At 33.7% G+C, this 72,089-nt stretch overlaps 5 protein-coding genes across 5 annotated transcripts; 2 read left to right on the plus strand and 3 right to left on the minus strand.

Annotated features, from left to right (window-relative positions):
* The first annotated feature begins 3,132 nt into the window (after positions 1-3,132).
* LOC139896559 (kinesin-like protein KIN-7F) lies at positions 3,133-8,341 on the plus strand. Its single transcript, XM_071879206.1, has 13 exons — positions 3,133-3,561; positions 3,860-3,949; positions 4,040-4,140; positions 4,238-4,351; positions 4,424-4,505; positions 4,584-4,651; positions 4,723-4,788; positions 4,871-4,995; positions 5,141-5,477; positions 5,595-5,699; positions 5,790-6,761; positions 6,844-7,145; positions 7,782-8,341. Exons 1-13 carry the CDS (start codon positions 3,342-3,344, stop codon positions 8,101-8,103), a joined length of 2,904 nt encoding a protein of 967 aa, XP_071735307.1. The 5' UTR covers positions 3,133-3,341; the 3' UTR covers positions 8,104-8,341.
* An 18,425-nt stretch (positions 8,342-26,766) lies between these two features.
* Positions 26,767-29,760, minus strand: LOC139896560 (peptidyl-prolyl cis-trans isomerase Pin1). Its single transcript, XM_071879207.1, has 3 exons — positions 29,324-29,760; positions 27,915-28,063; positions 26,767-26,949 (listed from the first exon to the last, which is right to left on the minus strand). Exons 1-2 carry the CDS (start codon positions 29,562-29,564, stop codon positions 27,939-27,941), a joined length of 366 nt encoding a protein of 121 aa, XP_071735308.1. The 5' UTR covers positions 29,565-29,760; the 3' UTR covers positions 26,767-26,949; positions 27,915-27,938.
* A 9,715-nt stretch (positions 29,761-39,475) lies between these two features.
* Positions 39,476-40,822, minus strand: LOC139900238 (F-box protein At5g07610-like). The gene has a single exon (XM_071883027.1). The coding sequence runs from the start codon at positions 40,820-40,822 to the stop codon at positions 39,476-39,478; it is 1,347 nt and encodes a 448-aa protein (XP_071739128.1).
* A 5,308-nt stretch (positions 40,823-46,130) lies between these two features.
* On the plus strand, positions 46,131-46,781 carry LOC139900239 (uncharacterized). Its single transcript, XM_071883029.1, has one exon. The coding sequence runs from the start codon at positions 46,131-46,133 to the stop codon at positions 46,779-46,781; it is 651 nt and encodes a 216-aa protein (XP_071739130.1).
* A 3,962-nt stretch (positions 46,782-50,743) lies between these two features.
* LOC139896561 (uncharacterized) lies at positions 50,744-52,342 on the minus strand. The gene is made up of 2 exons (XM_071879208.1): positions 51,835-52,342; positions 50,744-51,424 (listed from the first exon to the last, which is right to left on the minus strand). Exons 1-2 carry the CDS (start codon positions 51,855-51,857, stop codon positions 50,818-50,820), a joined length of 630 nt encoding a protein of 209 aa, XP_071735309.1. The 5' UTR covers positions 51,858-52,342; the 3' UTR covers positions 50,744-50,817.
* Between the last annotated feature and the right edge of the window lie 19,747 nt (positions 52,343-72,089).

The raw sequence follows: 72,089 nt of genomic DNA on the forward strand, positions 1-72,089 counted from the left end.
GTCGACATATTTTTAAAATATATATAATATATAATTTAAATTAATTAATTATATATTATATTTTATTCTCGTGCATAGTTGATTTGTAATTTTTGTTTCGATAAGTCGTACGTCATCACTCGACTTATGTCCCAGTTCCGGTTTTTCGAATGTCTCTTCGTACGCTGAGAAAACTTGTACATTACATTTTGGGACACGTACCTTAGTCAAAATATAGCCTTAAATTATCCCTAAATTATATCACTCAAAATATAACTTATACATTTGAGTGTTTTGGTTATTTACTTCTATAAATCATCGTCTCGCTATTTGTTAAAATACATTTTAAAATAGTGTCTACTCTAGCAAAGTTACTGTAGCAAAGTCATTTTTTACTGTAGCAATTCAATGTAGCAAATTCAATTTCACTGTAGCAAGTAGTGATTTTCGAAAACACTGTAGCATTTTGGGTACTGTAGCAATTTGAAAATACTGTAGCAAATTAGTGTTTTACTGGTTCATCTTAAACGCTTTAGTTAACTTATCTGAATATCAATCGAATCAATAAACGAATGTTACTATCGTTTACTAAATAACTTGAAATTATATATATATGTATATATCTTTTTAATATACATAAATCAGTTTTTAAATACACATTGGAAGTTATTTATAAATAAATATTTCAACTTATCATATATATTCAAATAGATATTTAAACCAATAAGTTTAATGTACGGTATCAAACAATTAATACATTGTTACCTTTTCAAGTTATAGTATATATGTATCTATTTACATATAATTGTTCGCGAATCGTCGAAAACAACCGAATGGTATTTAAATATATAAAAGTAGTTCAAAAATTTTGAGATTCAGTTTTACAGACTTTGCTTATCGTGTCGGAAATGTTAATCATACAAAGATTAAGTTTAAATTTGGTCAGAAATTTCCGGGTCATCACAGCGTTCGATTTCATTCGGGGGTCGTGTTACACTCATAAAGTCGGTATTATCGAGTCTTCCATTGTATTACTTTTCGTTATTCCTTGCCCCGCCTTGTGTGATTAATGAACTAGAGCGTGTGAGGAGAGAGTTCTTTTGGGGGGTCACCGGGATAGGGAAAAAAATATCTTGGATAAAGTGGGAGAAAGTTCTCCTACCTTATTCGGATGGGGGTTTAAACTTTGGATCTTTAAAATGCAAAAACTTGGCCCTTCTATGCAAGTGGTGGTGGCGATTTCATATCGAATCATCCTCGTTATGGGCTAAAATCATCACAAGCATATATGGGCCGACAGGTGGTTTCAGCGACAGCAGCCCATCATCGGGTCTTTCTAGTACTTGGACTAACATTTTAAATGCAGGAAAGTTAGCCAACAATCTTGGAGTCCCATTCTTGAATTCAGTTCAGCGCGTGATCGGAGACGGTACATCAACTTATTTTTGGAAGGATACGTGGTTAGGAGGCGAAAAGCTAGAACAGCAATTCAACAGGTTATTTCGATTGGAGACAAATAAAGACGCGAAGATTTCAGATCGTGTATCATGGATAAACGGACGATGCAATATAAACCGGGAATGGAGCAGAAACATTACGGGCCAAGCTAACGGTGATCTTCAAGTTCTAACAAACTTGCTTAATTCTTTTAGTGTTTCGGGCAGGGAAAATGATTCATGGAAATGGGGATTGGCCACGAATGGCAAGTTCACTACAAAAAAATTACAAAGGCTTTTAGAAGAAAAATTCCTTACGGAAGGTAGAGGTCAAAGAGAAACAATCCGGAATTATTTGGTCCCAAAAAAGGTCGAGATTTTCATTTGGAGGGTCCTTCATAAACGGATTCCGGTATTAATCGAGCTAGACAAACGAGGTGTTGATCTTCATTCGGTGCGATGCCCAATTTGCGATGACGACGTGGAGACAATTGAACACGCCTTGATTTTTTGCAAGTTAGCTTACGATATATGGTGTCGGGTGTATAAATGGTGGGGATTAGGTAACTATTCCAACCTCAGTTTAATTGAGTCCTTCTCCGGAAAAACAAGTATTCCAACGACCGAGTTAGGTTCATTGATATGGCAAGGGGTTGAATGGACGTGCGGATATTTATTATGGAGAAACCAGAACAACAAAGTTTTTAAAAATAAAAATTGGTGCGGTTCGACGGCTCTAATGAGATACAAATTATGAGTTTTGAATGGATATCTAGAAGGATTAAAGGTGTGCAACTCGATTGGCACACATGACTAATAAACCCGCACTCATACTTAACTGCTTGATTTTGTTACGCGAAGCTAACCATCATGCAACCTTCTGTCATTTTCAGTTAGTAGGATGCTAGCTGCTTGATGATATGAAGTTTATTTCGAGAATCTGTAAAAACTTTTTTATTTCGAGTGTACTTTTTCATTCTGACTCAGCTGATGTTGAGCTTTTATGTATTGTACTGGACATTGTATTCCTTCTTTTTTATCTTATAAAGTTCTGTTGCCTTTCAAAAAAAAAAAAAATTATCTATTGATGCTCCTATGATTTAACGATAACAAATAACGCGGGCAATTTCAGACCCTTAAACTAACACACCAACAAAATCCCTAAAAATAAATTTGATTCCCAGATTCATCATCATCATCTCTTCAGATTACTCTCTCTCTCACTATTCTCTCTCTCTCTCTCTCTCTCTCTCTCTCTCTCTCTCTATATATATATATATATATATATATATATATATATATATATATATATATATATATATACATTCATTCAAATCATCATCACATAAAGTACATTAACTTCTAGAGGTACGTACATTACTCGCACAACAACAATTAACCTAATCACATCCACATTATGTAATGAGGTAATTTCTCATAATTCGTATTTAATTTAAACCTAATTTGTCCATCAATTTTTAACTGACACATAATTTCATCAATGATTGTTGAAATAACATTCACAAAAGACAATGACAGTCTGTAAATTCAAAATAGGTAGCTGCGGGACCATATCTTTTATTATTCGCTTAAATACACCGTCCTCGTTGACGCTTTTTCGTCTAATTTCTTTATCATTATTTTATATAATATATCTATATATATGTATGTATATATTTATATAATAATTATAATGTTTAGGTTTATGACACAATATATGTTGCGTTGAATTGTAGCTAACTAAATTATGAATTTCACCTATTGTTTCAGATGATGATTGTTATTTGTTTGTAACTGCTTGCTGGCCCCTCTTTTATGTCATCTGGACCACTAGTACTCGATATTTTCAGCATATATATATTGTTTTTATTATTATTAGACTGTAAATTGTGATGTATAGGTTGTGAATTGTGGTTTGAGCTGAGAATGGGGGAAAATGGTGGTGGAGAGATGCGGTCAGGGGACAGTGGCGGTGGTCATGGAGAGAAGATATTTGTATCTGTGCGGTTACGGCCGTTGAATGGGCGAGAGATTGTTTCGAATGATGTGTCTGATTGGGAGTGTTTTGGTGATAATACAGTGATTTACAAAAATGGGAACCTTAGTGTGCCTGAGAGATCCATGTATCCATCTGCTTATACATTTGGTAATTTACTTTTTAAAATGTTGTTCTCATGATTTTTATAAATATTGGTGATAATTAGATTTTAATGTGATAGTCAGGGTATAGAGTATACGAATTGGAAGAATTCATAGCTGTTATCATTTTAAATTTCAAGCTAAATTGTAACAGATCTCAAATGTATATGCATTTCAGTATTCAGTACTCATCATGTGTTTCTTCATGTTTTATGTATTTGGCTGACATTTTTTTAATTTGAAGATTTTGTCAAGTGGTCATGGTATTTTATCTTCTTTCAATGATGGTGTTCAATTGGGTGCAGACAGGGTTTTCGGTTGTGATTGCTCCACAAGGCAGGTTTACCAGGATGGAGCTAAAGACGTCGTGCTATCGGTAGTCGGTGGTATCAATGGTGAGATCGACTTTTTTCTTTTCTATGTTTTATGTAAGTTTATTGCTTCAGGTTGTTAGTTGATTCGTTTTTAATTATGATTGTCGACAGCAAGTATATTTGCATATGGGCAAACGAGCAGTGGCAAGACATTCACAATGACTGGGATTACTGAGTATACGTTAGCAGACATATATGACTATGTACAAAAGGTAATCCTATAAATCTATAATCCCATTGTTTTCGCTTATACAAGGCAGTTTTTTTTCTGTTACATTCTTTCACTTATCATGACTCAAATGTATGTAGCACCCCGAGCGGGACTTTCATTTGAAATTTCAAGCCATGGAGATTTATAATGAATCTGTCAGAGATCTACTTACCACTGATGGATATCCACTAAGACTTTTAGACGATCCAGAGGTGATAAGCGTTTTAAATGTCATTTGATACATCATTTTTTTTTGTTTCTTTAATGTTGAATAATGTTAACAGAGAGGAACCATTGTCGAAAATCTCACCGAGGAAAGTGTTAGAGACTGGGATCATATGATGGAACTACTGTCCATTTGTGAAGGTGGGAACGTTTTCGAATATCTTTAGTACTAGAGTCTTAGGATTCAGTCAATTTCTAATTAAAAATGAATCATTGCAGCTCAGAGACAAAGTGGGGAGACATCACTTAATGAAACAAGCTCAAGATCACATCAAATCATCAGACTTGTAAGTGTAATGTTTTGCATAAGATCGTTGGTAAAAGGTGCTATGTCTCCTGATTAAATTATTGGATGCAGACAATTGAGAGTTCGCCCCACAATTATGTAGGCAGGGACAGCGCAAGTACACTTGTTTCTACTGTGGTATGCATGATATCAGTTTAGATCGTTGGCATATATTGAATTGGGTTACAATATTCATTTTCACTTTTGTTCTTTACTATAGAACTTTGTTGATCTTGCTGGAAGTGAGCGTGCATCCCAGTCATTGACAGCTGGTACGAGGTTAAAGGAAGGCTGCCATATAAACCGCAGTCTACTAACACTGGGAACTGTAATTCGAAAGCTAAGGTTAGTTGAATTTTCTTCTTTTTAGCTATAATTATGTCTAACCATCTGGTTTCTGATAGCCTGGTAGGAGTATCAAGTTTACATATTAGGTTAGATTTTATATGACATTCAAACGAACATATGTTTTTCTTGTGATTGGATACAGTAAGGGAAGAAGTGGACACATACCATTCAGAGACTCGAAGCTAACCCGTATACTGCAATCGTCGTTAGGAGGTAACTCTAGAACTGCTATCATCTGTACCATGAGTCCTGCACGGAGTCACGTTGAGCAATCGAGAAACACGCTTCTGTTTGCAAGCTGTGCAAAGGAAGTGAGTACTAATGCCCAGGTCAATGCGGTCATATCGGATAAAGCTTTGGTGAAACATTTGCAAAGAGAATTGGAAAGATTAGAAAACGAGTTGAAATCTCCAGGGTCTAATCGTGTACCTGAGGACACTACGGCTTTGCTACGCGAGAAAGACCGTCAACTTGAGATGGTAATCAATTTTTTTTTTAATAATTCCTAAATTGCTTATATATTGATATTGATTTGCGACAAGTTGTTACATGATAAAATCTTCTATGCCAATAACATCTGCTATTCAATTCTACAGATGCAGAAGCGAATAGAAGAATTAATCTCTGAAAGAGACGATGCTCGATCGCAAGTTCAGGATTTACTACGTGTGGTTGAAGATAATGAAAATACGTCAATACGGGTAAAGTCATGTATTCATGAGAGAATGATTCATTTGTTCGTGTGTTTTATGTCGTTTCTGATTCTTACTTTTTGTTTTTATATGTTGAAGTTAGGGCCAGACAATTACCCTCACCTGCAAGTTCAGATATCATCCGAAGCTGATAATTATATTCCAGAGACTTCAATCATGATAAATAATCGTCAATCATTCGATGGAAGCGTTAGAACTCTCGGTTCAAGTCTCTATTCTCCCAGGCGTAGCGAGAGTAGTTATGAAGAAAACTATATACGAGTTGCTGACTTAGAAGTCAACTCTGTTCCTGACAGTACTCCAATAAGGCCGATGATCAGAGTCGCACCATCGAGTGATACTGACTCGTGCCATGATTGGGATGATGTTGACGAGAAAAGTAACGGTGGTTCAAGCAATGACAGTACTCCAAATGGGTTATGCAAGGTGGTTCGCTGCATTGAATCAGATGAGTTGGTTCCAAAGGCATATATAGAATCATATAGTTCACTTCCTGATACAAAGATTAGGGTTTTTTCTCAAGCAGTGTTTCACGATGATCATATTGAAAATCGGGATACGGTAAGTTCTAAAATTGAATGTGTGTTACCTGAATCAAATGGGGATCGAGAAATAACACCATTGACTGAAGATAAAGAAGTGAAATCATCATTGAAGGTAGCTGAAACGGTGCAAGCACAGGAAGATAAACAATCAAACACCCCAACCGCAGATGACTATTTGTTAGAGTTTCGGCAACGTTTCAAATTGCCGAAAAGTAGAAGTTGTAACGAGGGCATGCATGCCACTTACTTTAACAAGCTAGAAAATAGCACTCCGCCAAATGGTTACGAACAATACTACACTGGAAGACCTCTAGGTCTCCCTACGACGAGTTGTACTTTCAACTATGGTGTAGAATTTGAAAAGGGTACCATTGATCAAAACGATATCGAAGCGGAAACGAAGACCTCCATTGAAGAGAAGGATTCGTCGGCAATAGATTCTGTCATTTCAAAACCTAAAGAACCTGCCAAGACCGAGGACGACAATCAAGACGAAGATACCCAAGTGAGTTTATGCAGCTTTTAATCATATTTTAATGTGGTTAGTGTCCAAGATTATTACTCGCTGACTGCTTTGTTACTTATAGATTTTGACCATAGAGAGGAAGAAAAGTGTGAAACATGTAGGTCTGGATCCAATTGACGATGGTTTCAGAGGTCCATCTTGGCCCTCGGAGTTCAAGAAGCTGCAGAAAGAAATTATCGAACTTTGGCATGAGTGCAATGCGTCCCTTGTGCACAGGACTTATTTCTTTTTGTTATTCAATGGAGACCCAACTGACTTCATCTACATGGAGGTTGAACGTAGACGGTTAGCCTTTGTTAAAGACATGTTTGCTCGGGTTAATGTGGCTGTAGATGATGGCCGCACTATCACACTTGCCTCCACGTAAGATCTCTCTACATATTTATTTATAATAACCAATTACGTAACAAGAAAAAAAACATTGAAAGCAAGGTTGAAAAAGACTCGAGACGGTTAGGACCTTGAAAGTTCAAGTCGGTCGAGACGAGGTTGAGACGGACGTTGACCACCGTTGACCTTTAAGTAAAAATATATCAAATATAAATATTTCAAACATAAATATTTTAAAAGTAAATGATTCACAAATAAGATTATGTGATGTTAATTTTAATAATATATATATAGGTTTTTTTATAATGTTTTCTATAATAATTATGGTGTATTTATTAATTTTTCTTCGAGGGATACTATGTTAGTCGTTTTTCCCAGCTAATTTTAAAATGGACTAGAGAGTTTTGTTTACACTAGATTAAGACCAGACAAAAAGTCAACTTTTGACTGGCGTTGACCTACTTTTCCCGACTTTGACCTGACTTTTAGTGTTGACCGACTAATTAGACATTTTTAGGGAAATGGGACGGGCTAGTCACCAGAGCGTCTCAACCTGCAACCGCCGTTTGCAACCACCATTTGCAACCATGAAAAATAGTCGGTGTTTAATGGTTCAAATAATGTATATAAAAAGATAACATTAGTCTGGTTTGGTGAATATGTTGACAGTCAAAGATCCCTACGTCGTGAAAGAGAGATGCTGACGAAGCAAATGCACAAGAAACTAATGGAACATGAGCGGGAGAGTCTGTTCCTAAGATGGGGGATCAAGTTGAACGCAAAATACAGAAGGGTTCAGTTAGCTAACAAGTTATGGAGTCAGACTGATGACATGGACCATGTGGCTGATAGTGCTGTTGTTGTAGCCAAGTTGGTTGGGCTAGTATCAGACCCTGGTCATGCCCCTAAAGAGATGTTTGGACTCAATTTCACTCCTCCAGCTTCCAGAAAAAGTTACAGTTTCAAGCGTAGCTTGATTCCTCTTTTGTAAGATCGGTTATTGGAGTAATAAGTCTTTTGAGTTTACGGTTAGTAAATCATCTTTTGGATCTATAAAATCTTAACTTGGATGTTTGACTTCTGATTATGGTAGGGTAACTGGTATGTAAATTTGATCAGCTATTAAAAGTTGTGATGTATAATAGTATCAACTGTATTGTGCATTGTTGGTTTCAAGATTTGAACTTCCTACACTTCTTGTTTGACTTTTTCACTGTTTTTGCCTCTTTGCCATTACTTTCTTGTTTGAACTATTCCAACATTTTAATTGAAATTGATATTGATATATTGGTATATATATATATATATATATATATATATATACACTAATAGTGAATGAATATAGTCGTTTATAGTGATTTAGCAGTCGTTTAGTGATTTAGCATTCGTAGTTTAACATAAAACGGTAACGTTTGGTTTTTGTTTTATTTTCTACATCATGTGGTCATCATGAGACATTCTTTTTTTCATTTTTAATTTTTCTGAATATAATCGTTTTAAAATTTTCTTACATTTTTTTCTTCAGCATGTGGTCATAACGAGACATTCTTTTTTCATTTTTAAATTTTTTTTTTTAATATAATCATTTTAAAGATTTCTTACATTTCATTTCATAAATTGTATCAATTTTCGATATTATTATTTTCAATATAAACCAACAAAAAATGTTTAATGTATATGGAGGAATCATGTATTGCCGCAAACGATTTCCCGAAAGAATACGCGAATTACCATATTATCTAATAGACAAAAGTTATGAATAGTAACTAGGGGCATTTTCGTTCTTACACCGTTTTTTTTTTTTAACTAAATTTCATTACACCAACAAAGCCCCCCCTCATTTTTTTCACAAATTCAAATCGACCCCCAAACAGAGGTGTAAAGTATCAAATAACCATTTTCATAAAAAATCTTAAATAAACTCCACCCAAATATTCAACGGGTCATATCTTCTCGCTCGCAACAAGTTAAATTTTTCCGACACCATCGTTAAACTCGAAATAATTTTAGGAACACAATGTCAGTAACTATACGCAAAACGGACGCTTTTTAAAAAACGCTAAATATTTAGGGTACTTTTCATACAAGTTGATTTTGCGTTAAATTTTTAAAAGTCGACAATTTCATAGCGAAACACGGAGATGCACATATATTGTTAACTTAAAATAACATTTAAATCTTTCACGAGTTATACCTTTTAGTTCAACTCGAGTTGCGCTTCAACGACATCATCGTTAGTCACGAAATAATTTTACAAACTAAACGCAATAAAATATATTGAAAACCGAACCCCCGGCGCGAAACGAGGGTTCGAAAACTAGTTATTATTATTATTATTATTATTATTATTATTATTATTATTATTATTATTATTATTATACATACTAAAGGGGGTGGGTTTGGGTGTCGTCCCCCATTCCCATGTCGTTTCACTCTCTCCTTTCACACTTGCAATTTTTATTATTCTCTCGTCAACTACAACCAACATACAAAAACTGCACAAAACTTCAGGAGGCTAAAACGTGAATTCCCTAACTTAAAATACAAACTCCACCCGAACACTTCGACAACTCGTTTCTTCCTGCTCGCAGCAAGTTAAATTTCACCAACCACACCGTTAAACTCAAAATATTTTTATGAACAAAACGAAACTAACTGCATTCAAAACGGACACTTTTTAAAAAACGCTAAACACAACGACAGCCCGTATCTTCCTGCTCGCCGCGAATTAAATTTTTCCGACAGCACCGTCAGAGTCGAAATAATTTTATGAACAAAACGAAACTAACTACATTCGAAACGGACACTTTTTAAAAAATGCTAAACACAACGATAGCCCGTATCATCCTGCTCGCCACGAGTTAAATTTTTTCGACAGCACCGTTAGACTCGAAATAATTTTATGAACAAAAAGAAACTAACTTACGTTCGAAACGGACACTTTTTCATAGACGCTAAAGATAACGACGTCTACAACCGCGCTTAACACATGAGCCGTTTTCCCTTCTGTAAATACATAAAGCTACGTTAAATATGAATACGCATGCCGAAAGCCCCTGCCGCATCGCGCGGGCCGGATCCGGACTAGTTTCTACTATTGAAATGATGCTTAAGTTATTTAGCGAAATCATTTTTTGATAAACGCGGGGGGCATTTTCCCTACTTGTTAATGTACAAATAAAGAAACCCACATACGTAATGCTTATATATAGTCGACTGCTTTCATTGGCCTTGTTATAATCTACAATATTTAACACATTGATTGCTTTTCTTTTTGTCATTACATTCTTGTATATAAACGGCGATACACAAACAACTATTGGAAAGAAGGTTAGAAAAGGAGTTTTCAATGAAGCATCGATGTACATATTACATACCCAGGTTTATATGGAAGACATTTGTGGCTGTATCAACGGCCGCATTGGCTGCCATGTTCATCATGCATGGATTGCTTCATGATCATCATAATTTCGTCAATCTGTTTTTAGTTGTCTTCTTCATTATCGCGCTCGTACTCATTTCTATTTGCACTGCGGTTTCAGCAGCTAAAGATTTTCTTGAACTTAAAAATTCCATTTTTAAGAAATCATCACCAACTTCAGTGGCTGAACATGAAGAAAAACTAGAGAAGCAAGTCACATCCTCTGACCAAGTTTGAGAACCTTTTTATATCTTTGATTTTTTTTTCATTGGGGTCAACGGTCAATGTACGAATGCAATTGTGATTAATGCTATACCGTATTAGATAGAATCTTTAATCGTCAATTTTTTTTATTATATGTATATGTAATATGTATATGTATGTACTATGTACTATAAGATTTAAAACCCGTATTTACAGATGGGCCTTCTTTTAAACATGTGTGACACATATTTGACATAAGACGATTATTAGACCATTATAATGGTTAGCAGTGTCATTTGACTTTTTGCACTTTTTGGATGAGTATGACGTGTTTTTTTGTTGAGTGGAGTATTGATGGTGTTTCTTTTTGGTGTTAGTTAGGAGTATTGTGATGATGTGTTAAAATATAATTGAGTTAAATATTAAAAGGGGTAAAAATAATATTTTTAAAATAATAATAAAAAAAGGGGTTACTTTTGATGTTGTAAAGAAACACTACCCTCAAAAACGCCATAAGTGACACACCAATACGGAGGAGGTTGGAGTATCTTTTGATCCACGTATTTACGAATGGTCTTAATGTTGTGTCGGATGGGTGTTTTTTTACATCGTCATGCCACTTCAAAACCCACTAATGCAGCGCAATGCAAACAAAAAATGTTGGCGTGAATGATGGTGTCACGGGAAGAAATAAGCGCTCAAAGAAAATATTAACCAATCACATTTAGCTATTATAATAATAATAATAATAATAATAATAATAATAATAATAATTATAAAATAAAATAATAAAATATATCTTCAATCACACTAAATTTGGACTTACTCTTCATTACACTTTAACATCCCATCAACACTTCAAATTCATCACTCCAACACAATTTTTACATCAACATCATACACAATAACTTGAACATTTTTAGTAATTAAAGACATAACTTGATGTTATATATAGCAAATTTTCAACAATAAGCATTTTGTATAATAGCATCTGATCTAATAATCTAATAATACATAACATAAGCAAATGAATAGTTTGAAGAAATCATAAACTGTTGAAATAAAAGATTAAGTTGAAATAGAGAATATATATATCATTTTCATCGTGATTATCCTTCGTATTCTTGAAATACAGCTTATACCGTTGATGGGAAAATCATTTTATAGCTTTTTAATTGTAGCTTATAATTTAATATGTGTGCATAAGCATAAACATTTGTTAATAAAAGAATTAATTTATTGAATGGCAAAATTTTTATCATGAAGTTAAGAAGATCTTAATTTTTAAAAAAACGAAAAACCTACCGCACAATCAATTGGGATCTTCGTATGGCGAGCTAAACTTAGAAGGTTACCAGTGAGAGTGGAATTAGCTAATCGGGGTATAGACCTCCATACGGTTCGTTGCCCCATATGTGACGAAGACATGGAATCGACTGATCATGCCTTGGTTTTATGCAAACATGCGTTTGATGTATGGGAAAGAGTGTATTGATGGTGGGGATTCGGGAATTTTGGCTCTTCAAGCATAATCAAATTATTCAATGGTGAAGTCTGTAATGGTCAAGATAGGAGTGAAAACTTAATCTGGCAGGCCGTCGAATGGGTTTGTGGGTATTTGTTATGGAAGAACCGAAACCAATAAATCTTCCAAAATACATACCGCTCGGGTTCTACTCTTCTAAATGATATTCAAGTAAAAAGCTTCGAGTGGATTTCAAAGAGATCAAAAAATTAAAGAAGACGACGGTTGATTGGCACCAATGATTGATAAACCTTTCCTTCTTTGTGTATGATAATCATAGTCGAACAGGGGTTGGTTGATGCTGATATTTGTTTCGCATAGCACTATCTGCCTCATAACAGATGTACAGATATAATTTTGATATAGTCTTTACCTTCTGATGTATACATATGTGTCATAATTTAGGTCTTGAGGTTAAGCATGGATAACATGCTCTGTTGTATCATCGTATCATTGTTTCCTTGTTAATAAAATTTCTAGCTTTACAAAAAAAAAAATTATTAATATTAATATTAATATTAATATTAACATAATATAACTAACTATAAAGGAATAGAGTTGAAAAAGGGGAATCGATCTAAATAGTGTTAGATCTCCTTTATGTGATGACAACCTTGACACAATGGATCATGCCGTGATTTTTTGTTCGTATGCGCATGATATTTGGACTCGGGTTTTTAATTGGAGGGGGCTGGGTGCTTTTTCGAATCTTAGTTTCAACGAGATTCTTAGAGGCAATTCCGGTTCTTTGATGTCTACATTCGGGAAGAATATTTGGCAAGCTATTGAATGGATAAGTGTATACTACATTAATTTGGAAGAATCGTAACAACAAAGTTTTTCGTGAAAATTCGTGGAGTGCTTCGGTTACTCTCAATGAAATCCAATTCAAATCTTTCGAATGGATCTCACTTAGATCAAGAGGAAAAAAATTAGAATGGCTTACTTAGTTGAGTAGCCCGCATTCTTATCTCTCGTGTTAGCTTAGAAATGTATTGGTTGCTCACTTTGCAACTTATAATTGTGAGGTAATGATAAATCCACATGTGTTTTTGATACATCCACTTTTTTAATACACTAGATATTTATACTGTACAACTATTACTGCATAATTATGAGTGGATCTATCAAATAATCAAGTGGATATATCACCTCCCATATTCGTGTTGCAATTTTGGACATTGTATACTTGTTATTGTGATTAATAAAATTACCTTGCTTTAAAAAAAATTAAAAAAATACAAAGATAATCTAACTAATAAAAAGGAAAAAACATTTCAAAAGCAAAAGAAAAAGTGGATAATATTATAATTCAGTAGGCTTATAACTACCTTTAGTGGCCTAGTTCTTGACTGTAGACTAATAAGTATATAGAGAGAATATATTTAGTGTGTGTTTTATAAACTCATAACACACATATTTATACTCAAAAAATCTACTATACAATATCTATAACAATAATAAAATTACATCCAATTTAACTTTTATAACACTCCCCCTTGGATGACAATTTTATTAGAGAATAACTAGTACTGCCTCGTTAAAAACCTTGCTAAAGAAAACCCATTGGGATAAAACTTTAGCTAAGGGAAAAAGAGTGCAGCACAGAGTTGACTTCCCCTCAAGTAGGCAACGCCTGAATTGTTACATCATTTGAACATGCCTCATGCCAATATTATGAATGTGTGTTCTGAAAATAGCAGTTGGAAGTGCTTTGGTGAAAAGGTCAGCAGAGTTTTTGCTGGACTGAACATATCTCATTTCAATCTGGTTGTCCTTAATGAGATTTTGAGTGTATGAGAAGAATCTAGGAGGTATGTGTTTTGTTCGGTCACTTTTGATATACCCTTCTTTCATCTGTGTTATGCAAGCTACATTATCTTCATAGATAGTTGTTGGACTTTTATCGCGTTCTAGTCTACAAGAATCAGTAATGAGTTGTGTCATTGATCTCAACCAAAAACATTCCCGAGTAGCTTCATGTAATGCAATCACTTCGGCATGATTTGATGATGTTGCAACAAGTGTTTGTTTTTGAAAACGCCATGATATTGCGGTACCTCCATTTAGGAATACATATCCATTTTGAGATTTAGCTTTATGTTGATCAGATAAATAACCTGCATCTGCATAACCAACCAAAACTTGTTTCGATTCGTTAGAATAAAATAATCCTAAATCAGTAGTTCCTCGAAGGTATCGAAATATGTGTTTGATCCCATTCCAGTGTCTTTTGGTAGAAGCTGAGCTGAACCTTGCCAACAAATTAACTGCAAAAGAAATGTCAGGTCTTGTACAATTTGTAAGATAAATAAGAGCTCCAATTGCACTAAGATATGGTACTTCTGGTCCTAGGATATCTTCATGATCTTCACAGGGACGAAATGGATCAGTGTCAACATTAAGTGATCTAACAACCATAGGAGTACTTAATGGTTTTGCCTTGTCCATATTAAAATGTTTTAAAATCTTTTCAGTATATGTTGTTTGATGTACAAGTAAACCATTAGGCATATGTTCAATTTGTAAACCAAGGCAATACTTGGTTTTTCCGAGATCTTTCATTTCAAATTCTCTTCTTTAGAAGTTGAATGGCTTCATGGATCTCTTTATTTGTACCTATGATATTAAAATCATCAACAAAAACAGCTATGATCACATAGCCGGATGTTGTTTTCTTAATGAAAACACATGGGCAAATAAGATTATTGGTATACCTTTTGCTTATCAAGTAATCACTTAATCGTTTATACCACATGCGACCAGATTGTTTCAACCCATATAAAGACCTTTGTAACTTAATTGAGTACATATCTTTGGGTTTTGCATTGGTTGCTTCTGATACCTTAAATCCTTCAGGTATCTTCATATATATATATATATATATATATATATATATATATATATATATATATATATATATATATATATATATATATATATATATATATATCACTATCAAGTGATCCATATAGATAAGCAGTCATAACATCCATGAGATGCATTTCTAAATTTTTTAGAAACTGCCAGGCTGATTAAGTATCTAAAAGTAATTGCATTCATAACAGGAGAATAAGTTTCCTCATAATCAATTCCTGGTCTTTGAGAAAAACCTTGAGCTACAAGTCTAGCTTTATACCTTGTAACTTCATTTTTCTCATTTCTCTTTCGCACAAAAACCCATCTATATCCCACAGGTTTCACATCTTTAGGTGTGAGAATGATACATTCGAAAACTTTTTTTTATTGAGCGATTCAAATTCAGCTCGTGTTGCTCCTTTCCAATGATTCCAATCATGTCTATTTTGACATTCCATGACAGATTTTGGTTCTGAATCATCATCATTATTCATGATGTCATATGCAACATTATATGAAAATATCTCATCAAGATTTTTCATTTCATTTCGGTTCCATAATATTTTTGAATGTGCATAATTGATTGAAAATTTCGTATTGACATTATCAATCTCCTCTGCAGAAGGATTATTGAATTGTGGTTCTTCTTGAACACTTTCTTTTACCTCATTATCAGCTGATTTTCTTTTTCGAGAATTTTTATCTTTTGAACCAATTGGTCTCCCACGTTTCTGGCGTGGCAAAGACTCAAAAGTGACATTATTGCCAGCTTTTGAAATTTCAATTCGAGCTAAAGCATTTGCTGCTGGTATATATGATTTAGTAACTCTTTTTTTTATCTGTAAATGCATCAGGCAATTTATCCGCAAGTTCTTGCATATGCATTATATTTTTTTTTAAACTTTGGTCTCGCATTCTTTTGTACGAGGATCAAGATACATTAATTGAGGTTCACACCATGAAACATCATTTTCTTTATTTTTATTTCTCCCCCTAATCTAGGGAACATTATCTCATTAAAGTGACAATCAGTAAAACGTGCCGTAAAAATATCACCCGTCATGGGTTCAATATATCTTATGATTGAAGATGTTTCATATCCAACATATATTCCCATCCTTCTTTGAGGACCCATTTTAGTGCGTTGTGGTGGTGCGATAGGAACATAAACCGCACAACTAAATGTTCTAAGATGGAAAATATTTGGCTCTCGACCAAAATTAAGTGGGTAATGGAGAATATTTATGACTTGCACTTGGTTTAATGCGAATTAATATCGCATCATGTAAATTTACATGTCCCCATATAAATATTGAGAGTTTTGTACTCATTACCAATTGTCTAGTTATTAGCTGCAAGCGTTTATCTATTGATTCAGCTAAACTAATTTTGTGTATGCACATGAGCAACTGGATGTTCAACAACAATCCCTGTAGACATATAATAATCATTAAATGCTTGAGATGTTAACTCACCAGCATTATCAAGTTTCATCCTTTTAATGGTGTAATCAGAATAATGTGTTCTCAATTTAATAATTTGTGCAAGAAACTTTGCAAATGCCATATTATGGCTTGATAACACACAAACATGAGACCATCCACTAGATGCGTCTATTAGAACTATTAAATATCAAAATGGTCCACATGATGGATGAATTAGTCCATATATATAACCTTGAATTCTTTCAAGAAACATTGGTGATTCTTTCTCAATATTCTTTTCATTAATCACCATATGTGTTTTTCATTAATCACCATATGTGCTTTTCATTAATCACCGTATGTGCTTTTTCATTAATCCTTTTCATCATATATCCTTTTCACCATATGCGTTTTTAATCATATGCGCTGTGTTTTCATCATATGCACTTTTCGGTGCTACATAGATATCTCTCATTTTCGGTTATCATTGACTGATAATCATATCCATTATGATATATATCAGAGAAACTTAACAAATTTCTCTTTGATTTGGGAGAAAACAAGGCATTGTTTATTAAAAAATTCGTACCATTTGATAATATGAATTTTTGCCTTTTTCGTTCCTTATATCAAGTTTGTAAGACCTGATATAGTATTTATAATTCTTTCATTTAATTTAAATCAATGAAATATTTCTTAGATTTGATCATATTGTGTATGTTACCACTATCTGCAATACATAAGTCTTTACCATTTAATTAATGTTGTATTTCAGCAGGATTCATACTAAAACTTCAAATAAGATAAGCAAATAATGAGTTATATTTCAGCAAGATAATCAAATTATATTACATGCAAACAAGTTACAATCTGAAGTACATAAAAGATAACACTTAATAAACATATGCGTTATGGTCTAAAACTATTAATTTATGAGTGATACATAACAAGCTAGGCATCTTAGAAAATTCAAACCATTCAAGTCTCAAAGTAGCTTAGGGTTTATTTAATCAAGATTTTTCAACAGATTCACTCTCGTTTTCTTTTCTTTTGGGACTTATTTGTAGAGCTAAACAAGATGTTCATGTATTCAAGAAATACTAGACTGATGATCCACGTTACCAGATCATTAATAAGAATCTCAAGGATTCTTATAAGAGCGTCTACTAACATCTTCAATTTTATTCTTTCATGGATCACCGTTATTTCTTGATAATTAATATCGTATCTATCTTTGAGTATTTTTCATAATACATTTGGATCTTCGATAATATAATATGTAGATTCTAAGGACTCGTCAATATGTTTGCTAAGAAAAATACATGCTATTGATTTCTCTTGTTCGTAACAATTGTTATTTTCATTCAGGGTTTCTAAAATACCGATTGATTCGAGATGTTTTTCTACATTCATAACCCATGTTAAGTAGTTGTTCCCACTTGATTCTAAAGGAGCAAATTTAAGCCTTTTCAAATTTAACATTTTCTATTATAAAAAAGATGAACAACATAAATCATAATCATAATCAACTTCTATTCATAGACAAATAATAAAATAAAATTAGAATCATTTTAAATTCATAAGTAGCAAACAACAGAATAATGGTATGATTACAAATAATAAAACCATAAGGGAAGGATAGAATATAGGTTCATATTATATTATTAATAATATTATTATAATATATATTAAGTTATAATATATATTATTATAATATATTTTTCTTATTTTAACTTTTAAGATTTACTTTTAATAAAAATACAAACTACTTTTTCTTATTTTAACTTTTAAGATTTACTTTTAATAAAAATACAAACTACTTTTTCTTATTTTAACTTTTAAGATTTACTTTTAATAAAAATACAAACTACTTTTTTCTTATTTTAACTTTTAAGATTTACTTTTAATAAAAATACAACTACTTTTTCTTATTTTAACTTTTAAGATTTACTTTTAATAAAAATACAAACTACTTTTTCTTATTTTAACTTTTAAGATTATAAATTTAAGAATAAACATTAGTATGCATGAAATAAATAATGATTAATTGCATAAGTAATCATAAATGTTAGATAACATATAAAGACCCCATCGTATTCGTATTGATCGGAATTAATCTCGACCCATGGTACCGTGTTGTCAAATGACGTGTTGCGTACATAAAGTACCGTGTTGTCAAATGACGTGTTGCGCACAATCATGAGGTCTTATTAACATAAATATAAATGTTAGTGAAGTTAATAAGAGTTAGATTACAGAAAATATAATTCAGGCGGTATAACCGACCATATATAACTTAAATAACATAAATATAAATGTTAGTGAAGTTAATAAAAGTTAGATTACAGAAAATATAATTCAGGCGGTATAACCGACCATATATAACTTAAATAACATAAATATAAATGTTAGTGAAGTTAATAAAAGTTAGATTACAGAAATATAATTCAGGCGGTATAACCGACCATATATAACTTAAATAACATAAATATAAATGTTAGTGAAGTTAATAAAAGTTAGATTACAGAAATATAATTCAGGCGGTATTACCGACCATATATAACTTAAATAACATAAATATAAATGTTAGTGAAGTTAATAAAAGTTAGATAATTTCTTACCTTGATTAGTGACGTGTGCTTGCTTAGATAAACCTTGATTATACGGAGCACTTCGTGCTGATAACGTGTTATAATTCAGTAGGCTTATAACTACCTTTAGTGGCCTAGTTCTTGATTGTAGACTAATAAGTATATAGAGAGAATATGAGAGAATATGAGAGAATATATTTAGTGTGTGTTTTATAAACTCATAACACACATATTTATACTCAAAAAATCTACTATACAATATCTATAACAATAATAAAATTAACATCCAATTTAACTTTTATAACAGATAATAATAAATGAAAATAGGAAAAGAAATGGCTGATATATCATCATAATATCACCAAGAAAATAAAGGGAAAAATAATAATTGAATTTTGGTCTCCTAGGATCTATGCATGGGCAAAGTAGCAACCGGCCATTAACACTTGTTTTAATACTGCGAGCACCGGTTATTATTTAACTACTAAACGTAACATTTTTTAATAAAGATATTATAAAGAATTTTTCTAATGACAACCCTAAGGGCTGTCATTAAGAGGTTTAGACATGCTTTAAGATGCTTGTAAATTTAAAATAGTCAACCCACTTCCTGCAAATAACTTCCCACAACCGTCACATTGTACCACATGTTATGCATACTTTTAATTCTTAATGACAGCCCTAAGGGTTGTCATTAGAAAAATTCTATTATAAATAGTGAACAATAGTTGTTTTAGTATATATGTTTATGTTAATGTTAATGTTTTAATGACATTAATATAAATTATTATTTAATATTTAATTCATTATCAGTCTTTATTGATTGTATTACTATAAATATTACTAAGCGGATATTTCAATTTACTTGTAATAGAGCGCTTACAGTAGGTGAAAGTTGTAGTTGCAGTACTAAAATTACATTCACAAACCCATTTATTTCTACGTTGCTGTCGTTGCATGATGCAAGTATGCAACATTAACAGATTACACACTGCAACATATTTATACATTCTTTTAATTCCACTCATCGTATATTCGTATATGATATCAAATTTTTTTAGTGCTTCAATAATCCAAGGGTATTATCTTCCCTTCCATACTCCACATTCTCAGTATATGTAAGATTTCATAACTTAATATCAAATAAAAGATACACAAACATTAGCTAGACTTATAAATTGTATCTTAGACTATGTTTTTAACTTTAGTTAATTAGGGTTTTTATTTTCACTACAAGAAAAGTGAACATTCCCGACGACACTTTTCCCGACGACATGTGTCGTCGGGATTAATACCGCAAAACGACAAAAAATTCACTTCTTTGTCAGACTGTTCGTAGTTTTTTGTTGACCGACCTATCCCGACGACATGTCGTCTGGATAGAAGGTACAATAAATTTTCGTTTCCCTCCAGGTAATTTTCGTTTCCCTCCATATGCCCGGTCAACGAAATTCAATTTATTAAATTTCCGATCCAGACGACGTGTCGTCGGGAAAGGGTCGTCGGGAAAAGTACTGGGATCAAATCCCCTTCCCTGCCTTCTGCTACTTCACTTTTTAGAAACTAAAACCCACAAAATTCCTCTCAAGCACACCGACGATTTTCAACAGAATTGGAAGGTTTCTTCATTGTTTTAGCTTTCCCCACCAATTTCTCCTAAAACCCGCTCCAAGGTATGATTTATCTATCTCTTTCTTTTCTTTTCCTTTTTTATTTTCGAGATATTGTTGCTCAACCTGATTTTTGTTTTTTTTTTGATTTAAGGTTTTAATCCGTATGCTTTAACTCGTTTCTTGCGATTTTGTGATGATTTATGAAGTTAGGGTTTGTATGTAGGTAATTTATTAAAGATTAAAGTTAAGGTTTGTGTTTAATTGTTAGATTTATTTATGATGCTAGGTTTTTATTTAGTTAATTTATCAAAGATTAAAGTTAGGGTTGGTGTTTAATTGTTAGATTTATGAAGTTAGGGTTTGTGTTTAGTTAATTTGTTAAAAGATCGTTAGTTAATTTGTTAAAAGATTATTAGTTAGTATTTGTTAAAATATTGGTAGTTGTCATATGAACATTCAATTAAGTAATTATCATCATGTTAGCAATTCGTAAAGCTTCTGCTAACATCAAGTAATTTCTCACCTCTGTGAATTGAAATAATACCTGCAAATTGATTTCTTCTATATATGTATCATTTTTAATAGATACAATTCATGAAAGATCTGCCTTAAATAGAAAATAAATTCTAGTGTTTGATTGTATGTACTTGTAACGTAAGGAAGATATTTTCTTTTTTGTATTCTGTGGTAACAACGAAGACTCAAACCAATATTGGTTGGTTCCAAAACCATGTTTCAAATGACGCATTGAAAGGCTCGATGAAGCCTAGAACAAGTGAAACAAAAAACTTACATGTAAAGAAAATCGAAAAGAAACTACCTCGACCTGCTATTCCATTAGCTTGTACGGGGATAAAAACTTCTAAAGCAGAGGTGAATATCAACTATATCTTGAATCTTGATATACAACTATATTACCTTTGTTATTATGCTGAATATTAAATATTAAATGATTATTAATATTATTATTGATTACATGGTGATTTATCACGTATCAGAAATGGTTTTTTTTATCATATTATTGATGCATTGTATATTAAGTTTACTTGCACACATGCATTTTGCACTATTATGTTAGAACTATCTCACAAAGTTAATGAACATGTATTTAATTATGACAATGCGGCTACAAAGGAAAAAGAGATCCAAGTGAGGAAAAGGTAATTATTTATGTTGTGTAAGCTCTACACGTAAGTTTATAGGCCTACCACACGTTGCTAAATATTTTACGTTATGCGCGTTTTCTGTTTTTCAGCACCGTTAAGGATTTACGCTGAAACACATAAAAGTGAAACCGAAACTTTAGTGGAACAAACTGAACAAAGTATCGGGGCGACCCATATTGACACCGAATTGAATGAACGTCAGAAGCCAATGATATATTTGTTTCTTGTCAAACACTTAAAACTAACGACAATAGTACCAACTCCGGACCCCGTACAACCTTTTCTCCCAAGCTACATCTATTTGACTTTGGTTAATTGTTTCTACGCCTGGCAATCGGGTCGGGTCAAAACGGGTTTGGGTCATTTTTACCCATAACTGATTTCTTCTAAATATGGATCATTTTTAGTAGATGAACATTTTATGCTATTATGTTAAAACTATCCCACATAGTTAATGAACATCTTCTTAATTAGGACAATGCGGCTACAAAGGAAAAAAAAGATATCCAAATGAGGAAAAGGTGTTTATTTATATTGTGTAACCTCTACAAGTAGGTTTGTAGACCTATCGCATGTTGCTAAATATTTTACGTTATGTGTGATTTCTGTTTTCAGCACCGTTAAGGATTTACGATCTGAAAAAACTGTCAAAGCTCGGATTCCTGTGTCCAGAAACCCTCTTCCTAGAGTACATTCGAGTATTAACAGGTTGGTAACATTATCAAAATTCGGTTATATAATTTATTGAACTCATGTGTGCTTTTAACTTCTTTTATATTTTTTATCCAGGCCAAAACAGAGTAAGAGTTCAAGCAAGGGACTTGATATTCAAAACGCCAATGGTTTCAGCTTTAAGACTGGTCAACGAGCAGAAAATAGAAAAGAGGTAAGTATTGTGCATTTGATAATTTAAATTAACAATTCATAAATAATGGCACCAACAGTTGTATATTAGTGTATCTTTTATGTGAGTTTGTGCTAAGTTATGTGAAATTTGATATTTGATTGGAGCAGGTATCCAACAAGAACGGTGATGTGCAATTAGTTGATTTTATTGAAAGCTATTTATTAGGTGAACAGGTATAATTCCACCTTTAATTCAACTATATCTTGAAGTGCTAGGCTTTCGACTGTTATAAATGGTGATTTGTTATACTTCACGCCTACTATGCTTGGTTCAATTGTAAAAATTTCAGTTTTGATAATGACTACTATTGTTTTGTTTGATTGTTAATTATTATGTTTTTGAGTTCATATATATATATATATATATATATATATATATATATATATATATATATATATATATATATATATATATATATATATATATATATATATATATATATATATATATATATATATATATAATAGATATGCTTTGTTTTGACCGTTTTTAATGTTTATACATTTGTTGCAGGGAGATGCAGTTACAATAATGATGTTTATACAATAGTTTGACTAAGCTGGTTATTAGTTACACTAATAGTTAATAAAGATGCGGCTTGTTAGTTTGTATTCTAGAAATAGAATGATATAAAGATGCAACTTATTAGCTACAATAAATGTTATTGTTTAGGATTATACCAAATGTTATTGTTTAGGATTATATTTGAATTTTGAACGATTTGTAATCTTTTGAATGATGTTAATATTTGTGATGTTATTTTAAATGTTTATCATTTACATTTATTTATATTTATTATATTATGGTTTGTTTTTTGTTTTGAACAACTATGCAGAAATTGTATTTTGTGTAACCAATTCGGCTGGACAATAGCTGTTTTGAAGCTGCTGCAAAAAAAATTAATACAAGCTTTCCAGACGACATGTCGTCGCAAACGGGTCGTCGCGAAAGGTGAATTTGACCAAAAATGTCAAAATCAGTCAACAATTGACTTTTTCATGTCTGGCGACATGTCGTCGTAAAAAGTCGTCGCGAAAGGAGCCACTTGATCTTTGACTGTGTCAGTCAAAGTGGGTCCCACCGTCGTCGGGATAGACGCAAAACGGGCGTCGGGAAAACCTTTTCGGACGAGGCTTTAGGAACGACACATAAGCGACGACATGTCGTCGGGATAGGGCTTTCTAGACGACATGTCGTCGCAAAATGTCGTCTGGAAAGGGCTCATTTGTTGTAGTGTTTATATCTATGATGTGCTGATGAATATTAGCTATTTAGCTATAACTAGAAAAAAATTCGACCGCGCGTTGCTGCGATTGTATTCGACGTGCGGTCGAATTTGGATATACGTTGTTTGGCACCTAATATATCTAGTAGGTTGGGTTGTTTGTTGGATGTAATATAGCCCGAAATATTTAGTTTTTTTTAACGGTGTCCGTTTCGCGTATAGTTAGTCGCGTTGTGTTCGTAAAATTATTTCGAGTTGAACGGTGGTCTCGGAAAAATTTAACTCGCACCTAGCGAGAATATAGGGCCCGTTATTTTTTTTAACGATGTCCATTTCACGTATAGTTAGTCCCGTTGGGTTCGTGAGATTTTTTCGAGTTGAACGGTGGTCTCGGAAAAATTTAACTCGCACCGAGCGAGAAGATAGGGCCCGTTATAAATTCGGGTGGAGTAAGTTTCTTTTATTTTAATAAAATTATATATTTACACTTCTACCAAAAAAAAAAAAACGTAAAGTTGAAGGGTCGTGTAATTTGAGCGGAAGTTGAGGAATCGTTTGTAGTGTGAACGTAAACTCAAAACGACGATTCGTTAAAACTAAAACGACCAAAATTCGGTCGACTAATAGTATATAGAGATAATAATAATAATAATAATAATAATAATAATAATAATAATAATGTAATTCTTAATGTAAGTATATAAGTAAAATAATCTTATTTTACGTAAATTTCATAAGCAGTAGAATCTTAATAAATAATAATCCATCCATTTTACGTATAATAAGAGATTATTTATTCATCAATTTGTTTGCTCACTAGGAAGGGTTAACGATACCTTTTTTTAAATATGTTAGAGCATATTATATTATTTAAAATCTGATCAAAGGGTCATTCGTCTGGCGGTATCGTGATGACCCTTGCAACTAAAAAGTTCAAGTCCTGTTGTGAACATATATTCCGTAGATTATTGTAAATATTCGCGTAACAGGTGTATATGTTTACCTTTTAAAAAATATTTAAAATTTAAAATCATTGTTGTATTTTTCATTTTTTATCGACGGTCATAAGATTATTCGTTACGCTTGGTGGTGTGTGTTTGTTTTTGATAATGTGCGGTGTGGGTTGAAAATGTGAAGTTATGGTGTGTGAGTTTGAGTGTTGATTGAGAATGTTATGATGACGTGGTAACATATGATTAAGTTTAATAAAAAGGAATAAAATTAATTTTATAAAAAAACAGCTAAAAAATATATATATATATATATAATTGGACCAATCAAAGAGACCACAAACCAAAGGGCATTTGGCCCAGCGGTATCGTGGTGGTCCTCCAATCAAGAGGTTGAGGGTTCAAGTCTCACTTGGGACATATTCGTGATTGTAAATATTCGTGTTAATGGTGTGTGTGAGTTTGACTTTAAAAAAAAAAAAAATCAAAGAGACCACAATCGTTGCGTCTTTTATGGTTTACAACGCATGCCCTGGCCACACCTTTAAGTCATGCACCATTACCTATATAATGGGCGTGGGTTTGTTTACAACTCAGCACCCACGTCCCACGTCGTAGGACTCTTCGTGTAACAACCCGCCTAATAATCAAAAAGTATGTTACGCTTCTCGGAACTCAAAATGGACTATTGGTGAACAAATTTTGAAAACTTGAATAATTCAAATACTTTTGAAACGCCAAGAGGACCGATTGAACAAATTGTAAAAAAAAAAAAAGAATGATTTATTTAATTTAGGGTGCATTTATTTGGTAAAACTGAATGATTCATAAACAGAATGATTCAAAGTCTCTGAATAAACATGGTTCTTAATGAAAATAAGTTGTTTGATAATCATTTTGAATAAGCGATATGAATTGGGTAAAATTATTTTATTAACTTGTTACATGAATAGAAAATTCAATATACGTGTTTGTTAAGTGTTATAGATAGTATTTGAAGAGGATATTTCAGAAAATTTTGGTGCTTAATGGTTAAGAAATGGTTTCAACTCTAAATAGTTCAACACTGAATGTTGAATCATTCAGCATCATATGTCATTCAGAGGTAATAAACAAACGCGCTGAATGTTGATAGTTCAACATTCAGCGTTGAACTATTCAATAAAGAGATAAACAAAAACACCTTTGCTCCATATATTATTATACATTAATTTACATATGGTACGTGATTATATTCAATCTAATAAATCATCAAATACATACACTTAAATCTGTTATACTAGTTGTTTTTTTAAAAAAAAAAGAGTTTATAGTCTAATGGTATGCGAAGAGTTCTTTAAAAAAAAAAAACTGTTGAGGGTTCAAACTTCATAATAAGCATTTATATAATCGTGTTAGGTGTATGAGTTAGTCTTAAAAATATTAGTTGTTTATATGCTACTAGCTACTAGTTACCATCTAGTTTACGCAAGTACAAGATGGCTCTTGCGTGTTGCATATAAAGGAGGGCAAATTCACTCTTTTTTGAAAAGAAAAAAAAAGCCGAAACTTTATACAGACTAGTTGGATAGTAAAACAATTCGATGGAACAATGTGCAAAATGGATTATTTAGTTACATATGTATTCAATGTGTTTATTATTTGATGGCTCAATGCGTTTATTAGAAGCCCAGTAACTGTCCCTTACAGGTTTACTTCAAAGAAAACCATTGATCGTTTGTGGGTTCAACTTTTAATTTTCATGTAAGCAAAACATTCAAGCAATTACGTGTTCTTTTACAATCCTATTTCATTCAAACAAAACATCCAAAACAAATAATCCAAACGCGAGTATTCGTAAAAAAAATTAAATATCAGATTGTCAATAGCAAATAATCTGTTATTACATTTCGTCCACGAGGTCTAATGACCTTTCTTTATGCTTTTGGCCACAGTAAACTAGATTTCAACCCCTGAAACAGAAAAATTTGGGTAAGTCACACAACGTTGCAAGTTATGTATATAGAGTATAAATAATTAAATATACATAGTACATGTAAATAAGTACAATTGTACACCTATACGTGTAGATCGTTTTTACTCATTGCATGATTCTCAAAATTTTGTTGCCCAGTCAATGCACGGTTCATATACCATAGTAGTAGTACATTTCAAAACCATTTTTAAAGTTAGTCTAGAAAAAAATGATCATACAAAATACTTGAACCGGGCTTTTTTATTTATGAGAATAACCTTTTAAACACCGTTTTTATAACATTTATGCAAGTAATTAATTCTTCAGGACTAACTTGCAAAACCTATTTGTTGAAGAAAAGAAATAACTTATTGACCAACTATTGATTTTGTAGAGGTAAAATTATCAGTCAGTTAACCATAAACTCTATGATGTGTTTATTAACAAGACATTGTGATTCCATAAATTTCAGAGCTTAAACAAAATATTACTAGTTGTTTTTCACTTTTAAGAACTTTTTTTCAAGAACCGAACCAGATATGCGAGAATAGGCCACAATTATCATTTTGATAACCATCTGTGCAAATGATAAGCATTTGAATCAATTGTTTTCACTGTTTTAACACTTCTATATGAGTTTCAATTCAACATTTGTGAATCAACTGAACTTTGAGGATTCACTTATCCGAAGTTACATCTGTGATTGCCATTTAAAAATAGAAGACAAAAATAAAAATATGCCATCAATGTAACACCAGAATTCAAACAAAAATAAAAATATGCCATCAATGTAACACGTTACAGAGACTGACATGCACATATTGGTCAATTGGTCAATCTCATAAAATTAAAACTAAAATTAATGTTTTTCATTTTCTAGACAAAACAATACAACGTGGAATAACCCATCTCGAGTTACAACAGAATTCATTATCAATGAGCAATAGCAATAAGAGTCCTTACCACATATAATGCAGATCAACATAATCAACCTGTTCTCTTAATAATGTGAACTCCACTATCGGTATCAATAATGTCACTTATCTCCCCAACTTTCAATGCATATGTTGCATCCTCAAACGGCTTTTGCATCTGCTTCCTTCCAAATGAACCTGCATTAATGTAATGCCGTAACTTATATTTCAACTATGTTATTTGAATCACTCGTCAATCAATACCTAGAATTACTTTACTAGTTAAACAACAGAAGGTTCAAAGAGGCAAACAAAAACTGGGTCGTCTTTTCTTTACAATAGTGATGATAATAGAACTTTCATTAAAACCATACCATAATTAATCACGACCAAGGGCCCATGATTAAGATTGTTATTTGAATATTAAACCAATCAGTTACAACAAGATTGACCATATGAACCTATAAAATATCAGTATCACAAGTAGTTCTATCAGGTTCTGCCTAAACCAAGTTTATTTCAGCAGTCCCATCAATTATCTTCTCACTGATTAACCAATCTAATCTGCCTAATTGGCAGAAAATTACTTTCCTTTTTGATGCATTCCGCTATGATTTACTCATATGATCAAATAGAGTAATTTTTTAATTTGAATCATTAACAATATAACCAACCTGTAGAAAACTGTTAGTCACTTCGCCATACTACTAACAATAAATAATTAGTCTAGCATTTATATGTATAAATCCATCTGAAGCCTAGGTACCTTGAGGGCGCCTGCTGTCGTACTATCACAGAGTCAATTTCAGGCGCTAATCCTAGTGCCTTAAGTACGCAAACATAAAATTGAAACACTGGTATTTGAAGTTTAGAACTTAGAATATTAGATCGAGAACCTGGTAGCTTCAGATACGACAAGCACTTACATTTTAAATCATGACCATTTAAAACAGAAACCACAACACCCTAACACTCTTCTGAAGCTCATTCTGGAGAACTTAGGCCCCGTTTGGCTCACGGAATCCAATGGGATTCCGGCCGAATTGGAATTGAATTTAGACACGACGCGACAGGACGTGTGTCTAAATTCACTTCCAATTCCGCCGGAATCTCATTGGATTCCATGAGCCAAACGGAGCCTTAGTCACTTACCAACAAGTATCTTTGATTCTTTACTATACTTCCACTAACAGATACTTTAACTTGTTACTGCGCATTAAGCCCGAAAGACTGAATCACAAAATCTAGATTGGCTTTACTTGATCTATTCTAATAGGCTTTGTAGGTGCAACAGTCAAGTTTCTTGACCAATTATTCAATTTGAAGCTCAGGTAGAGTTATTGTAAGCATAACTATATCTAAACATTTATAAACAATTAAATTTCACGAAATCATGCTCCATATAACAAATATCTAACAAGTAACAAAAGCTTAAAAAACTTCAAGGTCAAAACAAACCTAGATCACCACCGCGTTTAGCAGAACTACAATCGGAGTAACGAGACGCAACATCTTCAAATTTCGATTTTCCTGAAACGATGTCGTCTCGAAGCGCCTTGATCTGAGAAACAGCAGCGTCTCTGGTAGTATTGCCAATAGTACGACCTTCTGGATCCTTCCACGAAGCCTTACGTCGAGATCCTTGGTGTTTAATTAGTATATGTGAAGCCCTAACTTTATCAGACGATGAAGATGACATTTTTGACTTCTTGTGGCTGTGATGGTGTTTCGTTTTACTTCTATGGTCACCGGTAGCAACAGCCGGATCTGTAGGATCCTTTCTCTTGCGATCGGAATCTATGGTTGCGAATTCGATTGTTGCGATGGTGGCGGTGATCGTTAGGGTTATCTGGTTTTTGTAGCGATTTTGGATCTTTCGTGGGTGATGGTGTGATACAGAAAATATCACAAAATTTACAATTGAACCCTTCTAGTTTATGAATGTGCTATTTTAAAATAGAATGAGACTAGGGGTGATCATTATTTTGGTTGAAACCGTTTAACGCTAAAATCAAATCGAAAAAAAAGGAAATCGAATTTGAAATACGATTTTCGGATTGAGTAAAACTGAAATCGAATTTGGATTCGGTTTTCGGTTTTGAAAATTCTGAAATCGGTTAAACTGAAAACCGAATTCAAAACTGAATTCAAAAACTTTAATATATAAGTTGTATATTTATGTTTTAATGTCGTTATATCCAATCGTTTAGATAGGTTCTCACTCATAAGATGATAGGTGACCTAAGTTATATTTATTTTACTCAAATTATTATATTCGTCTTCTTAATAACGGAATGAGTAAACGTCACAATTAAGCTGTAAATATTAATAAATAATCGAATTTTTGATAATTTAATAGTATGTCATTGTTTTAGGTTGTAAATCACTGAGACATTGGTAATGCTACAATTAAATTACCATGATTTTGAATTGTTTCATGATGTCCGGTTTTAACCGAAACCAAACCGAATTTGAATTCGGTTTTCGGTTTCGGTTCGGTTTTCATTTTGAATTCGGTTTTCGGTTTGGTTTTTGGTTTTCTCCCAAAAAAATCAAAACCGAATACACCTAATAAACCGAAAATCGAACCGATGAACATCCCTAGATGAGACATGTATTCGAACATACTTAAAAGGAAATGTACTTAATTAATACGGAGTATTAAAAAAAATCGCTAGCGCCCATCCGTGCAAAATTTGAAAATAACGAAAATTAAATCGAAAATATCGATACAAATTTTGTACAATTCCTGGAACAGAATACTGAATTGTTTTGGGTAAGCGATAGTAATTTCAGTTTTAATTTCGTACTGATTTTTCTTTCGATATTTACCCTTTCATACTAATTTGATTGATTGTACTAAGTTGTCAAAATTATGTAACAATGGAAATACCATCTAGTATGTATTTGTAAGTTACTTTCTAAATTTGTAAAAATGTTTATTAATATCCGATGGACATCCGTTTACCCGAATAAATCCATTGTTATGGACATGGATGAATGAATTAAAATTAAATGAATATGAATATGGATATAAAAAATTAAATGGATACTGATATAGATATGACATCGTCCGCTCAATAATCCAGATATATTACTTTAGCCAAAACAAATTCTCTTGGCATGTTAATATGGGCCTATTTGGTTTCATTTCAACTTCGAGCCCAAACCCAGAAGGAAGGGCTCTAAATGGTTCTAGGGTTTTATTTTATAATAGACGTACGTTTCTGACACACAATCTAAGTCATCTTGTTTTTCACTTTATGCTTTTTATCCTTGTTCTTTTCGCTTTTTCCAAAATCGTTACACAATCAGATTGGATGAAATCAATAATCTCAAGTAAATTAATGTCGCGTTACAGATTTCAGATTAGTTTGTTTTTACTCGTATGATGTTATTTCGCATCTCCTTGATGTTAAACTCGATTTACATAGCATAATAGATGTTCCTTCTTCCCGAGCAGTTATATATATGCCATATATATTTATTAAAATTCAATCAGTTAAAGCCAAAAGTTTTTACTTTCGGGAAACAATCATACATGAAACCTGCACGCCAGACCTGATAATAACAGTTTAACTGTTAGCTACACCTACACCTAGATTTGAGAAAACCTATAGACCGACCATATAGAAGATTTTTAACTTTGAGAAACACTTGTTGATCATATGAACACTCAGATTATTGAACAAGTAGTCTAAATGTAAGTACAGAATCCAGAAAAGTATATCAGAAGGTTTTAATCCTTAAAGACATGTAAAAAATGTAGCAACAACTTGATTCTAATTTTTCTTCATCCATCATACCTCATTGCCTTTACTCCATTTGCTCATCGTTGGTGCATGCCGACTGTTTTCTCCTAGCAATTTCGTCACTTAAGCTACGGTTGAGCATCTTTTTCCTACGTAAAACGAAAGCACGATTTGTTATTTCCTCTTCCATTTCTGCAATTTGATTGTTCAAATTGCTTATCATGTTTCCCTTGATGCTCAGTTTTAATTCTTCAGCTAGCATTTCATTCTCTATTTTCAGCTCATCGACTTTCTTTTCTAACTCTTTAACCTTCTCAGATTGTCTCAGTACCTCTTCAGCCTCTTCGATTTCATTTGTCATTTCTTTTATCTCTTTCTCTATTTTCTCCAACTTCGTTTTAAGTTTCATTTTGTTTGTTCTGTAGATTGAATTGAGTTCGGTAGTCAACCCTTCTATTTTGGATCCCAGACGTTTGCATTTTGTTTTGAATTCTGCAATTATCTTTTTTTATCTCAGTCATCTTATTCTCGAACTCCAATTGCAGCCCAGCCATTTCTCTGTGGAAGACTAGATTATCTTCTACCAAGTGTACCAAGTGTCTTCCAAGTGACATCTGCACATATTACCAATAAAGACACATTCAATAAAAAACCCCTAAATAACAATAATGCAATCAGTTTATTCATTTAATAGCAGAACATTAAAACTCTAAAGACTTAAATGTAAATCGAATTAATTATAACTATAAATAAATAATACCCTATATAGAACATTAAAAACCATGAACTACCCTAAATAACGCAAAAGAGTCAACAATAGTTATAAATTAGAGTTAGAATTTTGATGCTCTGTTGGCAACTGTCTTGCAATTGACATCTGCACAATTAGCAATATCATATATACCAACAAATGCACATCAATAAAAACCCCTAAATAACATCAATGTAATTTAAGTAAGTAGAACATTAAAAACCCTAACTAAAGTAACTACAATTAATATACCCTAAATAGCAAAATTGAAAACTATAAATAACCCTAAATAACGAACTAGAGTTGACTACAATTATGATTTACCAATAAATGCACATTCAACAAAAAGAACTCTCAATAACATTCCTGCAATCAGGTGATTCAATCAAAAGAAGTAGAACATCTCAAACCCTAAATAACAACATTGAAAACCCTAAATAATGCTGGAATTAACTGTTAATTAGATAATTAGATATAATTAGGATTCTTACATTTCAATTGCTTTCTAGCACACACCAATTCCGATTGAAAGTAAGCGATGCTGGTGTTTCACGTGCAAATGAGAGGGGATTTGTAAATTGGGTATTTATATGATATATACATACATGCCATAGGTTATATGAAAGTCATTGTCTATTGGTCAGAGTAAGTGGTAAAAAATTAAGATTATATGGTTTAGGTAAATGGTAAATAGTAAATGGTAATTGGTAAAATATATAATTGTCATGGTTAGAATATAAAACCATTACTAATGACCATTATCTGTTGATCCTGCTGTAGATGGTCTGGACTCCGTGTTCCTGCCGGTTACCTAGAGATAGGCTCTACTAGAAGAAGAGCGTTGAGAAAGGATACTTGTGTCACTGGATACAGACTCCTACCAACTTTTGATGCAAGTACGGTAGGCCCGATAACGATGGCAGATTATATGGGTTGTGGCCGAAGAGTTCAATGTGGGCTGAATGACTGTTTAATGACCAGGGAATTGAAGTCTTGGAGAACAAGCCAAGAATGTTCCAGAATGGTTAATTTCTAGTTAGTATTTTGTTATTTTAGATAATGATTTGATCCATTAATTTATTTCCTTTCTAGCTGTGATTAGTCGTATTATATAAAGGACCTCAACTTTATTTTTTAGAGAGTTTTTTATCTTTCTGATTATTATTGAATAAAGGCTACAACCGTGTTTTTGGGTTTTCTTAAACAATGGCGTAATTCGATTGCAATTGTCGATTATTATGTGTTTGGTCATTAGATCCGCATTAGTTGGTATCTGAGAGTTCAGGGATGGCCGAATACTATTATCGTGGTTGAAATCCTAGCAGATACGCCCACCGAGGCAGCAACTATGATTCAAGAGATGCAGAGATTGAAAGACCAACTCGAAGAATCGAAGAGTTGGAGTTGAACCGCAATCTAGAATATGAGTACATTGATTCAGAACGAACCCTGATCGTCGGGGAGAGACGAATCCCTTTGCTCGTACTCCAGGGGGTCATCATCAAAGACAAAAGGTGGATCCCTTGCGCAACCTGGGAATGAAAATTGAAATCCAGGTGTCTACGGGACAAATGCATCCAGACGATTTCTTAGATTGGATACGTACAGTTGAACGAATTTTCGACATTAAAGACATCTCTGAACACCTCAAAGTCAAGCTCTTGTCCATCAAGTTACGAAAGCATGTTTCTTTGTGGTGGGAACATGTGATAAAGAATAGGCTCGAAAATCCAAAATTGTGACACGGGGAAGGTGAAGAAGCTTTTGCGTGAAAATTCTTACCAAAATTTTTTCGCCACGAAGCCTTCTTGGAATATCATAATTTACGACAACATAATCAAAGTGCGGAAGAAATAATCAATGGATTCGATCGGTTGCGAATGCGTTTTGACGTTCAAGAGGAAGAAGAATAAACAATTGCTCGTTTCTTGGGGGTTTTGAAACCAGAGATTGCCTATGTTGTTCACTTTCAACCTTACTGGACTTACATGGATGTATGCGGATTGGCACTAAAAGTTGAAAAGCAACAAAGTTAAGGAAAGAGCAAGGTTGTGGTTAACCAATTCTCTCCCATGCCTAAATCGTCACCAATTACATCTGAGAAAAGCAAGGTGGAACAGCCCATTATACCACCTGCATAGGGACCAGTGCACATACGATATGTTGTTTCAAGTGTCAAGGCTTCAGGCACTATTGGCGTGATTGCCCGAACCAAAGAACAATTACGATTCATGAGGAAATTTCAGCACCAACACTGATGGTGAACATGATGAAGCTAATGATCGACCAGAAGGTGAGACTGAAGTTGTATACCCGGACAAGGGTGAACATTAGTCGTTAGGCGATCTCTATAAACAACTATCGCTGCTTCGACTAATGAGAATTCGTGGCTTCGTAACAACATTTTTTGCACCAATGTGGCTTCTCATGACAAGTTATGTAACTTAATTATCGACGGTGACATTTATGAGAACGTTATTTCTAGTGAGATGGTAGTAGAAGAGGAAAATAAAGAGGTCACAAAGATCCCAGTTGAGGTCCTTTATTACGTGAACTGGAGGAGGTGTTACCCGATGCCATTCCTTTGGGGTTATTATTGATCCAAGACTGTTGCGACTTTAAGAGCCCCTTTGAAGTTGTTTATGGTGCGAACCTTCTAACACCACCACTGGATCTTTTACCTCAGCCTGTTCCAGATAATGAGCAGAATGGTGGTCGAGAACATGTTGAACACATTCAGGAGCTGCATAAACAAGTTCATAACCGCATCTTTAAGCAGAATAATGTGTACAAGGTGCGGGTGGATAAACACTGTGAACGGGTCGTGTATAATGTGGGTGATCTTGTGTGGATTCACCTTCGGAAAGAGCATTTTCCTGCTGGACGCTTCGGTAAATTAAAGCCCCGGGCCGATGGTCCTTTCTGGGTTTTGGAACGTATTAATGATAACACTTATAAGATCGAGCTATCGGGTCATTATAATGTGTCTGCGACTTTTAATGTGGGTGATCTTTCTCATATGTTGCTGCAAAAGACGATGGTTTCGACTCGAGGATGAGTCTTTCTGAAGGGGGAGGGAATGATGCAGGTACGGTTTGGCCAGGCCCGATAACGATGGCAGATTTTTTGGGCTGTTTCCGAAGAGTTCAGTTTGGGCCGAATGATTGAGCTATTTGCTGACCAGGGGAATTGAAGTCTTGGAGAACAAGCCAAGAAGATTCCAGAATGGTTTATGTCTAGTTAGTATTTTGTTATTGCAAATAAGGATCTGATTCATTAATTTATTTCCTTTCTAGTTGTGATTAGTCCTGTTATATAAAGGATCGTCTTTTTGATTATTACTGAATAAAGGCTACAACCGTGTTTTTGGGTTTTCTTAAACCTTGGCGTACTTCGATTGCAATTGTCGATTATTTTGTGTCCGGTCATTAGATTCGCATCAACTCTTCTCTATCTTCATTGATTCCAATGTTCGATTATCGTATTGCGATATGGTCAGTACACAAGGTGGCAATTAATTGGTTTGCTAAATGTTCTCATTTTTGATATATATGGTGTGTATGTTTCAGCTACATCTTCATCATACCAGGCTGTTGTTAACAGAGCAACTTAAGACATATTAGTCTTTGAGAGCTATGTTTCAATTGTTATTATCATTAGTTACTTTTTCTTTTGCTATTAAATATTTTATATTTACTCTCTAATTGCTTATGTATTTGTGTGTGTAGTTGACCATAGTTCATCATTTGCCATATCCCGTGTTATGCAAATACCAAGTGTTCTCAGAATCAGTCGGTGCTTCACGTGTTCCAACTGTATCCCAAGGTACTTTATATTTATTTATCAGTTTACTTAATCATTTACATTTCAATATTATTATATTTGTAATTTGTAATGTAACTATTTGAATGGTATGCAATGCGGCTATTCCTGTTGCTCATTTGTTCTTAATTTTGTTGGTATTCCTATTGACTTTAATCCTATATAAATTGTGATTTAAAAGGTTGTATATGCCAATCAAATTTAGTAATTGACCTGCTGCTTTTGGTCATTGTTATTTTGGGTTCTAATTGCCCCCTGCTCAGCATTGTTTGTATACTTATGGCATTTAGTTATATTGAACTCTAGAGTTTGCTTATTTCCATTTGACTCCAATTTGTATATTGTATCTTAATTTAATTGACATGTACATTACAAAGTTATACTCCATTCGTTATCCGCTGCGAAGCTCGCACCTCCAATCACTTGTTTATACTATTGATGACACCTACGCAATTGTAGATTAATATGCATTTAATGAAGTCTGAGAATGAGAAGTGAAAAATGGAATATTAATTGTGCTATGATTCTATGAAAGCACATAATATACATATATACATGTTACTAGAATGATGTATGTAACACTTATTTGTGCTATTATAGTTTCTTTTATAATTATAATCCTTTTGGCTTTGTTGTGAATTTCAACAGTACAGATCTGCATGTTCTCAGGTTTTGTGGTGTAGTTTGACTTTAGTTCAGTTTCCCCTTCAAAGCTAAATGTCTCAAGATTGACGCCATTTCGCTTTGTTGTTGAAGATCGTCAAGCAATGATGGTTCACTTTGTTATATCTCGGTGGAGTTCGATTAAGATTCCGGCCAAACATTGACAGCCAATTGCAAACGTTGTTTTCAAGAATCCGACATCAGAGGCTCGGAGCTGGAGCAACATCTGGGTTTTAATACAAGCATTTCCTTTTTGCGTCTCTGTTGTGTAAAATGTTTTTCGACTTTTAAATCGATTGCTTTTAATTTTTTCCTGAGTGTGTCCGTTTTCTGAGCAACATTCGGAGCTCTTATTTGGGAATTTTAGTCTGATTTGTTGTGGAAGTGTTAAAAATATAAGGCAAGGATATGAAAGAAACTGTCTCTGGGTAATATATGAGCTATACGGAGGGCAAGTGCTATATGCTGGATGACCAAATAATCCCATGATACAATTGAGCTCAGATTATAAGTCCCAAGTAAACAACCGAATAATGGTTTTAGGGTTTGTGTGAAGATGACGATTAGGGTAAAAGATCAGCTCTGGTGTGTTTGGACGAAGTAGCTGGAGCTTATAGCTGGACCTGGAGCTTATGAGCAATAGTTGGAGCTGGAGCTTATTTTTGAAGCTGGAGCTTATTATTTTTTATAAATGTTTGGTAAACTAGCTGGAGCTTATTTTTCAGTTCATAAGCTACTACAAGTAGCTTCTTTTTTCAGAGCTTATGATTTTCATAAGCTCTACTTTTTTTGTCTACCAAATAAAGCTTATGACTTGAAGCTTATTAAAATCATAAGCACAAGCTCCCATAACTTTCCATAAGCTTCAATAAGCTACGCGCCAAACACACCCTAGATACCATATAAAAGGTCATGTAAACCGTATTTGATTAATAGGATGATGGTACAATATATAGGGATACTGGAGATAATCTACACAAGGAAACTCTATATCTAATAACTATACATACGATTGTATGGAAGATAATTATAACAACAATATATATATACTAGTTATCCTTGATAATAAAAACAGGATTATTTGTCTTGCTTGTACCTAAAATTATACTCGTATAAATTAGCATTTCAAATATATATTTCTTCATAACAGAAATTACTAAAACTGTCATATACCCTGGTTTTCCACTATGTTGGTATTTTTTTAGAACGTCAATTTTGGCATTGAATCCTCTCATTGGTCGCTCACACACCCGTTAGGAAGAAAACTCCCGCATCTATCACGCAAAGCGTACCCGGAATGCTTTAGGTTAACTGCTTGGCTCGCACAAAGTGAAGGATATCAGAGGCAAAACCTTGGAGAAACTCCCCCATGATTTGAACCTGCACCTATATGCCCACAACCAACTGAGGTTTTTTATCAGTCAACTAATAGTTAGGTGGTACTTTATGTTGGTATCAAAGCTTTGTAAAGTCTGCATGCAAAGATTTTTTTTTTAAATAGTAATTTTTGTTAGGATGTTTTCAAAAATAGAAAAAATAAAAAATTTGTGACAAAAATGGTAAAACCGAAGTTTGAAACTTCGGTTTTGCCAAATCCGAAGTTTCAAATTTCGGATTTGCTTTTTTTCTTTTTTTTTCCCTATGTCTATATAATTAATGTGTGATGATTTACTTTTTCTATTTTTGAAAAACATCATAACAAAAATTACTATTTAAAAAAAAATCACGTCATTTGTCTTCGGGTGTATTCATGAAATGCTATCCATGCTTCTCCGCTTCACGCATCCCGCGAAATATATATAATTTTATTCGCATCTATGCTGAGATTTGTTTGGTATTGATCATATCCGCGTATCTCATATTTAAGCCCTCATATTTAAGTCTTCTTTATATTTAATGTGAGTAGAACTTCTAGTGGAGCATATATTATGACATTATCTAAAAGTCGAGTGTTTTCAGTTGGATGTCATTACTTTTTTTTAGCCATCAAGTATAAAGGCATAGAGTTAAAAAAAAAAAAAAAAAAAAAAAAAAAAAAAAAAAAAAAAAAAACCGAAGTTTGAAACTTCGGTTTTGGCAAATCCGAAATTTCAAACTTCGGTTTTACCCATTTTGTCAAAAAAAATTTACTTTTTCTATTTCTGAAAAATCTTAACAAAAATTACTATTTAAAAAAAAAAATCTGCATGCAAAGTATTACAAATGTAACAAAGCTATTAACTAGCAACTTAACCCTTGTTTTTGTGCTCAGATCTTTAGATTTTCATTTGAATTCGATGATCATTAATTCATTATCCTCTCGAGATGTTTTAACTCCTTCTTACAAATTTTTTCTCTAGTTTTTAAAGTAATAATTTTTGAGATTCTATTAACGCAAACAGTCCATTTAACTATTTAATTAAGTATATATTGAAAAAACTATATAATATCAGAAAGAAAAATGAAAAAACATCAATTAGATAATTTAAAAAGACTCCATTAAACGATGAGAAAGTTTAAGCATACAATAGGTACCCAACGTTCGTGTTCATCCAACAATGAAAGGAATTAGCAATATGGTTATGAATTGAAGCCTGAAGATAACAAAAAACTATAAGCAATGGATACCACATTATCACATTTTTATAAGCTGTAGAGAGACGCGGCAAACTGATAAACATTCGGCCATTGATACAATTCAGGTTCGCATTTGATGCGGTGAGAAGGACCAAAAGTACGAAGCACGTGGTATGTCTTTGATGCCAAATTTAACCTCATGATTTTTCCAGGTATTTCCACCACCAAGAAATATTCATCATCACCATCAATCCCCAACACAAGAGATAATACATCAAACTCAAGTGCATCGGAGCAAAAAGGAGGCGGGCTTACGGTTTTAGGGAACAATGATTCACCAAATTCTTCAAGATCAACAAGGTACTTGACTAACCAATCTGAATAATCTCTTTTCAACTCAAATATTTTGAACTTTGTAATGTGAGGATGATAAATTTCAACAAGAAGAAACTGATCCCGAGACTCACATATATAACATATATAGTTCTTGCAATCCAAATCACGATGAGCAAAAGGGGTTTTTATTTCATAACTTGTATCTTTATCCAAATCAAAATACACAATAAAGCCAGTCCCGTCAATCCAATGAATGGCATTATTCCAATAAACACCTGCACTAAAGTTCATATCCGAGGAGAATCTATCGATGGTAAGATTATATAAAGGCTTGCAAGTGCGAGTATTTGAGGAATACACCTCTATCTGATAATTATAGGTCCCTGATCCGTAATCAAAATCATCATAAACATATATGACCTTGTAATGGGGTGATTTAAAAGGATCAAAAGCAATGTTCATACCTAAAACATTATTTACATTACTGGGGACGGGAAGCCTAATGAATTGGTTGATGGTAGGATTAAACACATAATTCTTATCAGTAACTAGTTTATCATTAGTCCACATAACGTTACCAAAAAGCATCAAACCATTACAAGAATGTTTAAATTTTATATCAGGATCAATGTTGTGGAGGATTTTGCGACCACGGGATTTGTATACATAATCCTTGTCAATAACTAGTTTATCACCGGTAACTATAATGCTACCACAAAGCATCAAACCATTACTACTAGAACTTGTAAAATATATATCCGGAACCGGATCAATCTTGCGGAGGATTGTGCGACGATGGAACTTAACCAGCCGATTATAGATGTCGAATGGGACAAATACATATCCGAACAAGATTGGGAGAAACAAACCGGAAGGAGGATCTGGTGGCTTATTAGGGTTTTTGAAACAAGGGTGGTTTGTAATTAGAGAGCGCCAATGTTTAGAAACAGACTTAAACAGAATCAAGGATCTTACCGGTAATCTTTGTAGGATTTCAGTCACAAGGTCTTGGCTGGAACCAACTGTGTGCGCAACAGCCAACAGAAGAGGAGTAGGAGAGGAAGCATCGGAAGGCATGATTGATTGATGCTTATATGCGTCTCAAATAGAAATAGCTTTACGTGATATATTATATATCGTGTATACATATCATGAGTTGGATGTCCACCGCCCACGTATGTTGCTATATTAGTTAGTTTATGCAAGTAATTTATTCTAATTTCAACGACTTTTTTTGCCGTTGGTCCCTCGCTTATACTCCAAAAAGTGGACAGCGTCCCTTCGTTTTTTTTCTGCTTACAGCATCCCTCTATTATCACATTTAAAGATACAGTGTCCCTCCGTCAACTTTTCGTTAAAAAAGTCCGTTAACCCTTGTCATGTGACTTGCATGTGAGGGTAAAATCGTCCTGTCCACTTTTTGGAGTATAATCGAGAGACCATCGACACAAAAAAGTCTTTTTAATTTCTAAAAAAATAAAAAAAATTAAATACTTTATTATATATAATAATAATAATAATAATAATAATAATAATAATAATAATAATAATAATAATAATAATAATAATAATAATAATAATAATAATAATAATAATAATAATAATTGTAAACAGAGACACGAATACTCCAGGGCGATTTAGGCGTGGAAAACGGTTAGGCTAATTCCGGCCAGATCTACAATCTCCGGCACCTTTTTCCGTCAATTTCTGCAATTGTTGTATCTCTATAACATCAATTGACGTTATAACCATGTAATTCGTCCGGATCGAAGAGCGTTACCATGAGTGAGAATCGTAGGGCTTCGACGCGTCAAACGAAGATTCCTGAAAAGCTTAAAGATCATGAGTTGAATAAACGCAAAATAGATGGTAAAAACTCGATTCGAGCTGGTACGAAGGTTGGAGTACAATCAATTGACCTAGGAATGAAAGGTAATGCATCTGATTCACACGATAAGACAGCTGAAGGTGTTTTTTTCCCCTATTACTGTAAGTATGCAATCGCCTTGTGCTAATGAGACGGTTAAGTCTGTTTGTGCTGATGAAATTGTGATGAATACTAGTTCTATTAATTCTGCTAATAAGGATAAGAATACTGTTACATATGCTGATGCTGTATCAAAGGATAGTAGTAATATGAATAGGAAACTTGAATTTGTTCCTACTACTATTGATAAGGATGGTAATGAGTTTGTAATTTTTGATGAGGAATTAGTCAATGAAGGCTGTAAAAAATGGAATACTACTGCATGTGGCTACTTTGTAGGTGTTAATATGGCGTATGGGGTAATGAATTATCACCTTAGGAGAATGTGGAATAAGTTTGGACTGAAAGAGGTGATTATGGATAGTAAACAGATTTGTTACTTCAAATTTGATACTATTGAAGGCATGAATGATGTAATAGAGCAGAGCCCTTGGATGGTTAATGGTAGGCCTCTTGTGGTTAGCAAGTGGGATCCTGAGATGGTTGTGGAAAAAGTGGATCCAAATAAGTTGCCAATTTGGGTTAAGCTGACTAATGTGCCTCTGGAAGCATGGAGTAGCAAGGGGATTAGTGCTATTGCTAGTAGATTGGGGAAACCAATAGTTATGGATAATGTTACTGCTACCATGTGTAATGAAGGAAAGGGAAGGGCAGGGTATGCAAGAGTTTTAGTGGATGTGGCAGCTGCTAAAGGATATGTTGAGGAGGTTGATGTACAATACTTGAATAAGATGAATTCAGTTACAATGGTGAAAAAAGTGAATGTGGAGTATAGTTGGAAGCCTAAGATGTGCACACATTGTGTTGTATTTGGGCACAATCATGCAGAATGCACTATTAGGCCTAGAACTACAGAGGAATTGGAAGTGGAAGCTAAAAATAAGAAAACAATTGTTGATGAAGAAGGCTATGTTGAGGTAAAGAGTAAGAAAAAGAATGATAAGCAAGTTAATAAGGAAGGAAAACAGAATGAGGATTCTAAAGCAGGAAGCTCAAAGTCTCTTATCAAACAGTGGAAATTAAAGGAACAAGTAGCTAAGGAGTATAAAAAGAGTGCTAATAAGTTTGCTATTTTGGTTGATAATGAGGAGGAGGAGGATCCTTTAGGTGACCCCAGATTGGTAGTGGATAAGTATTTGAAGCAAGGAGTTAAGCCAGCAGAGAATGTTCTTAAGAAATGGAATTATGATATGGTAAAGTATTTTCAGATTCAATGGGATATTTTACAAAGAAAGAGAGCTAATCACAAACATGGCAGTGATGTTGATTAAGAAGATGTGTATGCTGATGATAATGTTTGTCAGTTAAGTGAGAATGAATTGGGTCCTGGAGACCCAAAGGTATTATGTTAATGTTCTGTCCTTCTAATTAAGTTTCATTATGGAGTTTAAAGTAGCTGGATGGAACATAAGAGGGATGTGTACAGAGAATAAGCAGGATGAATTAAGGAAGTTTATTAAGGAGGAAAAGTTGAGTATTTGTGCTTTGCTTGAGACTCATCTCAAAGAAAAGAGTATTGATAGAGCTTGTAAGTTTGTCTTTGGGAATTGGGAATGCATATCAAATATTAGGTATAGCCCTAATAGTTGCAGAATAATTCTAGGATGGGATAGTACTAAGGTTCAAGTGATGCCTTTATATATGGATAAGTAAATTATTTTTTGCTTATTTGATTGGAGGGAGTTAAAGAAGAAATTTTATGCTAGTATAGTTTATGCTAGCAATAATGGGAGGGAAAGGAGAAAATTGTGGAAAGCATTAGAAGCACAAAGCATCATTACAAATAGTGCACCATGGGTTCTTTTTGGAGATTTTAATGTAACAAGGAAGCTAGAAGAACATACTGCTGGTGGGTCATTCATTACAGAGGAAATGCATGAATTTAATGAATGTGTTGAGAAATTAGAAGTGGATGATTTAGGGTGTACTGGGTTCCATTATACCTGGACTAAATCTCTTAGGAACCCTAATTGTGGCATTTTGAAGAAATTGGATAGGATTTTGATAAATGAAGAATTCATTAATTGTTTTCCTCAGGTTTATGGTAGGTTTTTGCCTTATCTAATATCAGACCATAGTCCTATGATTTTGGGAGTGTCTACAGAGATACACAGAAGTAAAAAATCTTTCAGGTTTATGAACTATGTTGCATATAAAGAAGGGTTTCTTGAAACTGTGAGCTCAGAATGGGACAAGGGGTATGAAGGATATGCTATGTTTATTGTTGTTAAGAAATTAAAAAATCTTAAAAGAGGGTTAAAGCAACTGAATTGGGATAATGGAAATTTGCATACAAAAGTCGAGAAGTTGAAAATTGATTTGCAACAGGCACAGAGTCTGATTGATAGTAACCCTTTTGATTCATCCTTAAGATCTAAAGCAGCAAGCCTTTTAAAGGAATATGAAGAGGCAAAGTTGGATGAATTTAGGTTGTTACAACAAAAAACAAAGTTGGAGTGGCTTATGGATGGGGACAAGAATACAAAATTTTTCCATAGTGTGTTAAAAAGTAGAAAACAAAAGAGTTTTGTTAATAGTATTTGTGATGAGAGTGGAATGAGATACTATGATGAGCAAGTTGCTGAGCAGTGTGTCAAACACTTTACACAATTTTTAGGTAATAGTGCCAAAGTGAAGCCTGTGGAGGAATTGAGAGATGTGTTCACTAATGTTTTACCTAGTGAAGTGGCTAACAAAATGATAGCAAAGGTCACAGATGAAGAAGTCAAAAAAGCAATGTTTGATATAGATATGAATAAAGCTGCAGGGCCAGATGGCTACTCATCTTGTTTTTTCAGAAAAGCTTGGAACATTGTGGGGCCAGATGTGTGTGCAGCTGTAAAAGAGTTTTTTACCTCAGGAAAACTCCTTGGTGAGCTCAATGCAACTCTTATTGCTCTTATTCCAAAAATAGACACTCCAAATAAAGTATCAGATTTTAGGCCTATAGCATGTTGTAATGTTTTGTACAAGTGCATAAGCAAGATCCTTACTAACAGAATCAAAGATGGATTGGATTTGATTGTGAGTAATAATCAGAGTGCTTTCATTCCTGGGAGGAGTATTCAAGATAATATTATGCTCACTCAAGAGTTACTTAAAGGGTATAATAGGAGCAATGGTCCAAAGAGGTGTTCAATGAAAATTGATATTCAAAAAGCTTATGATACAATTGAATGGAGTTTTTAAGAGAAAATATTGATCAAGTTTGGATTCCATGAAAAAATGGTGAATTGGATAATGACTTGTGTGACCACAACCACCTTTTCAGTGTGTGTTAATGGGGGTATTCATGGATTTTTTAAAGGAGGGAGAGGTTTAAGGCAGGGTGATCCTATTTCACCATATTTGTTTACATTAGTAATGGAGGTATTCAACTTGATAATGGTTAAAAAGACATCCAGTAATCCAGAGTTCAAGTATCATTCTGGGTGCAAACTTATGAAACTAACTCATTTAAGTTTTGCTGATGATTTGTTGGTGCTCTGTCATGGGGATGATGGGTCTGTTAAAGTGGTTAAGGAGAGTCTGGATTTATTTAGCCAGGTTTCAGGTTTATACCCAAATCTATCTAAAAGCACAATATTCTTTGGTAGTATTCATATTGGTATGAGAATGAAAATACTGGATATAATGCCTCTTCCTGTTGGTAAGCTTCCTATGAGGTACTTGGGCATTCCATTACTGGCAAAAAAGTTAAGTGTTAGTGATTGTAAGAGCTTGATTGATAAGGTTAAAAATAAAATTTGGCACTGGAGAAATAAGAGATTATCTTATGCTGGTAGGCTTCTGCTCATTAATTTTGTACTTAGTTCCATGCATGTCTATTGGGCTTCAGTATTCATGCTTCCTAAGTCAGTTTTGCATAGTATTGAAAAGGAATTAAAGAGTTTTTTGTGGTGTCAAGGGGGAAAAATCTAGGGTAAAGCAAAAATTGCCTGGAAAATTGTATGTACTCCTAAAGAGCAAGGTGGATTGGGTATAAAACCAATGAAGGAGTGGAATGAAGTACTACTAATGAAGCAGTTGTGGAAAATTATTGAAAGAAAGGAAAAAATTATTGAAAGAAAGGAAACTTTATGGTTTCAATGGGTGAATTTGGTCAAACTCAAAAAGAGAAGTATATGGGATATTCAAGTTGACTGTAATGACAGTTGGAATTGGAAGCAATTATTGGATATGAGGGATAAAATTAAGCATCATGTTCACTATGAGATTGGCAATGGGAAACAGACTTCAATATGGTTTGATAAGTGGAGTGTAGTGGGTGCCCTAGATCAAATTATATCAAGAAGGGAAAGATATAATATAAGATTTAAGGATGATTAGTCTGTGGAACAAAACAAGGAGTGTGTTGGGGATGAATGGCCTGAAGAGTGGACAATTAAATTCCCTTTAATGAATAGTATCATAATCCCAAATTTGAAGAATGTTGATGATCAGATACTGTGGATTTGTAATAATGGTACTAAGGTGCAATATTCTACTAAACAGGTCTGGAGGGATTTGAGACCTATTGTTGATACAAAAAGATGGTATCATGTAGTGTGGTTTACCCATATGATCCCTAAACATGCATTTATTTTTTGGCTAGCCATTTGGGACGGGTTATCAACAAAAGTCAGAGTTCAAAAATGGAATCCAATGGTTGATGATAAATGTTGCTTATGTGATCAAGTTAGTGAGTCAGTTGAACATCTATTTTTTAGATGTGATTATTCTAAAGTTCTATGGGAAAGAATGAAGAGTAAACTGCTATTCAAGGGTTTAACAGATAAATTGCAGGAGATGGTTGAAACTTTGTCAAATTATCCCTACAAGAATCAAATTTGGAATATAATCAATAGATTGGTTATTGCTGCAGCAGTTTATTTTGTATGGCAAGAGAGAAATCTAAGAATTCTTCAAGGGAAAAAGAGGAATGTGCAGGATTTGGTTGAATATGCTCAAAGTTATATTCGAGTCAAAATGTTGACTTTTAAAGTCAACAATTCTGCTGCAGTTGCAAAAGCCGAAGAAATATGGGGTGTGCAGTTTAAAAGGAAGTAATTCTATATGTTTAGATATAGGATCTGTGTATTGTTTGTATCCAGCCATTTGGCTTTGTTTTAGGGTTGGGGTATATCCTGCCTGATGTATGTTGCTTTGTGTTCAATGAAATAATATTTAATTTGCCAAAAAAAATAAAAAAATAAAATAATAATAATAATAATAATAACTATATAAATATAATTTATCCCTATAATTTAAATACTTTATTATATATCATAAATAATAATTTATCATTATCATTAAAATTATTTATTATTATTATTTCTATTATTATTATCATTATTATTACTTTTTTTATTATTAATAATATTATCAAATTATTATTATTAATATATTTATTAATAATTAATATCAATTAAAAAAAGTCAAAAACAATGTAACTGATTATATATTCTAAAACAATTAATTCAATGTTATTTTTGGACTTTCATCCGAATTATAATCAACCATTATCAGTTCTTGATTTATTTGAAAACGAAAAAAAAATTAAACAAACACAGCTATATGCTATTCGCGACTGTCCCAAAAAAAAATTGATTTTCGAATTTGATCACGTAATGAACAATGATTATAACATGAAATAGTTTTTAAATCGTTCATATAAACTATTGGAATCATCAATTTAACTCAAAACACCAAAATAAGTTCGAATTTTACCATGAACACCTCGTTTGACTTTTTGAAATTTAAGTTTGACTCGAAAATTCGAACTCGATATTAGGAATTGGGTTTTGAAACTTTGCAGTTAGTTTAAATAAGAGATTTCTAACATGACTGCATTTATGGATTTTGAAAAACAATACGAAATTGAGATTTTGATTTAAACGTGACATAAAGAGGTATCGAAAAGAAAAAAAAATATAAAAATAAATTATATTTATATAGTTATTATTATTATTATTATTATTATATATAATAAAGTATTTAAATTTTTTTCTATTTTTTTAGAAATTAAAAATATATAAATTACGGAGTATAAAAAAATTTGCGTCAGTGGTCCCTCTATTTAAGTGAAGAAGATGAAGAAGAAGAAGTGAAAAGGACGATTTTACCCTCACATGCAAGTCACATGACAAGGGTTAACGGACTTTTTTAACGAAAAGTTGACGGAGGGACACTGTATCTTTAAATGTGATAATGGGGGGATGCTGTAAGCAGGAAAAAAAACGAAGGGACGCTGTCCACTTTTTGGAGTATAATCGAGGGACCAACGGCTCAAAAAAGTCAATTTCAAACTTTAATAGTTTATAACTAGTAAAATGGGCCTGCGCGATGCCGTGGGGCCTTTCGAGTTGCGTATTCATAGTTAACGGAGCGTTATGTATCTATAGAAGTAAAAACGTTTTGCTACGGGTGTTTTTTGATACACGTAGTTAGTACGTAGGTGTGTATATGTATTGAATATATCCGAGGTATTTAGCGTTTTTTTAGAAGTGTCCGTTTTGCGTATAGTTAGTCCCGTTGTGATCGCAAGATTTTTTTGAGTTGAACGGTGGGTTCGAAAAAATTTAACGCGGGGCGAGCGGAAAGATATGTCCCGTTAAAATACGGGTGAAGTTTGATTAAGTTTTTTAATTAAAATAATAAGTTTCATTTTACACCCCTGATATGGGAATCTAATTTAAAATTTTGAAATAGTTTGAGGGGGTGTTTGGTTTTTCCCCTCTTTTGGCCCATATTGTCGTTTTTACCCAAAATTGGGTGGGAATAGGGCCAAAACGACCAAAAGTTTAGTCCCCCAATATTGTCGTTTTTACCCAAAATTGGGTGGGAATGGGGCCAAAACGACCAAAAGTTTGGTCCCCATTAGTATAGAGTAGAAATGACTATATAACTTGTTTACTTATTTACACTTCCAAAGTCTTTCAACTTGCTATTTTACACCTCAAAATTAACATACGTTCAAAACCATGGTAAGGCCCAAATGGGCCAGGCACATCCAACTAACTAATGTGGGCTTATAAATAACATATCCCCTCAGCAAAGTTTACCTCTACAAAATCAATGGTTCGCCCATGTTCTTTCTTTACTTCAACAACCGAATCATTGATTAATAACTTTTTTTTCTAAAGTAACGATAACATTAAACAAAGTTTATTCATTGATAGATTAAAAAGACGAATAAACATACAAGGAAAACAAAAGCATTGCAAGGCTCGGAAGCATTAAACGATCCTAAACACTAAACAAAAAGCAAAAAGCTAACTACACCTGAGCCTTGAGCAACCGGATCAATAAAACGGTCTCGAAACACAAACAAATAAAATAACCAATACAATAACTCAAGACTAACAACACTAAAAAAAATGACAAACGACACTAGAAAAGAAAACATATCGCAAACTACCCGACAACCGTTTTACCTTTTCAAGTCTCGAAAATCGGATTAACAACCACTCCATCAACTTTCAATCGATTAAATTTCCTTTCCGCCGGATTTTCAATCGCATACGATGAAACCTTAGCCAGAGAGCTACTAATCCTAATACCCAGCACGAAGTCATCCTTTCTCAAGACCCTCAAAAAAACCAAAACTTCGATCCACTTCATCACTACAAATAAACTCGGGCTCGTTGCTACCCGAATCAATACCCACGCCATCAATCTGTGCCGAGGGTTCACAAACGTCAATCTTTTCTAAACCATTGCTTTTCAACCACGTAGCTTTGTCCCATAGCGTGTACACATTTTTCACCATCTTATTCTTCATTTAAAATTGATAGTACAACTAGTATCAATAATAGGCGTATGAGAAGTTGGGCCAATTTGATAATTAAGCTTCTTATTGTTAGCCTGAGTAACAAAAGGAACACAACAAGGTCTAGACTCATCACATGCAAATAAGGTTTATGGGATCTAGCATTTTTCATAGATAAATAACTGAAGTGTTTGGTATCATGGTCAATATATCTATTCTACTTCAAATGCAAATAAGGTTTATGGGGTCTTATTTTTTCAAGTATATCATGTACTGTATTCTATTCTATTCTATTCTATTCTATATTACTATTAGATATCTGTTACCAATTTATTAAGCCTTTTTTCTGAATAAAAAAAATCCATTTTGTCTTAAAAAGCTCAAAAGCTATTACCTTTAGGTGAGCTTAATCTTAAAAATTACTCCACTAGTACTTTAAAATCATATACTAGTTTTTATATGTATTTGTATACTTTTGTTTAAACCATACTTATGTAAATCACTTTTTTTAACATCTAATACATCTTAGTTATTTGGTAGCAAAAGAACAGAGAGTTCATTCCTCAAGAAATCTCTCCTCAGAGAACACAAATCAAGGTGAACAACCCACCAAACGGTCAACACAAAGAAGTATGTAGTTTTTGCTCCTTGATGACCAGATTATTATGATTTATTATGTTGTGATTATGATAATATTAGTATGATAATACTTTTTCATGTTTCTTTTTATCATCATTAGTTGTATACAAACATTATCTGATGGTAGTAGTTAGTTTATACTCTGTATTAAGATTTTGACCCATTATTCTGTTTTGCTGTACATCTCAAGGCATGCCTTATTTCACCACCACACATCTCATCCCATCTCCCATACATCAAACGTATATACATATATAGAAACACTTGTCAAGATTTTGTTGAAGTTTGACAAGTTTGAGCTTTTAAAACTATTGTCAATCTGAAAATGTACAACATTTACTTTCTCAAAAACTTAAGATTTACCAATTGATCCTGAATCAGCAAGAATTTGTTTTTCTGAATGTTTTTCAAAGATCAATAAAAACCCAGTTAAAATAGGTGTGAAAGCTTAAAACTTTGTGTTGAAAAAGGGCTTAAAAATGGCAAGATGTGTTTTTTTTTCAGCTTCACATAGCATCTAGTTTGATAGAGTATAATGCTGAATGCTGATAAATGCTGAAGTCATTTTACTAAAATAGTAATAGTATAACAAAAGAAGATTAGTTAGTATCATATCTTTATTTACTTACTATAACTATCCACAAAATCCTTCACATATACAGTAGTATATATCTGAACTAAGCATGTCATAGAATATCATATCGCCTTTGCCATTTGTTCTTTGAACAAATCACCAATGACAATGGCCCATTTCAGATCGTGAGTGCCTTTTCTCCCCTCCTCTTCCAGTTCTTCGATTCTTTTCTCCAGCATGCTAATTGATGTTCCCAAAAAATCAACCTTGGTTTCCTCTTTTAAAACATTATTGGTGTCCTTCAATTCATCAAGTATCTCTTGCAACTTTTTCCCTTCTTTGACCTTCTTTTCAACCATCTGTTTCAGTTTGTCAATGTAACTGACTTCATCTCCTTCTTGAAGCTTTTCAGGATCAAGCTCCATAACCTTTTCTCTAAGTGCTTTCACTTTTGTCGCCACCTCTCCAAACTCTTTTTTTTTCAGTGTTAACTGAGCTGAGATTTCATTTTTGCTAATGGAGTTGTAATCTTCTATTTCTTTTGTCATGATCTCCTCTTTAATTCTCAGATCATTATATTTCTTTTCCCACTCTTGTATGATTAATGTTTCCTTTTCCAGCAAACCAACTAGCCGTGCTTTCTCTTTTTCAAATTCAGCTTTGTATGATTCTCTATTATGTTCTATATCATTGACGGTAGCGTCGAATTCCGAGAGTAACATCTCTAATCTGCACCACACATTTACTATTATCATTAAGATTGATTGATTACAAACAAACAATTCAATAACCATGATTGCAATTTTAAACTATTCTTAGTAAAGAAAATATATCATTTTAATCTGCACCGCACAATTACTTACTATTATCATTAAGATTAATTGATTACAATCAATTAAATAACCATACTTACAATTTTAAACTATTTTGAGTAAAGAACATTTTTTTTTTTTTTGGGCGAAAAAAGCAATAACTTTTATAACTAAGAGTGATCATCAAAAAGATGAAAAACCCCGAAACGTACAATAGTACAACATAGACATACGAGCCCGACTAAACAAAACCTAACGAGCGCTCACTACAATAACACTAGATAAATAAACCAACCAATGAAAAAAGATAAAAAGTAAACGGCTCACATCAAGAGGAAACGAAGGATCATGGCTCAAGAATCTTTGATGAAATCGGAGAATTTTATCTTTGAGTAAAGAACATATATCATCTACTATTTAATGCCATAAATAGTTATTTCACTTTTCTACTAATGGCTTGCCACTTTGATGTTACCTTTTAATCATTTAAACCTATAAACCTATGTATGATTTCTTATTAAATAGCAGAGGTAAGATATACAACTAAATTCATACACTTAGACCCTAAATACCATTAAAAAGGAAGAGAAAGGTTGATGGGGTGGTGGCGTTTTAGGGACTGCAGCAGCAGCAAATTTGTAGCTGCGGTGGTGGTAGTTCATTAGGTTGAAGAAGAAAGGAAAAAGAAAGAGATAGAGAGAGAGAGAGAGAATGGTGGTGGTCTAGTGAGGTGATGGTTATCGGTGGAGATTGATGGTGGCTCACGGTGGTGGTGATTGAGGGTGGTGACGGGTTGAAATGGAAATCAAAGATGAATGTGATGAGTGTTCAAATTACAAGTGTTGGTGATTTCATCACATCATACAAGTGTAGATTATATTTATACATATATCTATATATAATTTCTATTAGTGGAATGAAAAGCAAGGGAAACAGTTAAAAGAAGAATCAAGACTTTAATAACACGGATAAAACACTTAATTCCAAATTCGGTTATTAAATGTTAAATCAAAATAATATATATATATATATATATATATATATATATATATATATATATATATATATATATATTATAATAGTAATATTAATAATTAATAATAAACGTTCTCTATCAATCAGTAGCCTCAAATTTTTAGATTCACTCTAGCGACAGTTTATCACGGATGACTATATCGTGTCCATTGCTAAACAGTTGACGTATAAAAGTGTTCTTAAAAATCCCAAATTTTTAATTTAAATAGTTTTATTTATTTTGGTCATTATGGTATAAAATTCTGTCATTAACTATTAAATAAAAATTACATTAATTATTCACTCCCAACCCCAAGTAAAAATATAAAAGTTTTAAAATTCAACAAATGTTTTCTAAATATATTTTTAATAAGTCTATAATTTATATAACTCATTTTCGGATCATCGCTTATTTTAAAATCATATAAGTTCGAATTAAACTAATCATTTGAATGACAAACGAATGTTATTATTGTTTCCTAAATGAATTCAAAACTATTTATTTTTGAATTACATTATATTTACATAAATATATATTAGCTAACAATTTAATTATTAGTTCAAATCATATAATACTTTATTTAATATCTCTAATTATTATTTATATATATATACACACACACATATCTAATTACAATTAATTGTTCGTGAATCATCGAGAGCAGTCGAAGGTCAATTGAATATATGAAACACTTCAAACATTTTTGAGACTCAGTTTAATAGACTTTGCTTATCGTGTCGAATTCATATAAAGATTAAGTTTAAATTTGGTCGGAAATTTTCGGGTCGTCACACTATCCCATTATAATATTTGGGGCCCCAAAAAAATTGGGCCCTGTTCAATTGAACGGGTTGCTCTACCTCTCTACCTTCGGGCCGGGCCTGCCCTCAATCCCCCATTCTAACCGAAGGAACCACTTCCAAGGTTAGATCCTCATTCATTCCTTTACTAGCACTTTAAGTCAGATTTTTGGCTTGATCATTTGGCGCCATCAGTGAGATCGAAAAATCAACCTTTGCATTAACACGATGTTAGGTCCTACACCAACCCCAATAACTGTCGAAGAGCAATACGACCCTTTGCGGCTAACTGTCGACAGCGATTTCGTAACCCCCAGCGGACACATTCATCGAAGCAGTTTCCCAGAAAGGGTTAGTGGCACGAGACTCAACTTTGACGAAGGCACTCACTCGGGGCCGCAAGTCACTGAATCGAAACGACCGGACCTAATTGTCTCAGAACCTGGCGTGACAATGGGACCACCTCTGAAACCATTACTGGTGACGAAGGATTAGATTTCTTAAGGAAGGAGGTTTTGTTCTACTGTCCCTCTTGGAAAGCATTGCTATAAAGCATGCCGGAGAATCGGTTGCACCGCAAAGTGACTATGTGTGTGTCACATCTGAGTTTTGCAGGAGCTCTGGTAAGACAAAAGACGAAGCTCGTCAAGAGCTCATTGAGACTTTGATCTGGAAGCACCACCATCAATGAGCGCTCAAGTGGAACAGTCGGGTGTGGCTGACGGGATGTTAAACAATTGGTATGCTATGATGGGGAGCAATAAAGTAAAAAAGCTCTTCGATCCATCGGCAACATCAAAAAAGTTCACAAGGGAGATAGTGTAACATCCCGCATTTTTCCGTTAAATTTATTTTTAACACCGTTTTTTTAGATAATATCTTTTGTTATCTAAATTCGTGTCTTTCGTTAACTAACGTTCTTAATATTTCCGTTATTGGATTATCACACCTCTTGTTACTCTAGTGTATTTAAATAATTCGTTCGATTAATTCACGCACCCGCATCCAAACTCGAGGGACTAATGTTGTCAAGTGAGAAAAGAGGTAACTAGTGGTTGACTAGTCAACCACCTTCCTCCCCACCATTCATTATTTTTCTTTTCTTTTCCATTTTCTCTCCATTTTTTTTTACTTCCAAACTTCCACCATTTGATCTTCATCACTAATTCATCATCTAAATCCGAATCAAGAAGTTAACATCAAAATAAATCGTACTTTTGGAATCCTCTCTTCATCCTCTACATTTTGGTACCAATTTCACTACTTGGGGTAAGGTTTCTAAAAACTCTAAATTTCTCTAATTCGATTTATAGACTTGAAATGGTGTTAATTAGGGTCTATGGCTCGAGTCTAGCATGAATATGTGAATTATATGCTCGATCTTGTTGTTTTACATAAACTATCATGAACTTGAAATGGGTTTGTTTAATCTTGAGTTTTGGGATGATTAAATGTTGTTTAAATGTTAAAGTTCATGTATTAAATGTGTTACTAGCATCGTTAGCTTCGTTTTGGTATGTAGGTTGATTTAGAAAAGCTTCATTTACAAAATGGTTGAATTCATGATTCTTGGTTAGGATTTGATGAACTTTAAAATGAACTTTTGATGCATTGTATGCTTGTTAATGTTGTTAGTAAGTGTTTAGTTGCAATATATGTTTAATTACCTTCGAAACGGCATATCGTATGTGTAAATTGGATTCCCGAATCATGAAATGTATTTTATGAACTTGAAACTTTGATAATGAACTTTTACCGATCATTCGACGAGGATGTTGTTGTTGTAAATGATGAATTTGATTTATGAAACATGTTTAATCGTATTCCTCGTCAAATTTCCTTTCTAACGATATAAGAAACGTGTTTTGAGTGTTTACGGTTCGTTAATTGTGTTTGAATGAAATTTGGTTTGAGACTTAGACATTTGAAACAGCCCAGGTACCAGGCCACGCCTAATGTCGCGACGCGGCCCTCCTCTGTTGCGGCGCGGCAATGGCCGAGTTTGGGGACTGTTCAACTTTGCACTTTTTTGTTTAATTCCAACTATGCTACTCACCTCCGATTAACATGTAACTTGTTCTAACATGCTCATATATGATTATATGACTCAGAAAAATTGTCCGCGACCTGACCCGAACATGTTGACTTTTTCGTTGACTTTGACCAAAGTTTATTTTATACTTTTAGTCAAACTTAACAAAACACTTATGCAATCGTTCTAATCTTATTTTATACTTGATTCTTGCATGAAACTTGACAACGTGATTCACATGCTATATAATCGAGTCGTAACGAGCCATAGGACTAATTGAACACATTTCGCCCGACCTTGTGTCGTAACTGGTTAATTGATACAACTTACTTGTTTAGGTTAAGACTAAGCAACTTTCATGCACACGTTTACTTTATGAAGTACTTTTATACTCGTGCACTCGAGGTGAGATCATAATCCCACCCTTTTCAATAACTTTTATACTTTTAAATCGTGGGCTGAGAAACATATACTTTGTATACATTTTATACTGTTTATACTCTTATACTTTGAACACAAATACGAAAGCAAAGATACGTACGAGTTAGAACAAAAATCCTCAAGTCCAATTATCATCAGTTACACTTGTAGGGTGTAAGCGTGAACTTATGTTGTGTGGCCATACGGGTTTGACGAACCCTCATTCGGATGAATGAAACGTATTTTCATGAAATAGTGTAGGTTCTAACACTATATGCAGAGGTAAGATTCAGTTAAGCTTTGATAATTGGATGCTCGTGATAGAAACACATCTTTTGAGATGTATACGCTTGATAATCGGTTTATACTAAATCTTGTGGTTCAAAAACATACTTTTACAAATACAGCTATGATTTCACCAACGTTTTTCGTTGACAGTTTTCTATATGTTTCTCAGGTTCATACTTGGCTACTTGATACATGCTTCCGCACACTTTGATTACTTGCTTGGAGTCAAGCATACATACTTACGCTATTTATAGTAACCGTGGTTTTAAACTAATTATGTCGCAAATTATTTCATTTATACTTAACATATTTGGTAAACTTAAACTTGTTGTCGATCCGTTTGGTAAACTAAACTTTGCAAGTCTTGTACGTTTCAAATGAATGCGACATAATTTTGGTCAAACGCGTCTCATATAGGGACTATGACCACGCAACGGGACCTAAGTTAACGGCGCCGTCAATGACGATTTTGTCGGGTCGCTATAGATGGTATCAGAGCGTTGGTTGTAGGGAACTAGGATATGCATTCGTGTGTCTAAAAGAGTCGTTAGGACGTATTAGTGAATCTAGACTACAACCGGATAGTTAATCATTGCATTCTGACATACATTTGCTATAGATAGCACTTACTTGACTACTTGTGCATTATACTTGAATCATTCTTAGGCAAACTTTTTAATGGTACCAAACTTTCATCATACGAATCGGTATTCTGCCACTTTCTGGTAACCCACGTTAATTTCAAGATTCATACACGTAAGGATGACAAAGACTTCATTAGTCACACTAGTTCGAGAACTCGGTCTCCCATATTGTTATTCGCCACCGTCTCAACTTACTATCATTGTCACACCGGTGTTCCTTACTATCTACCACTTCTTGTTACTACCATCATTACTCTAGGTGAGTATCGTCGTCGCTACTTATCATTACGGTTACGTACTACTCGTTATCATGATTCGTTACACTTGTCGTACCGGAATACATTATTGTTTGACTTGAACCGCATTTAACGTGAACAATCATTATACCCTTCCCTCGGGGAACGCTTCTTTAGAGTTGCACAAATTCTTTCGATTCAATACGAGTCACGTTAGTGATGTCGCTATACTTTGTACATTTTAAATCTTCACAATTACACGAACTTGAATCTATGGAGTGATGTGGGAATGGAGGTATGAGTTAGTATAATATAACGACACTCGATCAACGTGGTTATATTATAGTAAGTCATACCAAAGTTCTAATAACACGTGATGGTGATTGGACTCGATCAACCTAATCACCACCATGTGCCATGTACATGACTTCATTTTTCTTGTTGGATATCTGAAAACTCTGAGAATATTGATAACAACCATACCAAGGACACACCTTCGAATATTGTCGAACCATATTTATGCTTTCGAATGAATGGAAAATTCTTTCAACTTCAAACATATGTTATACGTGTATACTATCTCGTTTTCACACAGTTTTATCGGTGAACTACAATATGCTTGTTATGCTCACATCGAGGCGGAAACTTCTCTCACATCACACCCATACTTCCGATTCAGGAAATCTTTTATCTAAATTTTCAATGGAGAGAGAGACTCTTCACATTATGCTAGTATTCGCCTCGAGGGTGAATAGTCCTAACGAACGATTTTCAGAAATCGATAAGAAACTTGCTCTAACAAACGTTTTCGGAAATCGATAAATCTTCCGCTGCGCGAATTTCTTGAGAAACAAAAACTTGTTCAAATATATCTTAAATAAATGTACCTCGTCTCGAATCGAGATTCTCGTTTTGTAACGACCCGACCAAAACCGTTATTGACGGCGCCGTTAACTTAGGTCCCGTTGCGTGGTCGTAGTCCCTATATGAGACTCGTTTGACCAAAATTATGTCGCATTCATTTGAAAGGCACAAGACTTGCAAGTTTAGTTTACAAAACCATTCGACAGCAAGTCTAAGTTTACAAAAGTCATAAAGTATAAATGAAATAACTTGCGACATAATATAAGTTGAAAAACACAGTTGCTATAAATAGCGTAAGTATGTAAACAAAAGTTTGAATCCAAAAGTGCTATCCCTAGCGTATGTATGTATGTATGCTTGACCCCAAGCAAGAAATCAGAGTGTATGCATGTATGCTTGACCCCAAGCAAGTATGAATGTACGCGGAAGCATGTATCAAATAGCCATGTATGAACCTGAGAAACATATAGAAGAATCTGTCAACGCAAAAACGTTGGTGAAATCATAGGTTTGAGTAAGTGAGTAAAAGTAAAGTAAGTCGAACCACAAGATTTGCAAAGTTGAAATAATAGTAGTACATTCTAAAAGTTAATATTCACGAGCACCCAATTATCAAAGCTTAACGTTCCGTCCGTTGAATACCCCATCAATTAGTGCTAGAACAACACTGTTCCCGAAGATATATTTCATTCGTAAACGGTAGCGAACCGTTTGAATGAGGGTTTGTCAAACCCATATGGCCATATAACATAAGTTCTCGCTTACACCATCTGATGTAACTAATGATAATCGGATTGAGGATTTTCGTTCTAAACTCGTATGTAGAATGTTTGTTTTCCCGTTCTTGTGTTCACTTAGTTCAAAAGAATCGTTTATGTTTTCTCATCCCAAAAGTAAGTTCAAAAGAGTAAAAAGTGGGACTATGATCTCACCTCGAGTGCACGAGTATAAAGGTACTTCACAAAGTAAACGTGTGCATGAAAGTTGCTTAGTCTTGACCTAAACAAGTAAATTGTATCAATTAACCGGTTACGACACATGGTTGGGTGAAATGTGTTCAATTAGTCCTATGGCTCGTTACGACTCGAATAGTATAGCATGTGAATCACGTTGTCAAGTTTCATGCAAGAATCAAGTATAAAAGCATGTTAGAACGATTGTAATAAAGTTTGAGTTGACATTTCAAAACCTTACCATTAGAAAGGAAATCTTATTACGTTTCCAACGATATTTGATTCATCGAAAACGGAGTTACGGTCAAAAAGTTATGGCCAAAACAAGTTTGCTGAAGTTCGGATGAAACAGGCAATTGTCACGGCGCGACAAATTGCTCCGCGGCGCGACAAATGCCTATGTTGAAGGTCAGAAAGCTTGAAAAACATGTTCTAAAATCACCCTTTGGGCCACGGCGCGACAAATTGCTCCGCGGCGCGACAATGGCCGTGGCCTGGTCCCTGGCCTGTTTCACTTGTTCAAGGCTTGGTAAAATTTCAAACAAACGCAAAACTCAAACCGTAAACAATTAGGAAGCGTATCTTATACCGTTGGAAAGCTCTTTTGACAAGGAACACAACTAAACATGTTTCATCAAACAAAAACAACATTTTCCATAACCGATTTCTCGTCAAGTGATCGTTTAAAAGTCCATTTTCAAAGTTTCAAGTTCATCAATTGCATTTTAAGTTTCGGGAATCCAATTTACACATACGATATGCCGTTTCGAAGGTAATTAAGCATACATTACAACTAATCACTAACAATTAACATTCCATGGCATTCAAGCATCAAAAGTTCATGTCAAGAACTATCAAACCCTAGTCAAACATCACAAAATCATTAATCGGGTTTTTGAAGTTTTCTTAATCAACCTACACATCCAAACGAAGCTAGTGATACTAGTAACACAATTAAAACATGCACTTTAACAATCTAACAACATTAACTCATCCAAAATCAAGGATTAAGCAAACCCATTTCAAATGTTCAAACTAGTTACTCAAAACAACGAATCGAGCAAACAAAACATATATTCATGTTATACACGAGCCATAGACACTAACTAACACCATTTCAAGTCAAAAACACGAATTTATAGAAATCTAGAGTTTTTAGAAAGTTACCCAAACGAGATGAAGTTGGTATCAAATTGTAGAGGATGAAGAGAGGATTCCAAATATGTAATTTGTTTTGAAGTTTGCTTCCCGATCCGGATTTAGATGATGATTTATGTTTGTGTTCTTGAGAGAAAAAAAAGAAAGAAAGAAGGAAAAAGAAATGGATGAATGAGGGGTGGAGGTGGTGAGTGGTTGACTAGTCAACTACTAGCCACCTCTTTGGTCAAGTGGCGGAACTAGTCCCTCAAGTTTCAGAGCGGGTGCGGGAATTAACCAAACGAATATTTTTAAAACGCAAGTTAACGAGAGATGTTATAATTAAATGACGGAATTATTGTGAACGTTAGTCAACGGAAACTACGAATTTAAATAACGAAAGGTATTATTTAAAAGAAAAAGACGGTGTTAAAAATAAATTTAACGGAAAAAGGCGGGATGTTACACGTTTCACTTCTAGATTTTTAGAGTGCCTTACAAAAAGCCTCGGGACCACGTTTAGACATGAGTACCGCACATCAACCACAACCCGACGGACCGAGCAAACATACGATTCAAACCTTGGAAACCGTAATACGAATTTGTGTTATCAACTTCAAATTTACTTGAGAAAAGTATTTGCCTTTAGCCGAATTCTAGTATTACAATAATTTTCATTCGAGTATTAACGCCACACCTTTCGAGAACTCATATAGCCGCAATTGACGTTTTCTTAATTGTTGATCCGAAGTAGGTAACAAGCAAACCACCGGACCCGAACTCATTCATGAAACAATCGAGAAATTTCTTTTAACCCGAGAAAGGCTCAAGACGGCCGTAGTCGCCAAAAGAGCTATGCCGATGTTAGACGTAAACCTCTCGAATTTCAAGTGAGTGACCGCGTAATATTAAAATTTGCACCTTGAAAAGGTGTAATCCGTTTCGGGAAACATAGAAAGCTAAATCCGCGATACATTAATCCTTTTAAAATCTTGGGGCGTTATGGACCCGTTGCTAGCCGTTTAGATTTTCTGACCCATTTGAGTCTCCGTTCATCCTACATTCTATGAATCAAACTTAAAGAAGTGTCTTGCAGAAAAAATACTTGTTATTCCTTCCGAGGAGCTTAATATCGATGATAAACTTCACTTCCTAGGAGGATCGGTTGAAACTATAAATCGTGAAACCAAACTCTGAGACAACGTAAAATCCCGACTGTCAAGTTCGTTGAAATGCCCAAGGAAGTACCTTCACTTATTCGTAGAATTTGCAATGCAAGATCTCGAGGAAGAAACAACGACTACTACTTCTAACCAAATTTCGGGACGAAATTTCTTTTAAGGTGTAGGTAATGTAACATCCCGCGTTTTTCCGTTAAATTTATTTTTAACATCGTTTTTTTTTAGATAATATCTTTTGTTATCTAAATTCGTGTCTTTCGTTAACTAACGTTCTTAATATTTCCGTTATTGGATTATCACACCTCTCGTTACTCTAGTGTATTTAAATAATTCGTTCGGTTAATTCACGCACCCGCATCCAAACTCGAGGGACTAATGTTGTCAAGTGAGGAAAGAGGTAACTAGTGGTTGACTAGTCAACCACCTCCCTCCCCACCATTCATTATTTTTCTTTTCTTTTCCATTTTCTCTCCATTTTTTTTACTTCCAAACTTCCACCATTTGATCTTCATCACTAATTCATCATCTAAATCTGAATCAAGAAGCTAACATCAAAACAAATCGTACTTTTGGAATCCTCTCTTCATCCTATACATTTTGGTACCAATTTCACTACTTGGGGTAAGGTTTCTAAAAACTCTAAATTTCTCTAATTCGATTTATAGACTTGAAATGGTGTTAGTTAGGGTCTATGGCTCGAGTCTAGCATGAATATGTGAATTATATGCTCGATCTTGTTGTTTTACATAAACTATCATGAACTTGAAATGGGTTTGTTTAATCTTGAGTTTTGGGATGATTAAATGTTGTTTAAATGTTAAAGTTCATGTATTAAATGTTTTACTAGCATCGTTAGCTTCGTTTTGGTATGTAGGTTGATTTAGAAAAGCTTCATTTACAAAATGGTTGAATTCATGATTCTTGGTTAGGGTTTGATGAACTTTAAAATGAACTTTTGATGCATTGTATGCTTGTTAATGTTGTTAGTAAGTGTTTAGTTGCAATGTATGTTTAATTACCTTCGAAACGGCGTATCGTACGTGTAAATTGGATTCCCGAATCATGAAATACATTTTATGAACTTGAAACTTTGATAATGAACTTTTAACGATCATTCGACGAGGACGTTGTTATTGTAAATGATGAATTTGATTTATGAAACGTGTTTAGTCGTATTCCTCGTCAAATTTCCTTTCCAACGATATAAGATACGTGTTTTGAATGTTTACAGTTCGTTAATTGTGTTTGAATGAAATTTGGTTTGAGACTTAGACATTTGAAACAGCCCAGGTACCAGGCCACGCCTAATGTCGCGACGCGGCCCTCCTCTGTTGCGGCGCGGCAATGGCCGAGTTTGGGGACTGTTCAACTTTGCACTTTTTTGTTTAATTCCAACTATGCTACTCACCTCCGATTAACATGTAACTTGTTCTAACATGCTCATATATGATTATATGACTCAGAAAAATTGTCCGCGACCTGACCCGAACATGTTGACTTTTTCGTTGACTTTGACCAAAGTTTATTTTATACTTTTAGTCAAACTTAACAAAACACTTATGCAATCGTTCTAATCTTATTTTATACTTGATTCTTGCATGAAACTTGACAACGTGATTCACATGCTATATAATCGAGTCGTAATGAGCCATAGGACTAATTGAACACATTTCGCCCGACCTTGTGTCGTAACTGGTTAATTGATACAACTTACTTGTTTAGGTTAAGACTAAGCAACTTTCATGCACACATTTACTTTGTGAAGTACTTTTATACTCGTGCACTCGAGGTGAGATCATAGTCCCACCCTTTTCAATAACTTTTATACTTTTAAATCGTGGGCTGAGAAACATATACTATGTATACATTTTATACGGTTTATACTCTTATACTTTGAGCACAAATACGAAAGCAAAGATACGTACGAGTTAGAACAAAAATCCTCAAGTCCAATTATCATCAGTTACACTTGTAGGGTGTAAGCGTGAACTTATATTGTGTGGTCATACGGGTTTGACAAACCCTCATTCGGATGAATGAAACGTATTTTCGGGAAATAGTGTAGGTTCTAACACTATATGCAGAGGTAAGATTCATTTAAGCTTTGATAATTGGATGCTCGTGATACAAACACATCTTTTGAGATGTATACGCTTGATAATCGGTTTATACTAAATCTTGTGGTTTAAAAACATACTTTTACAAATACACCTATGATTTCACCAACGTTTTTCATTGACAGTTTTCTATATGTTTCTCAGGTTCATACTTGGCTACTTGATACATGCTTCCGCACACTTTGATTACTTGCTTGGAGTCAAGCATACATACTTACGCTATTTATAGTAACCGTGGTTTTAAACTAATTATGTCGCAAATTATTTCATTTATACTTAACATATTTTGTAAACTTAAACTTGTTGTCGATCCGTTTGGTAAACTAAACTTTGCAAGTCTTGTACGTTTCAAATGAATGCAACATAATTTTGGTCAAACGCGTCTCATATAGGGACTATGACCACGCAACGGGACCTAAGTTAACGGCGCCGTCAATGACAATTTTGTCAGGTCGCTACAGATAGCTACTCACCCGCTAGCCACCATACTCACGATGCCCCTCACTTTGGGAGTGTATGACGGTATCACCGACCTGGAAGACTTCATGCAAAAATTTGAACATGCAATCAAGACACAATATTGGGATAACGCGACAGCATGCCACATGTTCCCGGAACAGATTCAAGGCGTCGCGCATGAATCGGTGAATGGTTTGCTAAACTGCCGCTTTAGGCATCTCAAGCTTTACAGATTTGAGAACGAAGTTTCTTCAACTCTTTCAGAACTTCAAGTGCACCGAATTGACGCACCTGGACGCGTATGGGATAAAGATGAGGTCACGGGAGTCGCTGTCCAAATTCACACTAGGTTCACGGCCAAGTGCCAGAAATTACCTGCTTTACCAGAGTCCCAACATATTTCTGCCTTCATCATGGGAATATGCCAGATAAGGCACATGTCTCTAGTCAAGTCCATGAGGAGAAAACTACCTAGAACGTTTGCTGCTGCTCTCAAAATGGTTAGGGATTACATTAGATCTGAACAATTTGCTGATGCGGCCATCGCGGAACATGGTTCAGGAGGAAAGGATGATAAAGACGATAAGGGTAACGGGGGAAGCGATCAACCCAATAGGCGGTTCAAGGGTAACAAAGGGAGCAGTTATGGACATTCATGCAACATGTTCGACCACCATAATAACTATCGACCGTATGAGAGGTTTAATTCAAAAAGGCTATCAGCGGAAGAAGAGGCTTTGATAAAGTCATTGTCAAAAACACCCAAGGAGATTGATGTCGTACGAGGTGTATATAAAATAGTTTATATTTTACTAGGAAAAACTATTAAATACGATACAATTTTACACAAGATATTTATTTATTTATAGAATGGATATACTTAAACCTTGCTACAACACTTATAGGCAGTGTACCTAATCGTACAGTAGTGTAGTTTTTAGTAAGTCCGGTTCGTTCTACAGGGAAATCTTTAAACAAAGCTCAACGCTATATTAGTTTACTTTTATTTAAAATACAAATATATATAAGTAATAATATTATAAAGGGGGGTTTTTACCGTTTAATGACCGGTTTGTCGATTTTAAAACTTTAGTCGCAGTTAAAACCTAATGTAAAATATAAAATAAATACAAGACTTAAATTAAAGCGTAAAGTAAATAACGATAATGAAATTGCGAATAATAAAATTGCGATAATTAAAAAGTACGATAATTAAAAGTGCGATTAAATAACAATAAATAAAAGTGCGATAATTAGAAGTGCAATTAAATATAAAATAAAGGAAATTAAATATGAAATAAAAGAATTATGCTTATTTAAACTTCCGTAATCATGATGTTTGACGTGTTGATTTTAGTTTTATGCCCATGGGTTAATTGTCCTTTGTCCTGGATTATTTAATATGTCCGTCTGGTTTTTGTCCATAACAGTCCATCAGTCATAAATATAAAGTGCGAGTGTCCTCATCAAATTATTCTTATACCCGAAGTTAAATATTCCAACTAATTGGGGATTCGAATTGTAACAAGGTTTTAATACTTTGTTTAATGAATACACCAGGTTATCGACTGCGTGTAAACCAAGGTTTTACTACTTTGTTAACAATTACACCAATTACCCTTGAATGTAATTTCACCCCTGTTTTAATTATTCTAGTGGCTATTAATCCATTCCCGTGTCCGGTTAAATGAACGATTATTCGTACATATAAATACCCCGCCCATCGTGTCCGATTGAGTGTATATGGTAATTTATAGGGACGCCCAATTGTAAATCTTTATATTAACATTAACAAACTATCATTTAGTTAAACAAATATAAAGCCCATTAATAGCCCATAGTCTAATTTCCACAAGTGTCGTTCTTTTGTCCAAACCCCAATTATGGTACAAAGCCCAATTACCCAATTTTAGTAATTAGCCCAACATCATGATTACTTCGTTTTAAATAAGCATAATAATAACTTAGCTACGAGACATTAATATAAAAAGGTTGAACATAACTTACAATGATTAAAAATAGCGTAGCGTTACACGGACAGAATTTCGACTTACACCCTTACAACATTCGCTATCATACCCTTATTATTAGAATTATAATTAAAATTAAAATTAAAATATAAATTATATATATATATATATATATCGTATGAATGAGGAGAAAAAAGATGATGATTTTGATCAGAATTCGGTTGGCTTTATAGCCAGAGTTGATTTTTGGGGCTCCGCGACTCGCGGCAAAAGCCTCTTCAAACTCCGCGAGTCGCGGAGATAGAAATTACAGCTCACACCTTGGAGTTTTCTCTGCCGACGGTTTTTATTATATATATAATATATATATAATTAATATAATTAATTATATATTATATTATATTTATATACATAGTTAACTTGTAATTTTTAGTCCGTTGCGTCGAGCGTTAAGAGTTGACTCTGGTCCCGGTTCCGGATTTTCGAACGTCCTTGCGTACAATTTTATATTTTGTACTTTGCGTTTTGAATCTTGTACTCTTGTAATTTCGAGACGTTTCTTATCAATAATTGGAACCTTTTTGATTGTCTTTTGTACTTTTGAGCTTTTTGGTCGTTTGCGTCTTCAATTCGTCGAATCTGTCTTTTGTCTTCATCTTTTATTATTTAAACGAATATCACTTGTAAATAGAACAATTGCAACTAAAAGCTTGTCTTTCTTGAGGAATAATGCTATGAAATATATGTTCGTTTTTAGCATTATCAAATATTCCCACACTTGAGCGTTGCTTGTCCTCAAGCAATATCGTCTTGAAATACTAGAATCACTTCTTTATTCTTCACACTTTGTACATCAGTGATTTCTATACGGCGGTATAAACAATGGTAGTAACGATATGGTTTACAGTCCCACATGACTATAAAAATTTAGATCCATTAAGGAAATTGGATCTTTATGAAAACATTTGATCTTTTGAAAATTAAATCTAGTTTTTACCCTAGATAAGTTTTCCGGAATAACCCTTTACCGGTGTTTGCAAAATATTTTTGTAGGTTTGGTGGGTTTCAGATTTGAAAATTTTAGCTCAAACTTGCGGTTTTGTGTCACCCACTTGCTAACCTTGTATTTGGAAAGCAACACGTCCAGTTTACTTGTCCCGTATATTACCTTTCGGTAAACTACCGTCCGGTTGTAAAGGAAAGCGTTGAACAAGCAACTGTTAAGGCAATGTCCCGTGACATGCTTTTGATTATGGTCTATAACGTGTCGGACGCAATTACTATCCTTGGTAGGAGCAATAGTAAAGCTCACCCTTATAATTTTTCGGTCTGGCACAAAGTCCTGTCTTTGACCATGCTATGCAACCACCGTTCTTACGGTTGACACCCGATTTAGTTCAGGTGACCTAATGAATTCCAGGTGAATTCCTAGGATTTTACGTTCAATGGTAATGAACGCATTGAAAATAGGGTTTTCAGAAAACAAATCGGTTTATAATTTTTGATCAAAATATTTTCTCGTTTAAGCTCGAGTTTAGATATCATCGAATTCCATGAGTTTGTAATTCTCAATCTTTAAGGTCAATCTCTAGGATTGAGTAATATCAGTCTTAAAAGCTGATTTTTAATCTTTAAGGAGATTATCCTTTCTGGGGATCTGATTCATTAGTCTTATCCAGCTAATTTGCATGGTGCCCCCCCATTGTACGAGATAAATCCTTCTCATGGTTAGGATAAATCTGACCACTTGGCGACCCTGTTTTATGCTGAGGTCCGTGGATTTCCTGCTGATTTTAGTGATGACTTTTCTAGATTTTTCGTCAACCTACAGCTGGTCTGGACGACAACTTCATGACCTAAATCAAGAAGCGCGTGTCTTTTTCGGAAGACTTTACTTCCTTTTAATGATGGAATTGATTCATCGTGTAGATCCATCTCTTCTTTTCTTTCATTGGGTAAAACAGTTTAGTTTAGTTCAAAGCAAAAGTATTTTCAGTTATTTGTTACAGATATATGTGACATATGTTTAAAATAACTTGGTAAATTTTCCCACACTTGGCTTTTATTTTCCTTTTTATCGTCCTCTATTCCATTTTAAATGAATTTTAACCTTTTAGTTTGTTTCTTAATTTATGTCCTTTCCGAGGTAACAATAATTTCGGTGTTAAAAACTAGTTTTATCGTTCATAAATATGTATAAACATGATTTTGAATTCATTTAATTGAAAATTTTAAAATTTTTTACTAGAATTGGGTAGTCAGTATATAAGACTAGGGCTGTTCTTTATTATCAGAGAGCACTAGATTCTAATACAACTACTGCTTTACTAGTATTTTTAATGGTAACCAAGTGTTTAATATAAAAATTTTAAAATCCGAAAGAATTTAACCCCTTCCCACACTTAAGATCTTGCAATGCCCTCATTTGCAAGAAATCAGTAACAAATTAAATTATTGAGGGTGATTTGTGTGAAAATGATTAAATTTTTACCAAAGTTTCCAAATATATTGGCGTTTGTTTGCTGAATGATAAATGGTGCACATCATTTGTTCATTCCGTCTTGTTGTTATTTCACATATATTTTGCATCTTGTCGTCAAAATTAGTTGCTTTTGCTGAACTTAATGCCAGTCTTTGAAAATGCGTTGTTTTACCCTGTTGTGTACATAAGATAAACTGCAAACATATATACATATTTTTGAAGTTTGGTATATTACCCCACATTCAAAAATTATTAAAGTCTAATTATAAAAGTTAGATAATTATAAAAATGATTACAATATTAACAAAAATATTAAATGTATCAATAATTACAAATTACAAAATAAAAAAAATAAAAATAATAAGTAAACTAAGGATGATATTGGTACCAATAGGGGTTCCAGGCATAACCATAAGTGCTATAGAATGCTTCGGCAGGGTCATACGTAGGATATGGTGGCTGCATCTCTATCGACCAAGGAGGGAAGATGGGTTTCGGTGTAGGAATATAGTTTCTACCTATATGTTGGCAATGCGCTATGATCTGGTTCTGATGAACTTGCCAATCTTCAAATGCTCTCTGTCTAGCATTTTCGTATTCCTGAGAAGCTATAAATCTATGCATTTCTTGCATCTCATTCCCCCCTCCTACATTACCTTGTTGCTGGTTTCTCTCCACCTGTGGATGTCTACCATGGTATCGTACTGCGGCGTTATTTCGCCGCTTCAAAACTTTCGCACCATGGTATACATTTAAACCTATAGTATCGCGGGGTTCCGGCTCTTCTAGTAATAATCCCCCCCGACTTATATCCACACCGAGATATTCACCAATCAAAGTAATAAAAATACCACCTCCTATTATGCTATGTGGTCGCATCCCCCGAACCATAGCTGATAAATAATAACCCACACAATATGGTATACTTACAGCGCTTTGTGGGTCTCAAATACACATATGGTAAAACAAATCTTGTTCATTTACTTTTTCTTTGTTCTTACCCCTTTGTGTAATCGAATTAGCTAAAAACCTATGTATCACTCTTAATTCGGCTCTATCTATATCCAAATAAGAGTAGTTTCCCCCTTTGAAACGGTGATGGCTTGTCATTTGACTCCACACACCGTGTGTATCAAAATTTTCATCTATCTTTCTACCGTTTAGTATCAATCCTCTACAATCGGCAGACGCTAACTCCTCAGGCGTATATATACGTAAAGCCTGAGCCATGTCCAGTAAAGACATGTGGCGCATCGAACCGCCTAACAAAAATCTAATAAAAGAACGATCGGTTAAACTAGCTACCCGATCATTCAACTCTATACTACATAACAACTCTTCACACCATACTTTATATACAGGTCTGCGTATGGTGAATAAACATATCCAGTCATTAAAAGAAGAATTACCATACCTCTGTACAAGTAATTCCCTAATTGGCCCGGCCAATTCTATAGCTTCTAAGGGTCCCCATTTTATGACCCTCGGTACCTCAACAACCTTGGAATAAAGAGTATGCAAACCCCGTTGATATTTTGGATAATCTATCCAAAGTCTGTCAAATCTCAGGTTCGGGTGCAACTCTTCCAAATGCATATCGGAAAAGGTCATGACTGGATGAGGTACATCCTGCTTGTAGTAGTTATCTACCTCCTGTTGTTCCAAATTCTCAGCAGGAGCATTGCGGGCTTGGGATGAAGATTCACCCCTTTCATTCTGCAAAACACATCAAACACAATTTTTGTGCATCCAAATATGCATTAGTGTCAGCAAAATCATCAATCAAAATAATTACAATGACATTATCAATTTATATCAAACTTAAGCTTATTTTCACATTTTTATCAAATCTACACTTTTTCAAATAAGCATATACGAAAATTTTCGCCAAGTTCATAAGCATTCAACTCAAATAACATGTCAAAATAATCATTACTAGCAATCAAACAAGTCTCAAATGGCATTATCTTTCAAAAATCAAGTTCATGAATTTTAGACTTGAAAAAGTCCACTTTAATTCTCAAAATCATGTTTAGGCTCAAAGTTTGGATCATTTAACTACCTAGACATGTTACACTACTCAATTTAGCAACAATTCATGACAAAAATCGGCCATAACCTGTTTATATCAAAAAGCCCCAAATTTGCTCAAGAACACAAACCCTAGATTACTCAAAATTTGAAGTTTAAGGCTTCTAATCATGTTAAACAGCATCAATCTAGGTTATACAAGCATAATACATAAACAATTTAAGCCTAATTACACTAAAAAGCATCAAAATCAAATTGGGGGAAAAAATAGCTCAAGAACACCTAATTTCGAATTAATGGTGTTTAGGTGTAGAAATTTACCGTTTTTCTTGAGTAATTCTTAGATAGCATCCTTCTCAACATGATTTTGGCAAAAAATTTGGTGATTAACGGTTAAAAATTGGGATTTTTGGGGGTGTTTTTCGGGTTTTTTCGTGGGTTTTCGCTGTTATTTTTCGCAGTGTTTTGTGTGGGGGAGTTGGGACTGATCTGTTGTTCAGTTATATTTTTTTTTCTGGTTTTTAGTCTCTCCGCGAGTCGCGGAGATTTTCCTTTCAAACTCCGCGAGTCGCGGAGTTTGCTCTTTTTTTTTTTTTTTTTTTTTTAACTTATTAAAACAATTTAGTAATTAATTTTAAAATTTTGTTTCCCTTGTTATTTAGGACGAGGTCGTTTCGGATCGATGTCCTAGTCCGTCCTTCGACAAAATTTTAAAATTTGTCTTTTTGTAGCGATTGTTTTAAAAGCTAAGATTTTTGGGTTTTTTAATGTTTTTTGCATACTTTAAATCAATAAGATTAAAAATAATGATAATAAAAGTTCTCGTCCCTTCCTTGGGTAAAGCAATTTCGGTTCAAAGACCTAGTCTTCAACTTACGACGAATTTTTAAAAATCATATTTTTAACTTAATGAGATAAAGTAAATTTTTGTTTTTAAATTCACACAACTTAAATATGAAATTCAAAATTAATATTAAAAATTCACACCAAACTCAAAATTTAAAATGCATAAAATTAAAATTTTATATTTTAAAAATTAAAAGTTCACACCAAATTTAATTTAAAAATTTATAAATTCATATCAAACTTATATTAATTTTTCAAATATTTTAAATATATTGTTTTTACAAAGTTTACAATATTAATTTAAGATTTAAATATTAAGATTAAAAACATGGTAAAAATAAAATTAAAAATCTTTTTGTCTTTTTATCCCACTTTAATCAATCAAATATTATCAAAAATATGCGCCCCTCTTTTCGGTAAAGTAATTTCGGTTCCAAGACCTAATTTAACTCATGACGAATTTTTGAAATATTTTGGGTTGATTGATTAAAGATATTTATACCTTAAGAATAAACGTTAAATTTCGCAGTGATGTAATAAATTTTTGAATGATATCAATAATTTCGGTCGCCAAACCTAATTTTATTTAATACCAATTTAATACTTTTTAGCGAACAAATTAGCGTTTATTATCAAAAGGTTAAAAATAAAAATAAAAATAAAAATTGTACAGACATACATGTGAAATAGATTTCTTAGTTATATGATCTATTCCATTCATAAGATAGTCGGTTTAATTGGTTTTCCATGGCTGCATAGGCGTAACCTCGAGCATTCAGTGTCTTTTCTTCTAAACATATGAACGGTCCGTCTCTGCATAAAGTAACAAATTCGGTATTTGAATAGGTTTGATTATTTGAACATTTACCTCCATGTGACCATTTTCCGCATTTGTGACATCGTTCTAGGTGTCGTGCTCTTCTTTTCACTGCGGATTTTGATTTTCCTTTACCAAATTGTAACTTATTATCTTCGCATCTGGATTCTTTTCTAACTCCGTCCATTCTTTCTCTGATTACTGATACTAATTCGCTCGGGAGTATGTCATTATTTCTTTTAGTGATCAAAGCGTGTAGCATTAGACCATGGTTTAGTTCACAGGCAGTC

This window comes from Rutidosis leptorrhynchoides, chromosome 3 (assembly GCF_046630445.1).
Source record: "Rutidosis leptorrhynchoides isolate AG116_Rl617_1_P2 chromosome 3, CSIRO_AGI_Rlap_v1, whole genome shotgun sequence".
Lineage (NCBI taxonomy): Eukaryota > Viridiplantae > Streptophyta > Magnoliopsida > Asterales > Asteraceae > Rutidosis > Rutidosis leptorrhynchoides.

What these genes read in the sequence shown, in the direction of transcription:
- LOC139896559 (XM_071879206.1), top strand. Translation starts at nt 3,342, where the DNA reads ATGGGGGAAAATGGTGGTGGAGAGATGCGGTCAGGGGACAGTGGCGGT. An exon ending in ACTACTGTCCATTTGTGAAG is followed by an intron (nt 4,506 to 4,583) that starts GTGGGAACGTTT and finishes GAATCATTGCAG; the next exon opens with CTCAGAGACAAAGTGGGGAG. An exon ending in CACATCAAATCATCAGACTT is followed by an intron (nt 4,652 to 4,722) that starts GTAAGTGTAATG and finishes TATTGGATGCAG; the next exon opens with ACAATTGAGAGTTCGCCCCA.
- LOC139896560 (XM_071879207.1), bottom strand. Translation starts at nt 29,564, where the DNA reads ATGTCATCTTCATCGTCTGATAAAGTTAGGGCTTCACATATACTAATT. An exon ending in TAAACGCGGTGGTGATCTAG is followed by an intron (nt 28,064 to 29,323) that starts GTTTGTTTTGAC and finishes ACATTAATGCAG; the next exon opens with GTTCATTTGGAAGGAAGCAG.
- LOC139900238 (XM_071883027.1), bottom strand. Translation starts at nt 40,822, where the DNA reads ATGCCTTCCGATGCTTCCTCTCCTACTCCTCTTCTGTTGGCTGTTGCG.
- LOC139900239 (XM_071883029.1), top strand. Translation starts at nt 46,131, where the DNA reads ATGAATAGTATCATAATCCCAAATTTGAAGAATGTTGATGATCAGATA.
- LOC139896561 (XM_071879208.1), bottom strand. Translation starts at nt 51,857, where the DNA reads ATGATCCTTCGTTTCCTCTTGAT. An exon ending in ATCCTTCGTTTCCTCTTGAT is followed by an intron (nt 51,425 to 51,834) that starts GTGAGCCGTTTA and finishes TGTGTGGTGCAG; the next exon opens with ATTAGAGATGTTACTCTCGG.